The 72,089-nt window shown below is 44.2% G+C and overlaps 1 protein-coding gene across 1 annotated transcript; it reads right to left on the bottom strand.

Annotated features, from left to right (window-relative positions):
- Positions 1-12,582: 12,582 nt before the first annotated feature.
- Positions 12,583-68,441, bottom strand: LOC138675711 (ovomucoid-like). Its single transcript, XM_069764173.1, has 12 exons — positions 68,316-68,441; positions 68,113-68,147; positions 66,477-66,601; positions 65,084-65,135; positions 59,805-59,923; positions 47,073-47,118; positions 41,952-42,070; positions 38,273-38,318; positions 32,058-32,176; positions 25,375-25,420; positions 21,853-21,962; positions 12,583-12,775 (listed from the first exon to the last, which is right to left on the bottom strand). Exons 1-12 carry the CDS (start codon positions 68,368-68,370, stop codon positions 12,730-12,732), a joined length of 918 nt encoding a protein of 305 aa, XP_069620274.1. The 5' UTR covers positions 68,371-68,441; the 3' UTR covers positions 12,583-12,729.
- Between the last annotated feature and the right edge of the window lie 3,648 nt (positions 68,442-72,089).

Here is a 72,089-nt window from a genome sequence, read left to right as displayed (position 1 = left end):
AATTCTTTTGTAACCTTTGCCAGATGTGTGCCTTGCCACAATTTTGTCTCTGAGCTCCTTGGCCAGTTCCTTTGACCTCATGATTCTCATTTGGTCTGACATGCACTGTGAGCTTTGACGTCTTATATAGACAGGTGTATGCTTTTCCAAATCAAGTCCTATTGGTTTAATTAAACACAGCTGGACTCCAATGAAGGAGTAGAACTATCTCAAGGAGGATCACAAGGAAATGGGTAGCTTGTGACTTAAATATGAGTGTGAGAAAAGAGTCTGAATACTTATAACCATCTGATATTTCAGTTTTTCTTTTTTAATAAATATGCAAAAATGTCTACATTTATGGTTTTTTTCAGTCAAGATGGGATGCAGAGTATACATTAATGAGAAAAAAATGAACTTTTTTGAATTTACCAAATGGCTGCAATGAAACAGAGTGAAAAATTTAAAGGGGTCTGAATACTTTCCGTACCCACTGTATGTGATCTGGTCATGATGTGGTGGTATTTCTCTCTTGTATGTGGTATTATTCGATCACTATGTGGTCTGGTCATGGTGCAACTGTATTTGTTCCTTGTATGTGGTATTATTCGGTCACTGTGTGATGGTAAAATGTGGTCTGGCCATGGTGTGGTGGTATTTGTGCCTTGTATGTGGTATTATTCGGTCGTTATGTGGTGGTAATAAGTGGTCTAGTCATAGTGTGACTTTTTGTCCCTGTATGTGGTATTATTCGGTCACTATGTGATGGTAATATGTGATCTGATCATAGTGTATAGTAAATGCATTGCTGTCTATGTAAACGCATGCGTTTTTAACCACATGCGTTTGCATGCGTTAAAAACGCATGCGTTTTTTTAAAAAAAAACAAAAAAACACACTGATAAACCACCCCACACCATAAAATTGATAAAGGGATCCTACCCCTAACCCTACCCCTAACCCTACCACTACCCCTAACCCTAATCCCTTTAAGGGTAGGGTTAGGGTTAGGGGTAGGGTTAGGATCCCTTTAGCGTTAGGGGTAGGGTTAGGATCCCTTTAGGGTTAGGGTTAGGATCCCTACCCCTAACCCTAGCTCTTTCTGTTTATAGTGGGTTTTTTACTTTATTTTGATGATTGGCAGCTGTCACACATTTATCTGCATGCGTTTAAAAAACGCAAACGCATGAAAAAACGCATGTAAACGCGTCAAAACGCCGCGTTTTTTCACCACATGCAAAAACGCATGCGTCAAAAAAACGCAGCGTTTGCACGCGTTTACATGCGTTTTTTCACCATGCGTTTTTTTTTTTAAACGCATGCGTTTTGAAACGCAAGTGTGAAACCAGCCCTAGTCTCTGAAAAAAGGCGAAGAAAGGAAAAATTCTGCAGGGGCATGTAAAATTTTGAGCCCGGGTCCGGATGGCATACACCCACGAGTACTAAGAGAACTAAGTAATGTAATAGATAAACCATTATTTCTTATTTTTAGGGACTCTATAGAGACAGGGTCTGTTCCGCAGGATTGGCGCATAGCAAATGTGGTGCCAATATTCAAAAAGGGCTCTAAAAGTGAACCTGGAAATTATAGGCCAGTAAGTCTAACCTCTATTGTTGGTAAAATATTTGAAGGGTTTCTGAGGGATGTTATTCTGGATTATCTCAATGAGAATAACTGTTTAACTCCATATCAGCATGGGTTTATGAGAAATCGCTCCTGTCAAACCAATCTAATCAGTTTTTATGAAGAGGTAAGCTATAGACTGGACCACGGTGAGTCATTGGACGTGGTATATCTCGATTTTTCCAAAGCGTTTGATACCGTGCCGCACAAGAGGTTGGTACACAAAATGAGAATGCTTGGTCTGGGGGAAAATGTGTGTAAATGGGTTAGTAACTGGCTTAGTGATAGAAAGCAGAGGGTGGTTATAAATGGTATAGTCTCTAACTGGGTCGCTGTGACCAGTGGGGTACCGCAGGGGTCAGTATTGGGACCTGTTCTCTTCAACATATTCATTAATGATCTGGTAGAAGGTTTACACAGTAAAATATCGATATTTGCAGATGATACAAAACTATGTAAAGCAGTTAATACAAGAGAAGATAGTATTCTGCTACAGATGGATCTGGATAAGTTGGAAACTTGGGCTGAAAGGTGGCAGATGAGGTTTAACAATGATAAATGTAAGGTTATACACATGGGAAGAGGGAATCAATATCACCATTACACACTGAACGGGAAACCACTGGGTAAATCTGGCAGGGAGAAGGACTTGGGGATCCTAGTTAATGATAAACTTACCTGGAGCAGCCAGTGCCAGGCAGCAGCTGCCAAGGCAAACAGGATCATGGGGTGCATTAAAAGAGGTCTGGATACACATGATGAGAGCATTATACTGCCTCTGTACAAATCCCTAGTTAGACCGCACATGGAGTACTGTGTCCAGTTTTGGGCACCGGTTTTCAGGAAGGATATAATGGAACTAGAGAGAGTACAAAGGAGGGCAACAAAATTAATAAAGGGGATGGGAGAACTACAATACCCAGATAGATTAGCGAAATTAGGATTATTTAGTCTAGAAAAAAGACGACTGAGGGGCGATCTAATAACCATGTATAAGTATATAAGGGGACAATACAAATATCTCGCTGAGGATCTGTTTATACCAAGGAAGGTGACGGGCACAAGGGGGCATTCTTTGCGTCTGGAGGAGAGAAGGTTTTTCCACCAACATAGAAGAGGATTCTTTACTGTTAGGGCAGTGAGAATCTGGAATTGCTTGCCTGAGGAGGTGGTGATGGCGAACTCAGTCGAGGGGTTCAAGAGAGGCCTGGATGTCTTCCTGGAGCAGAACAATATTGTATCATACAATTATTAGGTTCTGTAGAAGGACGTAGATCTGGGTATTTATTATGATGGAATATAGGCTGAACTGGATGGACAAATGTCTTTTTTCGGCCTTACTAACTATGTTACTATGTTACTAACTGCACTTTTCATATGATTGTTCCATTCCTGGTTTTGTCTTACAAATACTGATGTCAAATACTGAACCTGTGAATGTAGGAAAAGGAAAAGTGATAAGTGATAGATTGGGGGCGGTCCGACTGCTGGGACCTGCACGAATCTTCAGAATGTGCAACTCTTATCTCCCTTAGTATGGAGCATCATGCATGACTTGACCACTAATCCATTCATTCCCTAAGAGTCTGCACTTGGCTTTTTCTGGAAGCCCCCAAAGAGAATGAATGGAGGTGCAGTCAGACATCCCACCTGCCACTCCATTTTAAAATGGGGATAAAAGTGCCCTGCATGCCCTGTCAGGAATAAAATTTCCCCATTCTTCCGATCATTGCAGTTTCCAATGGTTGGATTCCACCTACCTAACCTGTGGATCGTTGATAACTTGTTTTCATCAAAGAACCCTTTATTGCAAACTACCGTAATTGTACATCCCAGTTATGGTGGTCCACAGTATATGTACAAGAACTACATGTGTTTTTTAGTCGATGCTCTACTATATCAGGGATAACGGCTAACAAGTATTTGCATATAGCTGTAGGGTGGGCCCCTATGGTGAATTCCCCTGTGGGACCCAGATACCCCAGTCCAACCCATGCCTGACAACACAGTACAGTCAGTGTATGCCTCAGGTATCTGAGTCTCATCAGGACCACTTCCACCAGGGAAGGTTAATGTCTAGTGATGAGGGTCTGGATTCTGCTTGGACCCTACTTCATCTGGCCCCGGATCCAATTTAAAAAAAATTTGGGCATCGGTGCAGATGCTTTCCTCCTCTTGATTCTGTGAATCTTTGAAGCAGATCTATGATGCCCATGGGATAGAATGTGGAAACAGCTCTGCAAACTCGCCCATCTATTCCCCACATTCAGTTGGGTGGTTGGAGACTTGTGATGCAGGGGTAAACAAGGGTAATTGGGGTACCATCTCTGAGGATTGTACTGTGTGTGATGTTAAGGTAGAGGAAGAGAGGCCACTTGATGCAGCTTACCACTGTGCAGCTGCCAAAGAAAGGGAGTAGAGTAGCCTGTCCAGTAACAGATGTTGTCAGTTATCTTTGAATAGGACGAGATGGTGTTCGTTCAGTACAGCTTTCAGTGACATCACCACATTTACACATTGAACTCCAAGCCTAGTCCCCCTTTCCACAATGGCCTCGCTTTTTCACACTCATGTTGGATGTACCTTTCCTCTCTTTTAACCAGCTGTTTCACAACCATAGGCCCAGACCAATCATTCATCTATCACAAAATTAGCAATGAGCAATTATTTGCTGAGATAGTGTGCCTACACAACAATATTAGCCCAAATGATTTTGATTGGTAAATGTGGCCTGGTGCCTGCACAACAATATTAGCCCAAATGATTTTCAATAGGAAATGTAGCCTCCTGTTTGCACCCAATAATAGCCCAAATGATTGTGATTAGGAAATGTGGCCTGGTGCCTACACAACAATAATAGTCCAAATGATTTCGATTAGGAATTGTGGCCTCGTGCCTGCACAATATTGGCCCAAACGATTTTGATTAGGAAATGTGGCTGCCTGCCTGCACCCCAAAATTAGCCTCAAACTGTTTTGATTAGGAAATGTGGTGAGGTGCCTGCGCAACAATAATAGCCCAAACCATTTTGATTAGGAAATGTAGCCTCGTACCTGCACCCCAATATTAGCCCAAACGATTTTCATTACGAAATGTGGCCTTGTGGCTGCACAACAATATTAGCTCCCGCAATTTTGATTAGGAAATGTGGTATCCTGCCTGCACCCGCATAATAGTACAAATGATTTTAATTAGGAAATGTGGCTTACGAATACGAATATACCGCTTTATCCAAAAAGGACATGACAAGAAATTTTAGGTAGGTAAACATTACAAAAGCAAGTACCTGCATCAGTCAACTGTACTTGTGGAGTGTGTAATGGTGTAACATTAGATTTTTTAAACAAGTGTGCAAAATAATATAAAAAAATTCAAAATGCACACATTTTAAAGCAGTCAGATGTACCGTATATACTCGAGTATAAGCCGAGATTTTCAGCCCAAAAAATGGGCTGAAAGAACCCCTCTCGGCTTATACTCGAGTCATTGAAGGCGGGGGAGTCAGCGGGTGAGGGGGAGCGACGCCTTTCAAATACTCACCTGCTCCCAGCGCGGTCCCCGCATGTCCCACGGTCTTCGGGAGTGGCAGCTTCTTCCCTGTTCAGCGGTCACTGGTACCGCTCATTAAAGTTATGAATAAGGACTCCACTCCCATAGGGGTGGAGCCGCATATTCATTAATGTAATGAGCGGTGCCACGTGACCGCTCACTACAGGAAGAAGCTGCCACTCCCGGAGACTTGGGACATGCAGGGACCGCGCCAGCAGCAGGTGAGTATGTCATATTCCCCTTTCCGCGTAACACCGCCGCCTCGTCTTCCGCGTCCTCTGCAGTGACTGTTCAGGTCAGAGAGTGCAGTGACGTATTAATGTGCATGCCGCCCTCTGCCTGAACAGTCAATGCGGAGAGACAGGACGCTGAGGAGCAGCGGGCAGCGACGAGAGGTGAGTATGTCATTTATTTTTAGTGCAGCATCAGCATTACATGTGGCACAATGCTATATGGAGCGTCTATGGGTCCATAAAGAAGTGCATGGAGCATTATATGGGGAACTAAATAGCAAAGCCACTAGAGACTCAAGGTCTACAAAAATTCAATTTTCAACAGCAGAAAAAAAAAGGCAGCAACCCTTACCTGCCCAGATCTTAGAACAAATGCACTGCAGGGTGCAGCCAGCCCATAAAGCAAGATGTTAGCAACACAGGTGCAAAATACCAGATCAACAGCCACTCTCCACATACCCACTCCTGGAGGGGGTGACTGCCCAGTATACAATTGCACAATAAAGGCCCACATAGGGTGTAGTTCACACAATGGTACTGCATAGTGTCTGGTTCACAGCCTATTAGTCACGCCCCTTTATTGGGCCTTTATTGTGCAATTGTATACTGGGCAGTCACCCCCTCCAGGAGTGGGTATGTGGAGAGTGGCTGTTGATCTGGTATTTTGCACCTGTGTTGCTAACATCTTGCTTTATGGGCTGGCTGCACCGTGCAGTGCATTTGTTCTAAGATCTGGGCAGGTAAGGGTTGCTTTTTTTTTTTTTTCTGCTGTTGAAAATAGCATTATATGGGGCCATAACTGCATGGAGCATTATATGGAGCATCTATGGGGCCATAACTGCATGGAGTATTATATGAGGCATCTATGGGCCATAACTGCATGGAGTATTATATGGAGCATCTATGGGGACATAACTGCATGGAGCATTATATGGGGAATCTATGGGGCCATAAAGAAGTGCATGGAGCATTATATGGGGCATCTATTGGGCCATAAAGAACTGCATGGAGCATTATATAGGGCATCTATGGGCCCATAAAGAACTGCATGGAGCATTATATGGGGCATTTATGGGGCCATAAAGAACTGCATGGAGCATTATATGGGGCATCTATGGGGCCATAAATAACTGAATGGAGCATTATATGGGGCATCTTATGGGACCATAAAGAACTGCATGGAGCATTATATGGGGCATATTTGTACATGGAGCATCTTATGGGGCCATAATGAACTGTATGGAGCATTATATGGGGCCTATTTTGTATGGAGCATCTTAAGGGGCCATAATGAACAGTATGGAGCATTATATGGGGCTCCTGATGCAATATGGATATTCAAAAACACTTAACCTACTGATGTCTCAATTAATTTTACTTTTATTGGTATGTATTTTTATTTTTGACATTTACCGGTAGCTGCTGCATTTTCCACCCTAGGCTTATACTCAAGTCAATAAGTTTTCACAGTTTTTTGCTGCAAAATTAGGTGGGTCGGCTTATACTCGGGTTGGCTTATACTCGAGTATATACGGTTAGTTTATGGAATGTTGAGATTTTTTTTTTAAAGGCAACGTTTTGACAGATTATGCTTGTTTTCAGCATTTTTTAGTAGGAAATTTAGTTCTTAAGTGACTTAAATTGCCCTCCTTATTTTCTGTGCATTAAGAATGAAAAAAAATGGTGTTATTAATGAGTTGTACTGCAATATATCACAAATCAATCAATTCATAATCACAGACTGTGCAGATCTTGCACCTTCCTATCACTTGAATCTATATATTATTACTAGCTCTTGAACCCGTTCTACGCCCGGGTGGCGAGCATTTATATTGGTATATGGTCTCCATCCTGGTATGTGCTGCTCCATCCTGCGCCTCCATCCTGTCATGTGCTGCTCCATCCTGCGTCCCCATCCTGTCATGTGCTGCTCCATCCTGCGTCCCCATCCTGTCATGCGCTGCTCCCATCCTGCGTCCCCATCCTGTCATGCGCTGCTCCCATCCTGCATCCCCATCCTGTGATGCGCTGCTCCCATCCTGTGATGCGCTGCTCCCATCCTGCGTCCCCATCCTGTCATGTGCTGCTCCATCCTGCATCCCCATCCTGTCATGTGCTGCTCCATCCTGCGTCCCCATCCTGTCATGCGCTGCTCCATCCTGCGTCCCCATCCTGTCATGTGCTGCTCCATCCTGCGCCTCCATTCTGTCATGTGCTGCTCCCATCCTGCGTCCCCATCCTGTCATGCGCTGCTCCATCCTGTGTCCCCATCCTGTCATGCGCTGCTCCCATCCTGCGTCCCCATCCTGTCATGCGCTGCTCCCATCCTGTGATGCGCTGCTCCCATCCTGTGTCCCCATCCTGTCATGTGCTGCTCCATCCTGCGTCCCCATCCTGTCATGTGCTGCTCCATCCTGCGTCCCCATCCTGTCATGTGCTGCTCCATCCTGCGTCCTCATCCTGTCATGCGCTGCTCCCATCCTGCGTCCCCATCCTGTCATGTGCTGCTCCCATCCTGCGTCCCCATCCAGTCATGCGCTGCTCCCATCCTGCGTCCCCACCCTTATGTGCTGCTCCCATCCTGTGTCCCCATCCTTATGTGCTGCTCCATCCTGCGTCCCCATCCTTATGTGCTGCTCCATCCTGCGTCCGCATGCTGTTATGTGCTGCTCCATCCTGCGTCTCCATCCTTATGTGCTGCTCCATCCTGCGTCCCCATCCTTATGTGCTGCTCCATCCTGCGTCCCCATCCTGTCATGTGCTGCTCCATCCTGCGTCCCCATCCTGTCATGTGCTGCTCCATCCTGCGTCCCCATCCTGTCATGCGCTGCTCCCATCCTGCGTCCCCATCCTGTCATGCGCTGCTCCCATCCTGCATCCCCATCCTGTGATGCGCTGCTCCCATCCTGTGATGCGCTGCTCCCATCCTGCGTCCCCATCCTGTCATGTGCTGCTCCATCCTGCGTCCCCATCCTGTCATGTGCTGCTCCATCCTGCGTCCCCATCCTGTCATGCGCTGCTCCATCCTGCGTCCCCATCCTGTCATGTGCTGCTCCATCCTGCGCCTCCATTCTGTCATGTGCTGCTCCCATCCTGCGTCCCCATCCTGTCATGCGCTGCTCCATCCTGCGTCCCCATCCTGTCATGCGCTGCTCCCATCCTGCGTCCCCATCCTGTCATGCGCTGCTCCCATCCTGTGATGCGCTGCTCCCATCCTGCGTCCCCATCCTGTCATGTGCTGCTCCATCCTGCGTCCCCATCCTGTCATGTGCTGCTCCATCCTGCGTCCCCATCCTGTCATGTGCTGCTCCATCCTGCGTCCTCATCCTGTCATGCGCTGCTCCCATCCTGCGTCCCCATCCTGTCATGTGCTGCTCCCATCCTGCGTCCCCATCCAGTCATGCGCTGCTCCCATCCTGCGTCCCCACCCTTATGTGCTGCTCCCATCCTGTGTCCCCATCCTTATGTGCTGCTCCATCCTGCGTCCCCATCCTTATGTGCTGCTCCATCCTGCGTCCGCATGCTGTTATGTGCTGCTCCATCCTGCGTCTCCATCCTTATGTGCTGCTCCATCCTGCGTCCCCATCCTTATGTGCTGCTCCATCCTGCGTCCCCATCTTGTTATGTGCTGCTCCCATCCTGCGTCCCCATCCTTATGTGCTGCTCCCATCCTGCGTCCCCATCCTTATGTGCTGCTCCATCCTGCGTCCCCATCCTATGTGCTGCTCCCGTCCTGCGCCCCCATCCTTATGTGCTGCTCCCCTCTTGCGTCCCCATCCTTATGTGCTGCTCCATCCTGCGTCCCCATCCTTATGTGCTGCTCTATCCTGCGTCCCCATCCTTATGTGCTGCTCCATCCTGCGTCCCCATCCTTATGTGCTGCTCCATCCTGCGTCCCCATCCTTATGTGCTGCTTCCATTCTGCGTCCCCATCCTTATGTGCTGCTCCGTCCTGCGTCCCCATCCTGTCATGTGCTGCTTCATCCTGCGTCCCCATCCTATTATGTGCTGCTCCATCCTGCGTCCCCATCCTTATGTGCTGCTCCATCCTGCGTCCCCATACTGCCTCTGACCCGCTCGGCGCCGAGTGCTGGGGGGCCTGAGCAGGCGGGGACACCGGCACGCTGTGGGGGTCAGGTGCCGGTATCGCCGCCAGCTCAGGCCCCCCAGCACTTACTATATTCACCTGTCCTCCGTTCCATCGCTGAGCGCCGCCATCTTCCCGGTCTCCTGGCTGTGACTGTTCAGTCAGAGGGCGGCGCCGGCGCGCATTAAGCGCGTCATCGCGCCCTCTGAACTGAAGGTCACAGGCCGAAGACCGGGAAGATGGCGGTGCTCAGAGGTGGAACGCAGGACAGGTGAATATGGCCGATACTCACCCTCCTGGCGGTCCCTGCTTCTCTGTTGGAGATCGCGGTGTGCGTTCAGTGTGAACGCACACCGCGATCTCCCGGGAGCGTCACTCTGTGAGGCCCAGACTGCGCCGGCGCTTGCGCCTGCGCAGTCTATAAAGGCTTCGGACAGAGTGACGCTCCCAGCGTTATATTATAGATGTGGAAACTGAGACTACCACTACCATTTTCTATTTTCTTCCGCACTGCAAGAGGACACCACACTCTGATTTAAGCATTTATCTCCCTATCTACTATATAATTGTCTAAGGGTCACTTCCGTCTGTCTGTCCTTCTGACTGTCACGGATATTCATTAGTCGCGGCCTCTGTCTGTCATGGAATCCAAGTCACTGATTGGTCTCGCCAGCTGCCTGTCATGGCTGCCGCGACCAATCAGTGACGGCCACAGTCCAATTAATCCCTCCCCTGCAGACAGCGTCGGGCGCCCGCTTGATACTCCCTGCAGTCACCGCTCACAAAGGGTTAATGCCAGCGATAACGGACCGCGTTATGCCGCGAGTAACTCACTCCATTACCGCCGCTATTAACCCTGTGTGACCAAGTTTTTACTATTGATGCTGCCTATGCAGCGTCAATAGTGAAAACATCTAATGTTAAAAATAATTTAAAAAAAATAAAAAATCATTATATACTCACCTTTCGCGACGCTCCGGTGACCGCTCCATGCAACCTGCCATGATGTCACGGTCATGTGACCGCGACGTCATCACAGGCCCTGCGCGAGAAGGACCTGCCATGATGTCACGGTCATGTGACCGAACTACAAAGGGCCCTCGGAAGGTGAGTATATGCTTATTTTTTATTTTTTAACCTGTGACATACGTGGCTTGGCAATATACTACGTGGCTGGGCAATATACTACGTGGCTCTGTGCTGTATACTACATGGCTGGGCAATATACTACATGGCTGGGCAATATGCTACGTGACAGGGCAATATACTACGTGGCTGGGCAATACACTACGTGGCTGGGCAATACACTACGTGGCTGGGCAATATACTACGTGACTTGGCAATACACTACGTGACTGGGCAATACACTACGTGGCTGGGCAATATACTACGTGGGCTGTGCAATATACTACGTGGGCTGTGCAATATACTACGTGGGCTGTGCAATATACTATGTGGCTGGGCAATACACTACGTGGCTGGGCAATATACTACGTGGCTGGGCAATATACTACGTGGCTAGGCAATATACTACGTGGCTGGGCAATATACTACGTGGCTGGGCAATACACTACGTGGCTGGGCAATACACTACATGGCTGGGCAATATACTACGTGGCTGGGCAATATACTACGTGGGCTGTGCAATATACTACGTGGGCTGTGCAATATTCTAGAATACCCGATGCGTTAGAATCGGGCCACCATCCAGTATTTAATAATAAGCTGTGTGCTCTGACCTCCTATCCCTGGGCTTTAAAACCATAAAATTGGCAGTGCTTTTGTAAGGAGAAGCAGATATATCCCTTAAGAGTCCTTGCAGAAGGTCACATTATTGGAGAAATACTGCCATTTGCTGACCAGGCAAAATGAGACCGAACCAATTGGCTCCAGAAGATTTGCAGGGGAAGCAACTTTTGGTGCTGGACCTAATTTGGTGACCGGTAACCCAGAGTTCCTAAAAGGCTTGTACACCAATGGCAGGGGTATTTGATGACTAGAGAGGCATGCATGCGGTTGCAGAGGAAGAATGCATGAGAGTAGGGCTGTCGTTTTCAGCTCTCTCAAACTGTACTGGCATGGGTCGAGATTAGGGCAACAGGTTGGGGAGGGGGCTTGTAAATTACTTATTGCATTTAAACAGAATTATACCATTCGCTGACTGTTCCTGCCTCATGTCCTTTGTGAGTTGCATCCTAAAACTGGAATTACACTTTCCCTGCATCATCTTTTTATAGTGCCTGTGACAGTCTCCCCTAATTGGCTGTTCTAAACCATGTGATGTAATAGATGGAAAGTATTTTGGAGTAGCCAGCATGGCTTCACCTGATATCATCCACTCACTCACGATCTTCAGTAATGTTTGAAATCGCACCAGGCATTATTTCTTTGCGATCAACGAAAATCAAATCACAAGTTGCTAGAATTGCCGGGGCTTGCAGATTTCATGAAATTTCACTATAAGTCATTTTGCATCAGATCTATTTGATATCTCTCATGGACACTTTAAAAATAACTGGTATTGTCGTACTTTTGTTAATTAAATATTGGTTATGGTATAACAATACTTTTTGTTTTTTCTACATTGGAGGCTTTCCTCTAAACATACTGCAGTATTACACATAAAGCGCTACATAAAATTTTATGCATAAAACATTGCCATTTTATGATGACTAAAGTGGTATACCCATCTCCAAGATCCTATCCCAATATGTAGTGGGTGTAATAATAATAATATTAGCAAATACCTCCAATTAGAAATGTAGTATAACTTTTCTGATTCGCTTTGTATCTTTCCTCGTGCAGGCATTGCAGGACCTTAGGTATCCATGGTTACGACCACTAGCAACCAGATATCTCTCATTATATTAATGGTCGTAACCATGGATACCTAAGGTCCTGCAATGCGTGAATATGAGGAAAGAGTCATAGCGAATTAGAAAAACTACACTACATTTATAATTGGAGGTATTTGCTAATATTTTTATTACACATAATACCTATTGGGATAGGATCTTGGAGATGGGAATACCCCTTTAAGCAGAAAACATACTCAATCACACTGATTTTAAGACACCATCTTAGTCCTAGTATTATCAAATAAAAGCCACTTTTGATATTTAAGTGTTCTTTTTATTTGAGAGAATTGTAACTGGTAAAATGTAGCATATACAAAACACCATGTGATGCTTTTCCATTTACTGCGGTTTTGTGTTCACATGACAAGAAATGTAAATATAATGCATGGTTTAACAACTCTATTTTGGACATTCTCCTTCAAAAATCATCTTCAGCTCAGCATTCCTGTAAAATTAAAATAAAAGGAAAGTTTCAGCATCATATTTTTGAATACACTTTGGCATTTCTATTGACGATATTTTTCGACAGAATATATGACATGTATGTAAGGAGCTACACAAACTTGGCAGTAACTCCTATATATTAAGTAGTACAAGGTATTCATAGCCTTTAAATATATTTAACCCCTTACAGACAATGGATGAACTGGACATCAAGTTTCAGATCCCTGCAGTACCTGAGCCTGCCCCATTCCCGGTAGATGGCTGTGTTTTTCAGCCAGCATCTGCCTCTAACAGTTGTGGGTAGGACTCATCTCCACTTAAATGCCGCTACAAAAAATCTTGAGGCTATTTTTCATAGAGAAGACGTTGATTCTTACTAATTACAGTTTTTCTTTATATACTGCAATCAATAGGACAATCGCAGGTTCAAGTTCCATAAGGGGAATACAAAAACTAGTAAAAATAAAAGAAACTTTTTAAAAATATGAAAAAACATGTGTATAAAAAGTTAAAATTCCACCTCTTTTCTCCAAATAAAAATAAATAAAAAAAACACACATATTTGGTATCTTCACATCTGTAAAAGTCTGTTCTATAAAGATTTAAAATAATTAACCTGATAGATAAATGTTGTAAAGAGGGAAAAAATAAAAACACTAAAATTGTAGTGTTGTAGCAGCCACTAGATTGCAAAAAAAATGCAATAAAAAGTGATCAAAAAGTATCTACTTAAAAATGGTATCAATAAAAACATCAGCTCACTACACAAAAAATAAGCCACTATTCTGCTCCATCGACTGAAAAAAAAATGAAAATGTCATGAGTCTTGGAAGGAGATGTAGAAACCAAACCACAAAAATGGAAAATCACCATGTTGGGGATGCGTTAACTTAACTAAAATGGAGTAAATTAGGCACTCTCTTAAGGGGGATTTCTTGTGACCGACAGCTAAGAAACATACGCAGAATATGTCATAAATGTCTACCAGGTACCAACTCTGGTACCAATCATCACGACATGCGCAATTGACCGACGAGTGATGGACGAGGTTGTAGCTGTTTTCCCCAATAGGCCAGTTATTGGGGTACTCATAGTGAGTGTATAGTACATACACCTCAGATTCCAATGCATGGAATATATATCTATACTCCATTACAGTTATGATCAAACTCCACAAGAACAAAAGAAACTGGCTGCCACCACCAATTGTTTATACAGGTTGATTGAACACCCGTTAGCATATGGCTTCAGGAGTGCGGTTTATAGAGCAAGAGGAATGAAGCTATTAAAGTTTATATATTTAATCCAAAAAGTAGGCAGTGTTTATAAAAAATATACAGAAGATATTGCAAAATGGACAAAACAATGCAGTATAAACAATTACATAAAATAAAAATGATTAACAGAGGAAATGTACTAAGCCTGTATCTCAGGGACGGTTCTGGCTTTTATGAAGGGGAGCTCTTCATATGTGAGAGGCAACAGACAGAACTACAGTAAACTGTATCTTCCAGAACTGACAAAGACTATAATTTGGCATTTGCTTTTATTAACACAAGTTACGCCCACATACCTTCCCTCCGGTGACTTATAACAGGGCTAGTCATCAGAAAATTATGAGATGTAGCTTAGCCTTTAGAAAATTATGGGATTCTGAAAATCCATGATACCTTTGCCTCTGGGGGTCACAGGCGGGAGATATTACTGTCATGCTTCCTATCATGATTTTACCTTTCTATAGAGAGAAAACATGGCATGGATAGCATCATCTATCTTCAGTTATTAACTTGAAAGGGGCTGTCTCAAGCACCAAGTGACATAAGGCAATGCATTACAGGACACTTTGTCTCGACTTTAATAACTGCCATGTCTACAGTGTTGATAGAAAAAATATTCATAATTTGTATTGGGAACAAACCAGCTGAATGTAGTTTTCCTGCCAGTTCTGTGACACATGCAGTCAAGGGCCATAAATCTGTCACCTTCCGCCTTCTTAGGCAAGTTGGGGATGGGACTCACATCTGCTTTAATTACATGTTCACATCAAGAGGAATCCCCTTGCACCAGGTTCATCTAGAGGTCATGTTGAAGACCTCAGAAGAAACTGCATGAAAAGCACGCATCAAGGGTGGCTCCCATAAAGGTTATTATGTTTAAGAGTGTGTGCACAGTGCTCAGTCTATTTGATTTATCCAGTCCAGTTGTGAAATTCACTTGATGTTGTTATCTACATACGAGGGCGTTCATAAAAAATGTCCCCACTTCTATTTATGACAGGACACTGAAACTGCACACGTGTAATGATATAAGTCTCTATAGTGTACGTGCCAATTTGCAACTCAGAACAGAAAAAGGTCTTGATTTTACAGGTGCTGAAGTGGTGTCAGGTTTGATAATGGACCCAGTTTACTTGAAAGACCACACACCAAAGGAGACATTCGATGAGATGAAAGATTTATGGTGATGATTCCCCATCATATGATGTAGCCAAGAACTGGCATCGTTAATTCAAATGTGGTCGGACTTCGGTGGAAACCGCTCCATTTCCACGGCAACCCCACTCTGCTTTAGATGAACACACCATCCAACAAGTGGAGGTCGCCAGTTTGGAAAATCGTTGAGTAACCATTTACCACCTAGCCCAAAATATCAAAATGAGTGCGGGTTCCATGAAAAAATCATCGAAGACCATCTTCACATGCATAAGATATCTGCTCGCTGGCTTCCCCAGCTACTCGTAGAAAGTATAATATCTGATAATCCAAATTAGTATTAAACCAAGAAATACTGCTTCTGGAAAGGTGTGAGTAGCTGGGGAAGAAAAACAAAGAAAACTAATCTATCCAATAAACTTTATTAAACAAAATAAGGATAAAAGACTGACACAACACCCAGACCCCTCTAAATGGGGGTGGGTCAATTAAAAAACCTGGCCCAAAAAGATTATAAAGGGCAAAGGGTGGGAGGGACAACGGGGCCGATAGCAAAAACCCTACACGTCCCTACAAATATTCCCTGCCTGTCTGCGGAGGTTGGCACCCTCTTGGACGCAATATGGCGCCCCCGCTCACCGTCGACTCACCCTTAAGGCCCTATAAGTCCCTCTACATGTATAAAGATACTATACCACAAACAACACCCAATACATGGCCTAACCAAACTCGGGACCAAAAAAAGAGAAAAAACACCAGGTAGTGATTCACCAGTAAAGACAAACGGTCTGACCGTACCAATCCCTAATGCTAAAGTATAACGCCTGAAACTAAGGCTAATACACCCTAAGGAGTCCCTAACCGAGTCTCCCTACCTGTCAGCGGAGGTTGGCACCCTCTTGAACGCAAATGGCGCCCCCGCTCCTCGGCGGCTGCCCCTATTAACCCTGGCTGAATCCCTAAAAGAAGATATATCGGGATACTAAATACGGGTGGTGCCTTAGGGGCTATACTAGTGACCCAGATAAATAGGTCCCTATAGCTCGGTCAGACCCTAAAGATAAAGCAAATAGCAACAATACTTAAACCAATGCTTGCACGGCAATAGGAAAGATGTATATAACAGCTTAACGAATACAACTATATTATGATCACAGTTGGTAAAGTACTCGTATGCAAATACAATGGTTGCGGGGGAAAAAAAAAAAAAAAAAAATTACCACCTGTGTTCGCCGCTTTTTTTTTTTTTTTAAGCGGCGAACACAGGTGGTAATTAGCCCCTTAACCCTTTGTCCCTATTGGGGAGGGGGGGAGGAGACTATTTAATGGCGTTTTAGTCAGTGTTTCCTTGACCTGCAACCAGGCACAACATGTATCTCTGATGTGATCTATTCACACAGTATCTCTTTTTCCCATATGCCTCCTGAGGAACCACATCATGGGGGGGAAACGCATAGAGGCGAGACCTGAACACAGATAAGTGTTTCAGGCCTTTTAAGTTTATATGTTTTTCACCAGTTGTGTGTTTTTTTTTTTTGTTTTTTTTCCCCGCAACCATTGTATTTGCATACGAGTACTTTACCAACTGTGATCATAATATATAATATAGTCGTTAAGCTGTTATATACATCTTTCCTATTGCCGTGCAAGCATTGGTTTAAGTATTGTTGCTATTTGCTTTATCTTTAGGGTCTGACCGAGCTATAGGGACCTATTTATCTGGGTCACTAGTATAGCCCCTAAGGCACCACCCGTATTTAGTATCCCGATATATCTTCTTTTAGGGATTCAGCCAGGGTTAATAGGGGCAGCCGCCGAGGAGCGGGGGCGCCATTTGCGTTCAAGAGGGTGCCAACCTCCGCTGACAGGTAGGGAGACTCGGTTAGGGACTCCTTAGGGTGTATTAGCCTTAGTTTCAGGCGTTATACTTTAGCATTAGGGATTGGTACGGTCAGACCGTTTGTCTTTACTGGTGAATCACTACCTGGTGTTTTTTCTCTTTTTTTGGTCCCGAGTTTGGTTAGGCCATGTATTGGGTGTTGTTTGTGGTATAGTATCTTTATACATGTAGAGGGACTTATAGGGCCTTAAGGGTGAGTCGACGGTGAGCGGGGGCGCCATATTGCGTCCAAGAGGGTGCCAACCTCCGCAGACAGGCAGGGAATATTTGTAGGGACGTGTAGGGTTTTTGCTATCGGCCCCGTTGTCCCTCCCACCCTTTGCCCTTTATAATCTTTTTGGGCCAGGTTTTTTAATTGACCCACCCCCATTTAGAGGGGTCTGGGTGTTGTGTCAGTCTTTTATCCTTATTTTGTTTAATAAAGTTTATTGGATAGATTAGTTTTCTTTGTTTTTCTTCCCCAGCTACTCACACCTTTCCAGAAGCAGGAACGAGTTGAATGCTCTCAGGTTCTATTCATGATGTGCCATAGAAACCAGGAGGATTTTTTCAACAGACTGATTGCACAGGATGAAACCTGGGTCCATCACTATGATCTTGAGACTAAAGTCCAGTTGATGCAATGGAAGAATCACGACTCACTGCCTTCAAAGAAGGCACGTGCCCAACCCTCGGCAGGTAAGGTCATGTTCATTTTGGGACTAGCACGGAGTAGCAAAAGGGTACAATGGTCACTAGGGCATACTATGCTTCACTGCTGCGGAAATTGCGGGAGGCCATCAAAACCAAGAGACGTGGCATGCTCACCAAAGATGTCTGCCTTCTGCAAGACAATGCACCAGTTCACAACTCACATGTTGCCCAAATGGAAGCATGCTCCTGTAGCTTTGAAATTCTACCACATCCCCCTTATTCACCCGAACTCGCACCATCAGACATCCACCTCTTTCCAACAATTAAGTTATTTTTGAAGGGTAAGCATTTTCCAGATGATGAGACTCTGATTTACGAAGTCACAACGTGTCTTTTGGAGCAACCTGTCGACTTCTACAAGCGAGGTGTTCACAGTTGCTTAAAGAGATGGGAGAAGTGTGTGTCCCTAGGTGGCACCTATGTAGAGAAGGACTAATAACTGTGTCATGTTTCATTGCTCTCACTCCACAGGGAGTGGTTCAGGGGAAATCTATAATGAACACCCCTCATAGTTGCTTTCTTTGAAGGAGTTTTGTTTTCCTCATTAATAGTGATAGGTACTATTGTCATGATATATCGTTATTTATACTTAAATACTACACTGGATAAATCTTCTATAAATCTGCATTTTTATGTGAGAGTGTGCACCGGAGTATATCATACTACTATATATCATCATTGAAATAAGGTAAAATATGATGGGAATATGCTCCATTAATATTTATATTTGATAGAGTACTCACTTATGTTTCCAGACTACCTTACAGCCCCTTGCTCAGGTGCTCTCTCAAACATAAGTGCTTTTATGTATACGTAGACAATTGTATATAGACCCCTCCAATTTTTGCACATGAATTTTCACTCTGTATTTATCATATACTTATTACTCAGTGCGGGTTCAAGTCTCTGTGTATGTCCCTTTTTATCTTTATTTTTATCGAAAATATTTTTATCAATTTGTAATAATTAAGAATCCTATTTTATTTGGGCTGTGGTACTCCTGTTTGTAGGTTTAGAGAGTGGGGGGATTGTGAGCTCACCACATTTGTAGGTTTAATTGGAGGTCATGTAGAGTTTAATAGAGTTCTAGACTTGCTTCAGTATTCATTATGGTAACTTGATGGATTTTTACAATTATATCTATAACAGCACCTATTGGCAGAATTTATTAATCAATCCCTCATTTGGACTGGAGCCCAACTTGCATTGACAGAAGAGGTGGTCACATACAGTGCCTTGCGAAAATATTCGGCCCCCTGGAACTTTTCAACCTTTTCCCACATATCATGCTTCAAACAAAGATATCAAATGTAAATTTTTGGTGAAGAATCAACAGCAAGTGGAACACAATTGTGAAGTTGAATGAAATTTATTTTAAATTTTTGTGGAAATTCAAAAATGGAAAATTGGGTGTGCAATATTATTTGGCCCCTTTAACCCCTTCATGACCTTGGGATTTTTCGTTTTTCCGTGTTCGTTTTTCGCTCCCCTCCTTCCCAGAGCCATAACTTTTTTATTTTTCCGTCAATTTGGCCATGTGAGGGCTTATTTTTTGCGGGACGAGTTGTACTTTTGAACGACATCATTGGTTTTAGCATGTCGTGTACTAGAAAACGGGAAAAAAATTCCAAGTGCGGTGAAATTGCAAAAAAAGTGCAGTCCCACACTTGTTTTTTGTTTGGCTTTTTTGCTAGGTTCACTAAATGCTAAAACTGACCTGACATTATGATTCTCCAGGTCAGTACGAGTTCATAGACACCAAACATGACTAGGTTATTTTTTACCTAAGTGGTGAAAAAAAATTCCAAACTTTGCTTAAAAAAAAAAAAAAAAGCGCCATATTCCGATACCCGTAGCGTCTTCATTTTTCATGATCTGGGGTCGGTTGAGGGCTTATTTTTTGCGTGCCGAGATGACGTTTTTAATGATAGCATTTCGGTGCAGATACGTTCTTTTGATCGCCCGTTATTGCATTTTAATGCAATGTCGCGGCGACCAAAAAAACGTAATTCTGGCGTTTCTAATTTTTTTCCCGGTACGCTGTTTAGCGATCAGGTTAATGCTTTTTTATAGTTGATAGATCGGGCGATTCTGAGCGCGGCGATACCAAATATGCGTAGATTTTATATTTTTTTATCGATTTACTTTGCGAAAGGGGGGTGATTTAAACTTTTATATTTTTTTTATTTTTTTAACATTTTTTTCAACTTTCTTTTTTAAATTTTGCCATGCTTCAATAGCCTCCATGGGAGACTAGAAGCAGGCACAACTCGATCGCCTCTGCTACATAGCAGCGATCTGCTGATCGCTGCTATGTAGCAGAAATGCAGGTGTGCTGTGAGCGCCGACCACAGGGTGGCGCTCACAGCCACCAGCGATCAGTAACCATAGAGGTCTCAAGGACCTCTATGGTTACAATGGAGACGCATCGCCGACCCCCGATCATGTGACGGGGGTCGGCGATGACGTCATTTCCGGCAGCCCGGCCGGAAGCAGTAGTTAAATGCCGCTGTCTGTGTTTGACAGCGGCATTTAACTAGTTAATAGGTGCGGGCAGATCGCGATTCTGCCCGCGCCTATTACGGGCACATGTCAGCTGTTCAAAACAGCTGACATGTCCCGGCTTTGATGCGGGCTCACTGCGGAGCCCTGCATCAAAGCAGGGGAGCCGGCATCGGACGGGATTCGGACGTAATATCCCGTCCGAGGTCAGAAAGAGGTTAACTTAAAGGGACACTGTCACCTGAATTTGGAGGGAACAATCTTCAGCCATGGAGGCGGGGTTTTTGGGTTTTTGATTCACGCTTTCCTTACCCGCTGGCTGCATGCTGGCTGCAATATTGGATTGAAGTTCATTCTCTGTCCTCCGTAGTACACGCCTGTGCAAAGCAAGATTGCCTTGTGCAGGCATGTACTACAGAGGACAGAGAATGAACTTCAATCCAATATTGCAGCCAGCATGCAGCCAGCGGGTAAGGAAAGGGTGAATCAAAAACCCAAAAACCCCGCCTCCATGGCTAAAGATTGTTCCCTCCAAATTCAGGTGACAGTGTCCCTTTAATACTTTGTTGCGTCACCTTTTGCTGTGATTACAGCTGCAAGTCGCTTGGGGTATGTCTCTATCAATTTTGTACATCGAGAGACTGAAATTCTTGCCCATTCTTCCTTGGCAAACAGCTCAAGTTTAGTGAGGTTTGATGGAGATCATTTGTGAACAGCAGTTTTCAGCTCTTTCCACAGATTCTCAATTGAATTGAGGTCTGGACTTTGACTTGGCCATTCTAATACCTTGATATGATTATTTGTGAACCATTCCATTGTAGATTTTGCTTTATGTTTGGGATCATTGTCTTGTTGGAAGACAAATCTCCATTCCCTGTCTCAGGCCTTTTGCAGACTCCAATAGGTTTTCTTCAAGAATGGTCCTGTATTTGGCTCCATCCATCTTCCCATCAATTTTAACCATCTTCCCTGTCCCTGCTGAAGCAAAGCAGGCCCAAACCATGATGCTGCCACCACAATGTTTGACAGTGGGGATGGTGTGTTCAGGGTGATGAGCTGTGTTGCCTTTATGCCAAACATATCGTTTGGCATTGTTGCCAAAAAGTTCGATTTTGGTTCCATCTGACCAGAGCACCTTCTTCCCCATGTTTGGTGTGTCTCCCAGGAGGCTTGTTGCAAACTTTAAATGACACTTTTTATGGATATCTTTGAGAAATGGCTTTCCTCTTGCCACTTTTCCATGAAGGCCAGATTTGTGCAGTGTACGACTGATTGTTGTTCAAATCCTCTGTTTTCTGCTGATGTGCCCATCTATATAGCAAGGCAGACCAGAAAGTCCCAGAAAATGGGATATATAGCTTATTGTGACTTCACTAATGTCAATTTTGGGAACGTAAGCATTTTATGACACTTATAGTCACATAAAAAAATAGCCTTCAATTTCTAAAAAAATAAACATTTATGATAAAATCGTGGTTTACATGATGTTTTTCAAATGATATATCCTATTCAAACATTTTTATCATTGCTTTACATCTGAGCAATACTTACTTTTTCTTAGAACCGCATAAATTGCATTTGCTGTCATAGGTAACACCATCAGATCCACAGACTGGTTGATAAATTAAAGCACAAACATTTCCGAATCCCTCACATTCATCCTGCAATGACGAAAAATACCGAATTTCTTTTTTATAGCCATCATGTATGCATATAAAATTATTTAGCTTAAAACTCCTCATAGACAATAAGTTATTTATTTAAATTTATGTAATTTTTCTTGCAACTTAACTTAAGCAACTGCTTAAAGAGGTTGTTTGGTCTAAAATGAAAAGTCTACAGTCACTGTGTGACTGCAGACTTTTGAATCCCCCCCAGTGCACACAGTGTGCGCTGCGAGGATGTGTCGGTTTCTGAGCCGGGTGTGGTGGTGATGTATGCGACATGCATACTCCCGGGCAGGAGCAGTCTAGTGAGAGCAGCCTTGCTCAATACAAGTGGGAAAGGCCATTCAGTGGGCACTGCCATCTAAAGGGCATGACCATCTAGTGGGCGCGGCCTCACCCAATATACTTCTATTGAGTGAGATTGTGACCACTAGACTGCTTCTGCCCAGGAATATGCATATCAAATACATCACCGCCGTTCCCAGCTCAGAAACCGGCAAATCCTCGCAGAGCGCAGTGCGTGTATTTGGGGAACTCAAAAGTCTGCAGTTACACATAGTGACTGCAGACTTTTCTCTTTAGACCGGACAACCTCTTTTACCACTGCAAATATAGTGGAAAAACTTCAATTTGACTGAATTGACACTAACCTTTTCTTGTGTGTTACAGTAATGTCTTTAGTAACATATCAGAGTATCACAAAAAGATTTTTGTGGAGTTTTTTTTATGTTTTTGGGTCAACTGTATTTTTCCAACATGTAGTATGTCTTGGTTTACCACCATTCTACAAAAAAAAACTTGGGAAATATGCTTTTATATATACTAAAATTGTATATGTAGAAGAGATACGTTGCCTTTCCCTGCACAGTGGAACTGGCAGGTGATGAGGAGAGAATTTCAACGCACAACATTCCCTTGAACAGTGAAGAGGAAGCAGCAATACACCAATGCTGCAGCCTCTACACTATCAAGATAGGTAAAGTGTCCTAAATCAAGGTACCCTGGGATTGGCATATCATATCATTTTTGTATCTAATATATAATTGCCTAGAATACTACTTCCTGCTAATGTCCGGAGCTAATGTCCGGAGATAAGTGACGTCAACAGTGTCCAGTGTCTGATTGGTTGCCGCCTGCTGCGAGCGACCAATCAGAAACGTGCCGTACTGTGACACACTCCGCCCGCCATTTTGGTGTGATTTTTGAATTTTTACCTCACAGCAAGTTTCTACTGCGTGGAGGCGGGCCCAGTGACGTTGCTCTTCAAGCTCCTGCTGAATTTCAAGTATATATGGATTCTAGACTCCCGATTCTTTAGAATCGGGCTGCCATCTAGTAATTTTATAAAAGGAATGGGAATACATATTTAATATCTTTGATAATATCTCATAGTAATCTGTTCACTAATTGTAGGGAGCGAGCTCAGGAGCTGAGCCTGCCCACTACAGCGCAGGTATTAGCTGTGTTATACTACTGACATCTTAGAGATACTATGCAACAAATGCAACAGTTTAACCTGTTAGGGTATGTTCACATTTGTGTCTTTGGGCGCAGGGTCGTCGACAAAAGGCAAAACGCATGTCAAACGCATACACAACACAGCGTTTATTGACGCATGCGTTGTCCTATAGAATTGAAGATCAAAAACGGTTTAAAAAACCCCCATCACTTGCATTATACTCAAAAGGCGCATGCGTCGCCCAACGCGGGTCAACACAGGCACCTGCGCCCTATGCGTTTTACATAGCCACTAATGTGTTTTGACGCATTTACGACGCAAGTGCGTTGCATGCGTTTTTCATTGGAAATGTGACGCATGAAAAAGGCTACCTGTAGCGTTCTCCGCGCCCTGTCTGGTGCGTCAAAATGACGCATGCGTCGTAAAACGCATGACAACGCATACCGGCGAATGTCCATGCGCCCCCCATGTTAAAGATAGGGGCGCATGACGCATGCGTCGGTATCCGTCGATGACGCTGCGTCCAAAGACGCAAATGTGAATGTACCCTTAGATGTAATTGTCTATAATGACAAGAATACCCATATAGAAATGTACAATGCTCAAAATCAATAAGAATTATATTCTTTATTGTATAACAAAATAATTAAAAGAATAAAAATAGACATACAAAAGTCAGAAATATAAAATACTAAATATTCATGATTAATTTTTCTTAAGTAGCGGCACATGTGACCGCCGGTAGCAGCAGGAAGCTGGCGGCTGACACTGCGCACTACTGAAGAGCAATGAATACTCACTGCCCGTGCGCACAGTCCCAGCGAGTATTCCGGCAGCTGTGCTCTGCTTTTGAGCAGCGCATTACATCCCTGCCATACGCTGCTTACAAGCATAAAGCAGGTGCTAGCACTGGAGCAGGATGCTGCGAGGGAGCAGAGGATGGTAAGTGTAATGGTTTGTTTTTAAATGTTTTCTGATGGGGCCATGTATACCAGGATGGAGATGAGAGTGGGGGCCAATTATAAGGATGGGGCCATGCATGCCAGGAACGGTTTTTGGGGGAAATCATACCAGAATAAGGATGGGGCCCTGCATACCAGGATGAGGATGGGACCATGTATACTACGATGAGATGGGGGCCCTGCATACCAGGATAGGGATGGGGCCATGCATGCTAGTATAGGGATGAGGGCGATCATTCCTGCCAGGATAGGGTTAAGGGATCCATGCATACCAGGGTAAGGATGAGGGTGCCATGTGCCAGGATAGGGGATATTAAGTACAGAATTGACCACATTTTTTGCTTCAATTTTTTTCCCTAATTTACTCCTCTAAAACCTAGGTGCGTCTTGTGGTCCGGTGTGCGTCTTATAGTCCAAAAAATATGGTAAGTGCTATCCGTGAAAACCACAGATAGCATTTGTCCAATATATTCGGACATGTGTGCAAGCCCTAAGATACATTAATTGCATTAAATTGAATTGAATTGCATAACTGCAGGAATAACAGGAAACATGTGACAGCATTATAGCAGATCATTTTGGATTATTTACGTCACAAGCTCTGTAATTTAGTGCCTGTAAAGCGAATGAAATGTCCAAATATGCACAAGGAACGGCATGATATACTATATGATCAGATAGTGATAGCCAAAAATTGTAGCAAAACCTGAATGTTTATTGGCGGGAGCTCCACAAGAACTGTACTGTGCATATTTACAGCAAGTCCATTTACAATGAATGGCTCAGAGGCTAAGGAGATATTCCTCTGATCCATTTGAGCCAGAGCTGCAGAGCACTGAGACTGCTAGGGGTCTCAGTAATCTGACCTACAGCAAGTTTCCCCCTATACCATGGAAAGAAAAAAAAATTCTGAAAATAAAAAGTTTTCCTAACGCATCCTATATACGATAAAAAATAATAATAGAAAATATAATAATTTATAAACCTTTGGTTGGCATTCTCCTTCGGATGCAAGACGTAGACCAGTTTTACTGCAAATAAAAACAGGAAAATGGTGTTAAAAATGGTGTTAATATTTAATTTAGTGTAAAATGCTGCCGTGGTTAATCTGAGTGGTATACTAATTATTTGGACACTGTATACGTTACTAATATGAATATGGCTTGCAACTATTTTGAAGACTTTGCAGTCAGTGATTGGACGATTCATTGTTTACCTCTAGTAACAGAACATACTGATCATAAGCTGCTCATACATGGTCAAAGTCTGTTAAATAGGTATTCTCAAGTTGTCACTTGCTGGCTCCAGGTTTTTGAGGGCCCCAGGTGAAAGAGTCTAAGTGGCCCCCCTTTAACACATACCACGATTCATGATCTCATATAACACAGCCATGTAGTATATAACACAGCCACTTTATATATAGCACAGCCATGTACCATATAACACAGCCATGTAGTATATAACACAGCCCACGTAGCATATAACAGCCCATATAGTATATAGTACAGCCACATATTATATAACACAGCCCACGTAGTATATAACGCGGCCCATGTAGTATATAGAACAGCCATGTAATATATAGCACAGCCCACGTAGCATATAACAGCCCATATAGTATATAGCACAGCCACATAGTATATAACATGGCCCACGTAGTATATAGCACAGCCATGTAGTATACAGCACAGCCCATGTAGCATATAGCAGCCCATGTAGTATACAGCACAGCCTCCTCCCCCAAGAATGGCCCCATAGTCCAGTACTCACTTATAGTTACAAAAAGTGGGGAATGATAGGAGAGGGAGCGTCAGGTGACGCTCTCTCCTTTATCATTTGCTTTGAACTTTACAGGCAGACGCTGGTATAGTTCAATGCGGCGGCAGGGGAGTTGGCGCAGGCAACAGGCGGGCCCCCCTGCCTCACAGAGGCCCCATAGCGGCTGCTGATGTGCCGCTAGCGGAGGGCCCCTGGGGGAGCGAGGGCCCTAGGCATCTGCCTGCCCTTAGCGCCGGCCCTGAATGGGCCCCACTGTCTCGCCAGGGCCCCGGCACTTGCCCGGGTATGCCGGGTGCTGACGCAGGCCCTGACTTGAGCAGCTCACAGTTCAGGTCAGGAGCTCCATCCTGCTATAACAAATGAATGGTCTACAAGGGTTTATTCTGAGCCTACACTCAGACACACATAGAGAAAACTGGATCTTTGAACAATCACATGACTCAAAAAAGTGAAAATTGTAATTAACCTCTTCATGATCGGAGGTATTTTCATCTTTGTGGTTTCGTTTTTTGTTTCCCTTCTTCCCAGAGCCATAACTTTTTTATTTTTTTGTCAATATGACCATGTGAGGGCTTATTTTTTGCAGGAAGAGTGGTAATTTTAAATGACACCATTGGTTTTAACGTATCATGTACTGAAAAACAGGGGAAAAAAAATCAAAGTGCAGTGAAGTTGCAAAAAAAAGTGCAATTCCACATTTGTTTTTTGTTCTGCTTTTTTACTATGTTCACTAAATGCCAAAACTGACCTGCCATTATGATTCTCCAAGTCATTACGAGACATGTCTAGGTTCTTTTTTATCTAAGTGGTGAAAAAAATTTCAAAATTTGTTTAAAAAAAAGGCGCCATTTTCCGATACCCGTAGCATCTCCGCTTTTCATGATCTCGGGTTAGGTGAGGGTTTATTTTCTGTGCACCGAGCTGACGTTTTTAAAGATTCCATTTTGGTGCAGAATCGATCTTTTGATCACCCGTTATTGCATTTAAATGCAATGTTGCGGCTACCAAAAAAACTTAATTCTGGAGATTTTACTTTTTTCATCATTATGCCGTTTAATGATTGGGTTAATTCTTTTTTTATATTGATAGATCGGGCGATTCTGAATGCAGCGATACCAAATGTGTATGTTTGATTTTTTTTTGTTTTATTTTCAATGAGGCAATAGAGGAGTGATTTGAACTTTTATATTTTTATATTTTTAAAAACATTTTTTTTTTACTTTTAGCATGCATCAATAGTCTCCATGGGAGACTAGAAGCTACCATAACTATAGATCACCTGTATATAGCAGAATTGCTGACTTGCTAGGAGCGCGTCCACCGGGCGGCGCTCATATCAATCCGGCAGTGACAAACATAGAGGTCTGCTAGAAACCTCTGGTTATCAGGCCAATGCATCGGCGAGCCGCGGTCATGTGACATGGGTGCCGGTGGGGGGAGATTTCCGGCGCACTTACAGGAAGAGCGCATTAAATGCCACTGTCAGAGTTTGACAGTGGCATTTAATGGGTTAACAGCTGTTGGGAGGATTGCGAAAAGATGCCGGAAAAGATGTGGGCTCAATGCCAGAGCCCACATCAAAGGGAGGGTGTCCGACATCGGCGTATTATTTCATCCAATAACGGAAAGGGGTTAAAAAACCTTGTCTGAAATCTGTAAGAGTTCTGGCCCATGGGACCGTGATTATTCAGTACTGATTATGGCAACTCAGTCAGGATCGGAGCCGGAAGAGGAGAGAGGTGAGTATATGACGATTCTTTAAAAATCAACAGGCTGGTAAAAACTGACTGGTATCTTAGAAGTTACCTCAGAGCTGATGACTGATTTCCTTGGAAAACAGCTGTACACTATGTATGATAAAAGCTATCACTAATCAAAAAATTGCTTATTTCTCTGCTATCTAATTCAATAAAGCAAAATAATATAAGAATACTTCTTTAAATGTATCAGAGCCATCTTCTTTAATGAGCGTAAGGACTAGGGATGAATGAACCCAAACCTGTGGATAACAACTTTCCATAGGTTGCAGGAGAGAATCACTGGCATCATGGGAACCACAATGGATTACGTCAGAGCAGCTAGGAATATTTTTTTTATAATAAATGGGTAAACCAGGGAATGTGTAGTATTTTTTTTTCTTGTGTGCCCTTTTTAAAAAAAAAAAAATACAGGGCTAGTAAAGCGGGTGTCTGATAGACGCTTCTCAATTACTAATCTCTGGGCTTGATGACATCTGACATTACACAGCTGACATCAACCCCAAGAACTATTACGCCAATTTCCATCGCACCAAGTCAATTGTGAAGAGCCCAGGATAAGCGCCAGAATTGGTACATCAAATGGATGTGCCATGTCTGGGTCGGCTGAGAGCAGGTCTTATTAGGTTGGGAAGGGGCCAATATCCATGGACCTTCCCAGCCTATTAAAATCAGCCCCCAATTTGTCTTACCTGGTTATTCAAAAAGGGGGCCCTATGTCAAGGGTCTTCCCATTTTTACCTGCAAAGGCAGAGAAGACAGCTTGTAGCTGATATTAATAGGCAGGGAAGGTCTATGAATATTGGTACCTTCCCAAAATAATAAGTCCAGTTCACAGCTTGGAGTGATTGATTGTCAGGTAACAAGTTCAAACAGGTGCAATTAATACAGGTAATGAGTGCAGAGTAGGAGGGCTTGTTATGAAAAAACAAGAGGTCTCTGAGAGCCAGCATTCTTGCTGGTTGGTAGGTGATCAAATACTTAGTTCATGCAATAGAGTGCAATTTAATTATTTAAAATTCAGACAATGTGATTTTCTGGTTTTTATTTTTAGATTCTGTCTTTCACATTTGGAGTGTACCTACAATAAAAATGACAGACCTCTCCATTCTTCGTAGGTGTGAAAATGTGCAAAATTGGCAGTGGTATTGGCAAATACCTATTTTCCACACTGTACATACACTGCTCAAAAAAATAAAGGGAACACTTAAACAACAGAATGTATCTCCAAGAAAATCAAACTTCTGTGAAATCAAATTGTCCACTTAGGAAGCAACACTGATTGACAATCAATTTCACATGCTGTTGTGCAAATGGAATAGACAACAGATGGAAAATATTGGCAATTATCAAGACACCCTCAGTAAAGGAATGGTTCTGCAGGTGGAGACCACAGACCACATCTCAGTACCAATGCTTTCTGGCTGATGTTTTGGTCACTTTTGAATGTCGGTTGTGCTTTCACATTCGTGGTAGCATGAGACAGACTCTACAACCCACACAAGTGGCTCAGGTAGTGCAGCTCATCCAGTATGGCACATCAATGTGAGCTGTGGCAAGATGGTTTGCGCTGTCTGTCAGCGTACTGTCCAGAGGCTGGATTCACTGCCAGGAGACAGGCTAGATCACCAGGAGATATGGAGGGGGCCATAGGAGGGCAACAATCCGGCAGCAGGACCACTACCTCCGCCTTCGTGCAAGGAGGAACAGGAGGAGCACTGCCAGAGCCCTGCAAAATGACCTCCAGCAGGCCACAAATGTGCAGGTGTCTGCACAAACGGTTAGAAACTGACTCCATGAGGATGGTCTGATTGCCCGACGTCTACAGATGGGGGTTGTGCTCACAGCCCAACACTGTGCAGGAAGCTTGGCATTTGCCACAGAACACCAGGATTGGCAAAATTTACCATTGGCGCCCTGTGCTCGTCACAGATGAAAGCAGGTTCACACTGAGCACATGTGACAGAGTCTGGAGATGCCGTGGAGAGTGATCTGCTGCCTGCAAAATCCTTCAGCATGACCAGTTTGGCAGTGGGTCAGTAATGGTGTGGGGTGGCATTTCTTTGGAGGGCCGCACAGCCCTCCATGTGCTCACCAGAGGTAGCCTGACTGCCATTAGGTACCGAGATGAGATCCTCAGACCCATTGTGAGACCATATGCTGGTGCAGTTGGCCCTGGGTTCCTCTAATGCATGGCAATTCCAGATCTCATGTGGCTGGAGTGTGTCAGCAGTTCCTGCAAGATGAAGGCATTGAGGCTACAGACTGGCCCGCCCATTCCCCAGACCTGAATCCGATTGAGCACATCTGGGACATCATGTCTCACTCCATCCACCAATGTCACGTTGCACCACAGACTGTCCAGGAGTTGGCGGATGCTTTAGTCCAGGTCTGGGAGAAGATCGCTCAGGAGACCATCTGCTGCCTCATCAGGAGCATGCCCAGGCGTTGTACAGTAGTGAGGTCATACAGGCACGTGGGGGCCACACATAATGCTGAGCATCTTTTCATTGTAATGAGGCATTTCCACTGAAGTTGATCAGCCTGTAAGTTGATTTTCCACTTTGATTTTGAGTATCATTCCAAATCCAGACCTCCATGGGATATTCATTTTGATTTACATTGATAATTGTTATGTTTGATTGTTCTGAACACATTCCACTATGCAATGAATAAAAATCTGCAACTGGAATATTTCATTCAGAGATATCTAGGATGCGGTATTTTAGTGTTCCCTTTATTTTTTTGAGCAGTGAATATATATTTTGGTACAACATTAAGAAAAAGTTGCCGTTCCCACCATGCTTACATAACGTCAGTCCCTATGTTAAGCTGCAGTGCATAGACTGAATACAGGCCGAATTTATATGCGTTATACATAATCTATTCTGCACTGTCTATTTATTAGTTTAGAAACAACACATTAGGCCTCTTTCACACTTCGTTTTTTTTAAAATCAGTCACAATCCATCAAAATGTTGAACAGACGGATCCTGGGCAGATTGTAAAAAACGGATGAACTGGATCCGTTTTTTGACGGGTCCGTCAAGGCAGTTGTTGCCAGAATTTAAGGGTATGTGCACACGTTGTGTATACATCTTCGTCGCATTTTTTCACTGTGAAAACGCATACACAACACAACCCATGTTAAAAAATAATAAACAAAATAAAAAATCGTGATATTCTTACCTTCCGGCATCTCCCGCAGCCTTCCTGCGACCCCCCGCATCCTTCCCGATGCTCGCGATGCTCCCGGCAGCTCCTGTTCCCAGTGATACATTGCGAGACAATGACCTGTGATGACCGCTACATCATCGGGTCATTTCGCAAGGCATCACTGGGAATGGGAGCTGCCGGGAGCATTGCGAGCATCGGGAAGGCTGCGAGGGACGCCGGAAGGTAAGATTATCCCGATTTTTTTTTTAAATTATTTTTAACATTATATCTTTTTACTATTGATCCTGCATAGGCAGCATCAATAGTAAAAACAGAGAGAGCGAGAGAGAAGTTCCCTGACTGGAAATTCTTCCGCGCATGATCAGTTTGAAAAGACGGCATCCGTTACTGGATTCCTGCTTTTGACGGTCAGCGACAGATCCTGCATCCACCGGCTTCCATTACCGCCAATGACGGACAGCGCAGGATCTGTTGCTGGGCGATTTTCCGACATACAAAAACATTTGCTGGATCCGTTTTTTTTCACAAAACAACGGATTTTAACGGAAACAAAAAGACGGAAGTGTGAAAGAGGCCTTAAAGAGGTTGTCTACTATTTAGACAATCCCTTCTTAAATACTTTATTCCCCAATATAAAATAAAAGTACCAGAAACTCATATTTTGTATCAGCAATGTTGACGCCAGGTCTCCCAGGGTTCAAGTGACATTTGCTGCAGTGTTCACAAGGCATAAAAATCAACGGTCGCTAATGATCTGCAGTTCTTACTCTTCCTTTGGACATCAGAGCTACGAAGGTATCCATTAGCGATGGCTGACTGGCTGCAGTGTCTATGAGAATAACAATGTCACTCGAGCCTCAGCCGACACAGCAAGGACATAGCTGGAATGGCACTGGTAAGGGAGAGGAGTATATACTGTTTTTATTTTAGAGAGAGAAATACTTCTAAAACTCACCTTTTCTTAGCATTGCAGAATGTGCATTTATTGGGATAGGTGACAGCATCAGATCCACAGACTGGTTTATAGTCAAAAGTACAAAACGCTCTCATTCCTTCACATTCATCCTGAACTGGCTGATATACAAGAGAAAATAAGTGAGATGTAATGAGATGTAAAACACAGAAGGTCTCAAAATGTAAAAGCTTGGAAAGGAAAAGATAGAGGCATAAAGGGAACCTGTCACCAATAATCGTCTTGAGCAAGCAGATGTAGTTTAGGCTAGGGAAGTCTAAACATTGTGAAAGGTCCTTGTCAATTGGGCTAAGGTCCAATAATGAATATTTGGTGAGTTTTTGATGCTATAGATTTACTGAAGCATTTCTGCAACTATTTAGGTCAATTAGGTTACCCGCATGGTTTTCATTGTGTTTTTATTTAGTTTTTGACACTAAGGATTTTGTCTCTTCTTGGTATGTCACGTTTTAAATAAAGCTGCTTTGCTTGTGATACATCCTGTTTGGCTTTGACTAAACTTTGTTGGTACAGTCTTTTGTGGATTACATGCGCACTAAAACTCATAGGATTTTTTTAACTGCAGATTTTCCGCATCTAATGCAAGTCTACGGGGAAAATAAGCACATAAACTCAGCAAACACTCAGGAGAAATTGACATTGTGTAGGCTTCAAACATCCACCACGGGTCAGTTTATGCAGCGTAGAGAAGGACAGTGGGCATGAGATGTGGATGAATCCCATCCACTCGGCTGGAACTGTAAGACTCTGTTTTTGGTGCAAAAATATGCGGTGTCAAATGAATAACCAAATGGGTATCTGCTGTTCTTCGCTTCTCTCCGCCGATGCTTTCCCGCCAGTGCGGCATCAGCAAGAGTTAAAGAGTAGTCAAAGACTGCAAGCACACTGCTACGTCTTGTGTGATCCTCATTTGCACATGATTAAAAGTCACATTTTGGAATATATTATAGTGGATGACATTGTAATAGGTATATTTTATACTATGCCTTAAAGGGGTTGTCCGGTCTAAAATGGAAAGTGAGTAGTCACTCTATATGACTCCAGACTTGTGAATCCTCCCAGCACATGCACTGTGTGTTATTGCTCATTGCACACCACAACGGGAAATGAAGGAGTTGGTAGGGGGAGAATGTTTTTTTTTTTTTCTTGGGGTGGGATTTGTTCTGAAACATGTATAAATATTACTGTATTTTCTTGCTACTCATTTAGTTGGGTTGCATGAGACTCTTAGCTTCACAAATTAGTACGCTGTAAATTATGGCATTGGTATCAATACAAGTTTCTTGATTAAAAAAATGGTAAACATTAAAAAGTACCAAAGTAACATGACCAATATGAAAGTTTAAATTCTCTCACATTTCTCACAATGCAAATTGCAAAATCTGAACAATAAAAAAATATTGACTTTGTCATTTTCTAAATAAATAAAATATAAAAATATTTATCCCATTCAAGTGGATCAGAAATAGAAAAAATAATCAAAATTGCAGAATAATTGTTTATTTCTGTGAGGTAATCTAATAAATAATGGATTAAATATAAATCAAAAGTTAAATAAACCCTAAAATGTTATCAATAAAACTAACATTTGAGAGAAAAGGGTCCTTTCTGTACACTGAAAAAGTCTTCGATCTTTTGAGTTTAGCTCATGAAAAATTGAAGGAAAACAAAAGTGTAGAGTTTTTATTTTTGTTCAGTGTATGTATGTATGTATGTATGTATGTATATACATATATATATATCTATAATATAACGCTGGGAGCGTCACTCTGTCCGAAGCCTTTATAGACTGCGCAGGCGCAAGCGCGGCGCAGTCTGGCCCCCACAGAGTGACGCTCCCAGGAGATCGCGGTATGCGTAAACACTGAACGCATACCGCGATCTCCACCGGAGAGTCAGGGACCGCCAGGAGGGTAAGTATGTTCACCTGTCCCCCGTTCCAGCGCTGCGTGCAGCTCCGTCTCCCGGCTCCTCTGCTGTGACAGTTCAGAGGGCGCGAGACGCGCTTAATACGCGCCGGCGCCGCCCTCTGACTTACCAGTCACAGGCAGAGGAGCCGGAGTGTGTCTTCAAGAAAATGGCGCCGGAAAGCGCGGACTGCGCAGGCGCCGATTCCTGCTGCCGGAATCGGCGCCTGCGCAGTCCGCGCTTTTCGGCACCATTTTCTTGAAGACACACCTGCAGTGGAGCCGGACGATAGGTGAGTATGGTATTTTTTTTTTTTTTTATATGGCAGCAACATACGGGGGCATACACACTGGAGCGTCTTATGGGGGGCATATCATACAATGGTGGCGCAGGATGGGAGCAGCACATGACAGAACGGAGGCAGGATGGCAGCAGCACATGACAGAACGGCCCTAGGATGGCAGCAGCACATGACAGAACGGGCGCAGGATGGCAGCAGCACATGACAGAACGGGCGCAGGATGGCAGCAGCACATGACAGAACGGGCCCAGGATGGCAGCAGCACATGACAGAACGGGCGAAGGATGGCAGCAGCACATGACAGAACGGGCGCAGGATGGCAGCAGCACATGACAGAACGGGCGCAGGATGGCAGCAGCACATGACAGAACGGGCGAAGGATGGCAGCAGCACATGACAGAACGGGGGAGCAGGATGGGAGCAGCACATGACAGAACGGGCGCAGGATGGCAGCAGCACATGACAGAACGGGCGCAGGATGGCAGCAGCACATGACAGAACGGGCCCAGGATGGCAGCAGCACATGACAGAACGGGCGAAGGATGGCAGCAGCACTTGACAGAACGGGCGCAGGATGGCAGCAGCACATGACAGAACGGGCGCAGGATGGCAGCAGCACATGACAGAACGGGCGAAGGATGGCAGCAGCACATGACAGAACGGGGGAGCAGGATGGGAGCAGCACATGACAGAACGGGCGCAGGATGGGAGCAGCACATGACAGAACGGGCGTAGGATAGGAGCAGCACATGACAGAACGGGCGCAGGATGGCAGCAGCACATGACAGAACGGGCGCAGGATGGGAGCAGCACATGACAGAACGGGCGCAGGATGGGAGCAGCACATGACAGAACGGGGGCGCAGGATGGGAGCAGCACATGACAGAACGGGGGCGCAGGATGGGAGCAGCACATGACAGAACGGGGGCGCAGGATGGGAGCAGCACATGACAGAACGGGGGCGCAGGATGGGAGCAGCACATGACAGGATGGGAGCAGCAAATGACAGAATGGAGGCGCAGGATGGGAGCAGCACATGACAGGACGGGGGCGCAGGATGGGAGCAGCACATGACAGAACGGGGGCGCAGGATGGAGCAGCACATGACAGGATGGGGACGCAGGATAGAGCAGCACATGTCAGGATGGGGATGCAGGAAGGGAGCAGCACATGACAGGATGGGAGCAGCAAATGACAGAAAGGAGGCGCAGGATGGGAGCAGCACATGACAGGATGGGGGCGCAGGATGGGAGCAGCACATGACAAAACGGGGGCGCAGGATGGGAGCAGCACATGACAGGATGGGAGCAGCAAATGACAGAATGGAGGCGCAGGATGGGAGCAGCACATGACAGGATGGGGGCGCAGGATGGGAGCAGCACATGACAGGATGGGGACGCAGGATGGTGCAGCACATGACAGGATGGGGACGCAGGATGGAGCAGCACATACCAGGATGGAGACCATATACCAATATAAATGCTCGCCACCCGGGCGTAGAACGGGTTCAATAGCTAGTATATATATATATATATAATCTAAACACACTTAGTATCACCACAAACTTTCTGACTCATAGAACAAAGTTACCAGGTCACTAAGTGATCATAGAAACAAAACCATAAATGAGGTAGAATTGCTGCTCTTTTTTCCCCTTCCACCTTTTTGAAATGTTTTCTCACTTTCAGTTTATCATATAGTAATAAGAATGGTGTTAATCAAAAAAAGACAGAAGGATTTGTGTAAAGTTATCCTCCATGATGCTTGGAACGATCTTCCAGCTGTTTTCCTTAAAAAACTGTGTAAGTGTACCTAGAAGAGTTGACGCTTTGATGGGAGGTCACATCATGCCAAATCTTTATTTGATTTAATATTTCTATTTTGTTCATTCACTTTGCTCATTGCTAATTGACAAAATATTAACACTTCCATTTTTTAACCCCTTTACCCCAAGGGTGGTTTGCACGTTAATGACTGGGCCAATTCTGACCACAGTCCCTTTATGAGGTTATAACTCTGGAACGCTTCAACGGATCCCAGTGATTCTGACATTGTTTTCTCGTGACATATTGTACTTTATGATAGTGGTAACATTTCTTTGATATTTCTTGTGTTTATTTGTGAAAAAAACGGAAATTTTGCGAAAATTTCAAAAATGTCACATACTCGGGTACTCGGCCAGAACAACAAGCCCAATCTAAGTCTATGGGAGACCAGAGTATTTTTACCGCGATCCCCCCGGGGGTCCTTTTAAGGTCTAAAAAAAAGTCTGAAAATGATGGAAACACTGCTCAAATGACACAGGGACATCATGGGGATCGCCCCTGGAAGCATTCCTGACTCCTAGTTCACAGCCTTAATTGTTTTTTTCTGAGATTCATGCCATTTTTCCCTGTGCCACAAAAAACACATGAAAACGAAACCAAAACTGATTTTTCTGGGAAATATGTCAAGGTACATCCTTTGCAGGTTAATGACTTGCCTGTAAGGCCAAATATTTCACCCCAGACTGAAAATTTCCTCCCCCACATAGGCTTAGCTCAGACGCTGCGTTTTTGAAGCGTTTTTCAACTTTAACATTGCTTTCAACCACTACAAATACATTCACTGGGAAATGTCATTGTAACGTTTAACAACCATAGCTAGCCATGTGGTGTGTGACACATAAGCAGACCCATCTTGTTTCATTTACGAAGGAGGGACTCTTAAAGTCACAGAGTCTATTTTTACTGGTGCATCAGGCGGCATTAATCTTCTTAAAGGGCCATTATGAAACAGTGGGTCTCCTAAGCTGTTGTAGCCTATGCTGGGAGTGGATGAGCTGCCAAGAATTACGACGCACAATACCCCTTTCATAAGATGTACAACTCCTGAAAAAGTGTTGCATTGAATTCAAGGCCTGCCCTGCTACCAATTCATATGCACCCCATTACTGGATGGGCACATGAAAATCCACTTCACAATATATTTTGTACTCCCGTACTCCTTTGTTTTACACATTGGCAGCAATTGGCACAAAAATTTCAACCCCACATGCAATACATCAAAATAGTTCTAAAGGTAGGTGACTATGACTGTTTTCTCTCCATCTGAAAAAAACGGTCCGATTATTCTGATCAGACTGTGATGAGAGTTTAATCAGAGCGGCATCAGTTTTTCTGGAAGCTGTAGAGAAAAAAAAAAAAAGGTTTCTCCACCCTCCCCATTCTTGACAGTCAGTGAAACTTGGAATGTAACTCTGATGTCATCCAAGTGCAATCCGTTTTTTTTCACAGACCCATAGACTGACATTGGCGATTTTGACACTCAGATCAAAGTCAGACGTGCACAACCCCATAGAATATCATGGGTAAAACCACAGATAGCAATTGTCCGATATAATCGATTGTGTGCACAAGCCCTAAGATATATTAATTCCACTAAATTACATAACCTCATGAATAACAGTAAAGAGGTGACAGCATTATAGCAGGTCATTTTGGATTATCTACGCGTTACAAGTTCTATAATTTACAGTCTGTAAAGTGAATGACATACATGACATGATTAGTCAGTGGTAACTATACAATGTAACGGTCTTAAATGCTTATTCTCAAAATCCCAAGTTATCCCCTATTAAATCCAAAACCAGAGTTCTGGAACCCTGAGAACCCAGATCTGCAGCCCTACCTTGAATGGAGCAAAGGTGCTGAAGCCCCACTACATTCATTGTTCATGGGACTGCAGGAGAAAGCCAAGCACTGTACTTGCTTATTTACAGCAGGTCCATTTACAATGAATGGAGCAGAGACTAAGCATCCGATCCATTCAAGGCAGAGCTGCAGAGTGCTAAGATTGCTGGGGGATCCCAGAAACCAGACCTCCAGCCAACAGCAAGTTTCCTCCTATACTATGGATAGGGGAGAATTTGTGATTTTCAGAAGAAACTTTTAACACGTATTGTGTACAATAGAAAATATTAATAGAAAATATAGATAAAAATATAAACCTTTGGTTGGCATTCTCCTTCGGATGCAAGCAGTAGGCCAGATTTACTGCAAATAAAAACAGGGAAATTGTGTAAGTATTTACATTAGTGTAAAATGCTGCAATGGTTTATCTGTGTGGTAAATGCATTAGTTTGTTGAAACTGCGGTCACTATTTATTTGAACACTGTATATGTTATTAACAGGAACATGGCTGACAACTATTTTGAGACTGTGCAGTCAGTGAATGTACGATTCATTGTTTTCATCTAATCACAGAAGCCTACTGACCATGCGCTGCTCATACATGGTCATAGTCCGTTATATGGGTACTAGATGGTGGCCCGATTCTAACGCATCGGGTATTCTAGAATATGCATGTCCACATAGTATATTGCCCAGCCACGTAGTATATTGCCCAGTCACGTAGTATATTGCCCAGCCACGTAGTATATTGCCCAGTCACGTAGTATATTGCCCAGCCACGTAGTATATTGCCCAGCCACGTAGTATATTGCCCAGCCACATAGTATATTGCCCAGTCACGTAGTATATTGCCCAGCCACGTAGTATATTGCCCAGCCACGTAGTATATTGTCCAGCCACGTAGTATATTGCCCAGCCACATAGTATATTGCCCAGTCACGTAGTATATTGCCCAGCCACGTAGTATATTGCCCAGCCACGTAGTATATTGCCCAGCCACATAGTATATTGCCCAGTCACGTAGTATATTGCCCAGCCACGTAGTATATTGCCCAGCCACGTAGTATATTGTCCAGCCACGTAGTATATTGCCCAGCCACATAGTATATTGCCCAGTCACGTAGTATATTGCCCAGCCACGTAGTATATTGCCCAGCCACGTAGTATATTGCCCAGCCACGTAGTATATTGTCCAGCCACGTAGTATATTGCCCAGTCACGTAGTATATTGCCCAGTCACGTAGTATATTGCCCAGCCACGTAGTATATTGCCCAGTCACGTAGTATATTGCCCAGCCACGTAGTATATTTCCCAGTCACGTAGTATATTGCCCAGCCACGTAGTATATTGCCCAGTCACGTAGCATATTGCCCAGCCATGTAGTATATTGCCCAGCCACGTAGTATATTACCCAGTCACGTAGTATATTGCCCAGCCACGTAGTATATTGCCCAGTCACGTAGTATATTTCCCAGTCACGTAGTATATTGCCCAGTCACGTAGTATATTGCCCAGCTACGTAGTATATTGCCCAGCCACGTAGTATATTGCCCAGCCACGTAGTATATTGCCCAGTCACATAGTATATTGCCCAGTCACATAGTATATTGCCCAGTCACGTAGTATATTGCCCAGTCACGTAGTATATTGCCCAGCCACGTAGTATATTTCCCAGTCACGTAGTATATTTCCCAGTCACGTAGTATATTGCCCAGTCACGTAGTATATTGCCCAGCCACGTAGTATATTGCCCAGTCACATAGTATATTGCCCAGTCACATAGTATATTGCCCAGTCACGTAGTATATTGCCCAGCCACGTAGTATATTGCCCAGTCACGTAGTATATTGCCCAGTTACGTAGTATATTGCCCAGCGACGTAGTATATTGCCCAGTCACGTAGTATATTGCCCAGCCACATAGTATATTGCCCAGCCATGTAGTATATTGCCCAGCCACGTAGTATATTGCCCAGTGAAGTAGTATATTGCCCAGTGAAGTAATATATTGCCCAGTGAAGTAGTATATTGCCCAGTCACATTGTATATTGCCAAGTCACATAGTATATTGCCCAGCCACGTAGTATATTGCACAGCCCACGTAGTATATTGCCCAGTCACATAGTATATTGCCCAGTCACATAGTATATTGCCCAGTCACGTAGTATATTGCCCAGCCACGTAGTATATTGCCCAGTCACGTAGTATATTGCCCAGTCACGTAGTATATTGCCCAGCGACGTAGTATATTGCCCAGTCACGTAGTATATTGCCCAGCCACATAGTATATTGCCCAGTCACGTAGTATATTGCCCAACCACGTAGTATATAGCACAGCCCACGTAGTATATTGCCCAGTCACGCAGTATATTGCCCAGCGACGTAGTATACAGCACAGAGCATATTGCCCAGCCACGTAGTATATTGCCCAGTTATGTAGTATATTGCCCAGTGACGTACAGCACAGAGCCACGTAGTATATTGCCCAGCCACATAGTATATTGCCCAGCCATGTAGTATATTGCCCAGCCACGTAGTATATTGCCCAGTGAAGTAGTATATTGCCCAGTGAAGTAATATATTGCCCAGTGAAGTAGTATATTGCCCAGTCACGTTGTATATTGCCAAGTCACATAGTATATTGCCCAGCCACGTAGTATATTGCACAGCCCACGTAGTATATTGCCCAGTCACGTAGTATATTGCATAGCCCACGTAGTATATTGCCCAGCCACGTAGTATATTGCCCAGTCACGTAGTATATTGCCCAGTCACGTAGTATATTGCCCAGCGACGTAGTATATTGCCCAGTCACGTAGTATATTGCCCAGCCACGTAGTATATTGCCCAGTCACGCAGTATATTGCCCAGCGACGTAGTATACAGCACAGAGCATATTGCCCAGCCACGTAGTATATTGCCCAGTTACGTAGTATATTGCCCAGTGACGTACAGCACAGAGCCACGTAGTATATTGCCCAGCCACATAGTATATTGCCCAGCCATGTAGTATATTGCCCAGCCACGTAGTATATTGCCCAGTGAAGTAGTATATTGCCCAGTCACGTTGTATATTGCCCAGTCACGTAGTATACAGCACAGAGCCACGTAGTATATTGCCCAGTGACGTCATGGAAGATCCTTCTCGCGCAGGCGCGCAGGACCTCTGATGACGTCGCGGTCACATACCATGTGCGTCGCATACCATCTTTAGCACCAGAGCGTCGGGAGGAGTTGGAAAAACCATTGTTTTTCTTGTGAAATTCTCAATAAGTTTGATGTGGCACATGACCCTTTTCCCATTGGAAAAAATAAAGTTGGATACAAAATGACTGACTTCAAAATGGTCGACATAGTCACCACCCATCTTGAAAAGTTTTCCCCCTTCCATATACTAATGTGTCACAAACAAGAAGTTGATATCAACAACCATTCCCATTTTATTTAGGTGTATCCATATAAATGGCCCACCCTGTACTTCAAACAAAGCACCATTCTTATGATATATATATATATATATATATACATACATATATAATGTGTCGTATGTAATCTATTCTGCACTATGTCTATTTATCAGTACTAAAGTATCAGATATTCACACCTGGTGCCAGCAATGTTGGCGCCAGGTTTCCCAGGGTTTGCATGACATTTGCTGCAATGTTCACATGGCATACCAATCAGCGGTCTCTAGCGGGCTGCAGTTCCGACACTTCCTTTGGACATCCAGGATACGAAGGTGTCCATTAGCGACCGCTGATTATTATGCCTTGTGAACACCGCAGCCAATGTCACGCGAGCCTCAGCAGACACGGCGCCAAAATCGCTGGAATGGCACTGGTAAGGGAGGGGAGTATATACTATTTTTATTTTACAGTGAGAAATACAGTATTTAAGGAGGGATTGTCTGAGCAGTAGACAACACCATGTAGTTTTGATAGACTATCATACTTTATAGCATTGGCAATGGTTGATATGATACTTCTAAAACTCACCTTTTCTTAGCATTGCAGAATGTGCATTTATTGGGATAGGTGACAGCATCAGATCCACAGACTGGTTTATAGTCAAAAGTACAAAACTCTCCAATTCCTTCACATTCATCCTGAACTCGCTGATATACAAGAGAAAATACATGAGATGTAATGAGATGTAAAACACAGAAGGTCTCAAAATGTAAAAACTTGGAAAGGAAAAGATAGAGGCATAAAGGGAACCTGTCACCAATAATAGTCTTGAGCAAGCAGATGTAGTTTAGGCTAGGGAAGTCTAAAGCATTTTGAAAGGTCCTTATCAATTGGGCTAAGGTCCAATAATGAATGTTTGGTGAGTTTTTGATGCTATAGATATTCTGAAGCATTTCTACAACTATTTAGGTCAATTAGGTTACCCGCATGGTTTTCATTGTGTTTTTATTTAGTTTTTGACACTAAGGATTTTGTCTCTTCTTGGTATGTCACGTTTTAAATAAAGCTGCTTTGCTTGTGATACATCCTGTTCGGCTTTGACTAAACTTTGTTGGTACAGTCTTTTGTGGATTACATATGCACTAAAACTCATATGATTTTTTTAACTGCAGATTTTCCGCATCTAATGCAAGTCTACGGGGAAAATAAGCACATAAACTCAGCAAACATTCAGGAGAAATTGACATTTTGTAGGCTTCAAACATCCACCACGGGTCAGTTTATGCAGCGTAGAGAAGGACTGTGGGCATGAGATGTGGATAAATCCCAAATATGCGGTGTCAAATGAATAACCAAATGGGTATCTGCTCTTCTTCGCTTCTCTCCGCCAGTGCTGTCCCGCCAGTGCGGCATCAGCAAGACTTAAAGAGTAGTCAAAGACTGCAAGCACACTGCTACGTCTTGTGTGATCCTCATTTGCACATGATTAAAGTCACATTTTGGGAAAATATTATAGTGGATGACATTGTAATAGGTATCTTTTATAATGTGCCTCAAAAGGGGTTGTCTGGTCTAAAATGGAAAGTGAGTAGTCACTCTATATGACTCCAGACTTGTGAATCCTCCCAGCACATGCACTGTGTGTTCTGAGGACTCGCAGGTGTCAGAGCCAAGAGTGGCGGTCCTGTGACTCAAGTATGCGATATGCATACTCCCGACCTGAATCCAACTAGACTGTTTCTAGTGTACTCAATGCAAGTGTATTGTATGAGGCAAGAAAAAGCCTAGTCGGATTCTGGCAGGGAGTATGTATATACTTCTGGTCATGACCACCATTTCTGGCACTGACACCGGCGAATCTTCACAGCATGCATACGCTTGGCGAATTCAAAACTTGTAATTTTAGATCGGACAACCCCTTAAAAGAATCTTTGCAATGCCATTTCCTGCACTGCCTCTGCTTGTGTAGTGTTATTGAGAGGTTCCCTGTAAAAGATATGGATGAGAATATTTGCAAACATTCAAATTCGCTGATTTGCTCAAATTTTTCAAGGAAACCAGATTCACATCAAAAATGTTTTATGAACATCCAATGTGCCCATAATAAACGTGGGGTAAAAATACACATAACTATATATAAAATAATACTCATTCAACCAGCTGTAGTTTCAGAGGTTCTGGCAAGTGAGTTTGCCTTCAATCTGTTGGTTCTATGGGAAGTTTCTCATTCCTGTAGTAGCTAGACAAATTCAATACCCAATACCGTGTCCTAAAGTTTTAGCATTTCTGTAATTTTGCTTCATTATTCCTCATTGCACGCCACAATGGGAAATGAGGGAGTTGGTAGGGGGGAGAATGTTTTTTTTTTTTTTTAGGGGGGGGGGGGGAGAATTTGTTCTGAAACATGTATAAATATGACTATTTTCTTGCTACTCATTTAGTTGGGTTGAATGAGACTCTTAGCTTCGAAAATTAGTACGCTGTAAAGTATGACATTGGTATCAATACAAGTTTCTTGATTAAAAAAAATGGTAAACATTAAAAAGTATCTAAGTAAAACGACCAATGTAAAAGTTTAAATTCTCCCACATTTCGCACAATGCAAATTGCAAAATCTGAACAAGAACAAAAATATCGAATTTGTAATTTTCTAAATAAATAAAATATCAAAATATTTACTCCATTCAAGTGGATCCGAAATATTAAAAAGAATCAAAATGGCAGAATAACTGTTTATTTCTGTCAGGTCATCTAATAAAGAATGGATTAAAAACAGGTCAAAAGTTATTTGAACCCTAAAATGTTATCAATAAAACTAACATTTGAGAGAAAAGGGCCTTTTCTATACACTGAAAAAGTCTTACATCTTTGAGTCTAGCTCATGAAAAATTGGAGCAAAAACAAAAGTATTGAGTGTATATTTTTGCTCAGTGTATATATATATATATATATATATATATATATATATATATATATAATTTCCACAAAAATTTTAAATAACCAATAAATTTCGTTCAGCTTCACAATTGTGTTCCACTTGTTGTTGATTCTTCACCAAAAATTTACATTTGGTATCTCTATGTTTGAAGCATGACATGTGGGAAAAGGTTGAAAAGTTCCAGGGAGCCGAATACTTTCGCAAGGCTATATATATATATATATACCGTACATACTCGAGTATAAGCCGAGATTTTTGGGCTGAAAGTGCCCCTCTCGGCTTATACTCGAGTCAAGGTGGGTGGCAGGGTCGGCGGGTGAGGGGGTGAGGGAGCTGAGGCATACTTACCTAGTCCCAGCGATCCTGCCGCTGTCCCTGCCGTCCCACGGTCTTCTGTGCTGCAGCGTCTTCCCCTCTTCAGCGGTCACGTGGGACCGCTCATTAGAAAAATGAATAGGCGGCTCCACCTCCCATAGGGGTGGAGCCGCGTATTCATTTCTCTAATCAGCGGTGCCGGTGACCGCTGATAGAGGAAGAGGCTGCGGCACCGAAGACCAGCTGTGACAGGCAGAGGGAGCGTCAGGATCGCTGGGACCAGGTAAGTATGTAATATTTACCTGTCCGCGTTCCAGCCGCCGGGCGTCGCTCCACCTTCCCGGCGCCTCCATCTTCCCGGCGTCTATCTGCGCTCTGACTGTTCAGGTCAGAGGGCGCGATGACGCATATAGTGTGCGCGGCGCCCTCTGCCTGATCAGTCAAAGAAGATGGATGCGCCGGGACCGGACGCCGGGAGCTGCAAGCAAGAAAGGTGAGTATTTTTTTTATTGCAGCAGCAGCGGCGGCACAGATTTATGTGGAGCATCTATGGGGCACAATGAACGGTGCAGAGCACTATATGGGGCACAGATATGGGACAAAATGAACGGTGCAGAGCACTGTATATGGGGCACAGCTATGGGGCACAATGAACGGTGCAGAGCACTGTATATGGGGCACAGCTATGGGGCACAATGAACGGTGCAGAGCACAGTATATGGGGCATAGCTATGGGACAAAATGAACGGTGCAGAGCACTATATGGCACAGCTATGGGACAAAATGAACGGTGCAGAGCACTATATGGGGCACAGCTATGGGGAAATATGAACGGTGCAGAGCACTATATGTCAGAGCTATGGGGAAATATGAACGGTGCAGAGCACTATATGGGGCACAGCTATGGGGAAATATGAACGTGCAGAGCACTATATGGCACAGCTATGGGGAAATAATGATCTATTTTTATTTTTGAAATTCACCGGTAAATGCAGCATTTCCACCCTAGGCTTATACTCGAGCCAATAAGTTTTCCCAGTTTTTTGTGGCAAAATTAGGGGGGGTCGGCTTATACTCGGGTCGGCTTATACTCGAGTATATACGGTGTATATATATATATATATATATATATATATATATATATATATATATATATACGTACTGTGAGTACAGAAAGTATTCAGACTCCTTTAAATTTTTCACTCTGTTTCATTGCAGCCATTTGGTAAATTCAAAAAAGTTCATTTTTTCTCATTAATGTACATTCTGCACCCCATTTTGACTGGAAAAAAAACAGAAATCTAGAAATTTTTGCAAATTGGCATTATGGACGAACAAAAGCTAAACAAAAATTCCTATTCCTTAAGAGGTAAAACACTAATACCCAATATTCACAGTATTAGGGGAATAACACATTCCAATATTTAAATTAGACAGTCTTAAATTCACACTGGATCATAAATGTTGGCATCATTAAACTGTCTACTCCAACTTTACAACATTTATTAGTTGGCTTAGTTTAAGACTGAAATTTGCACAAAAATTTCAACCACATATACAATACATCAAAATAGTTCTAAAGGTAGGTGACGGACTGATTTATCTCCATCTGAAAAAAACTGTCCGATTATTCTGATCAGACTGTGAGGAGAGTTTAATCAGAGCGGCATCAGTTTTCTCGAAGCTGTAGAGGAAAAAAAAAAAAAGTTTGTCCACCCTCCCCATTCTGACAGTCAGTCATAGACCCATAGACTTGCATTGTCGATTTTGACACTCAGATCAAAGTCAGATATATGCACAACCCCATAGAATATCATGGGTAAAACCACAGGTAGCAATTGTCCGATATAATCGATTGTGTGCACAAGCCCTAAGATATATTAATTGCACTAAATTGCATAACCTCTTGAATAACACTAAAGAGGTGACAGCATTATAGCAGGTCATTTTGGATTATCTACATTACAAGCTCTATGATTTACAGTCTGTAAAGCGAATGACATGTATGACATGATTAGTCAGCGGTAACTATACAATGTAACGGTCTTAAATGCTTATTCTCAAAATCCCAAGTTATCCCCTATCAAATCCAAAACCAGAGTTCTGGAACCCTGAGAACCCAGATCTGCAGCCCTACCTTGAATAGAGCAAAGGTGCTGAAGCCCCACTACATTCATTGTTCATGGGACTGCAGGAGAAAGCCAAGCACTGTACTTGCTTATTTACAGCAGGTCCATTTACAATGAATGGAGCAGAGACTAAGCATCCGATCCATTCAAGGCAGAGCTGCAGAGTGCTAAGATTGCTGGGGGATCCCAGAAACCAGACCTCCAGCCAACAGCAAGTTTCCTCCTATACTATGGATAGGGGAGAATTTGTGATTTTCAGAATAAACTTTTAACACGTATTGTGTACAATAGAAAATATTAATAGAAAATATAGATAAAAATATAAACCTTTGGTTGGCATTCTCCTTCGGATGCAAGCAGTAGGCCAGATTTACTGCAAATAAAAACAGGAAAATTGTGTTAGTATTTACATTAGTGTAAAATGCTGCAATGGTTTATCTGTGTGGTAAATGCAGTAGTTTGTTGAAACTGCAGTCACTATTTATTTGGACACTGTATATGTTATTAACAGGAACATGGCTGACAACTATTTTGAGACTGTGCAGTCAGTGAATGTACGATTCATTGTTTTCATCTAATTACAGAAGCCTACTGACCATGCGCTGCTCATACATGGTCATAGTCCGTTAAATTCTGAAGGTGTCCCTTGAGCAACTCATAACTCTGAAGTCTCCCTACTTCACGGATGCTGGGGGGGAGGTGTGTGGTCCTCCTTGAATGACAGTTCAGGTCAGGAGCTCTGTCCTCCTATAACAAGTGAATGGTCTGCAAGGGTTTGTTCGGAGACTACATTCAGATACATATTGGGAAACAGAGCCATTGAACAAGCACTCCAAGAAGTGAAAGCTGTGATTAGAAAATGTGCTCTGGAATCCGCAATAGGTCGAGCCCTGGAGGACTCTGATTATCCAGGGCTGATAATAGCAACTCGAGAGTTGAGGAGGTGCTCATATGACTGCTCTTTAAAAATTAATGGGTTTTGAAAGCTGGCTGGGTTCTTAGAAGTTAACTCAGCTCCAGTGGCTAATCTCCTTGGAAACAAGCTGAACTCTATGTAAGATAACATCTATCACAGCAGGAGAATACTAGCACATAAAAAAGCAAGCCAGTCAAAAATGTGCTTATTTCCAGCTGTCTAATTAAAGAAAGCAATATAATATTATGAGAATACCTCTTTAAATGAATCCGAGCTATCTTCTATAACGAGCATTAGGACCTATTCATACATGCATATGAAAATAAATATCAAATAATAATGCTCAATAAAAATAAAGGGAACACGTGAACAACACAATATAACTCCAAGTCAGTCACACTTCTGTGAAATTAACCTGTCCAGTTACGAAGCAATGCCAACTGTGAATCAATTTCTCCTGCTGTTGTGCACATGGAACAGAATTGATAGGCAATTAGAAAGACAACCCCTACAAAGGAGTGGTTCTGCAGGGGTGACCACAGACCATTTCTCTGTTCTGATCCTTTTTGGCTGTTTTGGTTACTTTTGCATTTTGTCATTGCTTTCACCCCTAGAGGGACAGTAGCATGAGGAGGTGTTTACAACTTACAGATGTTGCTCAGGCAGTGCAGCTATTCAAGAATGGCACATAAATGCAAGATGTGGCAAGAAGGGTAGCTGTGCCTGTCAGCACAGTGTCCAGAGCATGCAGCAGATACCAGAAGACAGGCCAGTACACCAAGAGATGTGGAGGGTGCTGTAGGAGGGAATCAACCAAGCAGCAGGATCGCAACCTCTTCCTTTGTGCAAGGAGGAACAGGAGGAGCAGTGCCAGACCCATACAAAATTACCTACAGCAGGCCTCTAATATCCATATGTATGCTCAAACTGTCAGAAACAGACTCCATGATGGTGGCATGAGTGCCCGATGTACAAAAGTGGGTGTTGTGCTTACAGCCCAACACTGTGCAGGGCAATTGGCATTTGCTAGAGAACACTAAGATTGGTAGATTTGACATAGTCTCCCTGTGCTCTTCATGGATGAGAGCAGGTTCACACTGAACACAGATGTCAAATGTGACAGAGTCTGGATACGCCATGGAGAACGATCTGCTGACTGCAACATCCTACAGTATGACCGGTTTGGCAGTGGGTCATAGAGGCATTTCATTGGAGAGTCGCACAGTCCTCCATATGCTTGGCAGAGGTACCCTGACTGCCATTAGATACTCGGATGAGATCCTCAGACCCATTGTGACACTATATGCAGGTGTAGTGAGCCCTGGGTTCCTTCTGATGCATGACAATGCTAGGCCTCATGTGGCTGAAGTGAGTCAGCAGTTCCTGCAGGATGAAGGCATTGATGCTATGGACTGGCCTGTCCGTTCCCCAGAACCGTTCCCCCTTGAATCCAATCGAGCACATTTGGTTCATCATTTCTTGTTCTATCCACAACATATTGCACCACAGACTGTCGAGGAGTTGACTGACGCTTTAATCCAGGTCTAGGAAGAGATCCCTCAGGAGAACATTTACTGCCTCATCATCATTTGTCTGCTCAAACTGTCAGAAAGACTCCATGATGGTGGCATGAGTGCCCGATGTCCTAAAGTGGGTGTTGTGCTTACAGCCCAACACTATGCAGGGCAATTGGCATTTGCTAGAGAACACTAAGATTGGTAGATTTAACATGGGCTCCCTGTGCTCTTCATGGATGAGAGCAGGTTCACACTGAACACAGATGACAAATGTGACAGAGTCTGGATATGCCATGGAGAACGTTCTACTGCCTGTTGCATCCTACAGTATGACCAGTATGGCAGTGGGTCATGGAGGCATTTCTTTGGAGAGTCGCACAGCCCTCCATATGCTTGGCAGAGGTACCCTGACTGCCATTAGACACCGGGATGAGATCTTCAGACCCATTCTGAGACTAAATGCAGGTGTAGTGAGCCTTGGGTTCCTTGTGATGCATGACTTGTTTAATGCATGACAAGTGGCTGAAGTGAGTCAGCAGTACCTGTAGGAAAACAGTATTGATGCTATGGACTGGCCTGCCCGCTCCCCAGACTTGAATCTAATCGAGCACATTTGGTTCATCAATTTTCATTCTATGCACCGTCACGATATGGTATGAAATATCATAAGTAGTTCTCTTGCTAGCCTGCGTGGGCTAAGCCCCCCTTCTTGGAGTAACAGTTTGTAGCTGCCAATTCCTGGCTTTCCTTCTCAGAGAGTGTGGGGGAGTTTTATTGCCGAATGGAATTTACGACTGGCATTTCCTGTGTAAGCTCTTGTTCAGCTATGTGAAGTAGAAACTTCAAAATTCCTGAAAGATTCTTTGTTTAGTTTTTGTTAGATATTAGGCAAACGATTTAAGCTAGAAATACGAAAATATATATTCTTATCCTCACTCGGTGTATTTACCCATCCCTTGAAACTCGGGCTTCTAACTTCGTCTGGTAAAGAAGTAGGGTTTTCTCTGTAAATATGTATCCCAGATAGGACATATTTGATCTCATTAGAATGCTCACGTTAATCCGAGATGAATGATAGGTTGAGTCTGACTCTGTGTTTTGTAGCGAAGTTATAGCAAGTAGATAAATTTAAGATTGAAGTACTCAGAATGTAGAGAGAGGAGGGTCTGGATAAGCCAGCCCTTCTGTGATGTCAAAGCCTTGAAGGTATTAAGTTGTGGCAGGCTCCCCAGCTCAGTCCTTCTGCTGGATTTCTTCTTCTGGACTTCTTGTCCTATTGTCCTGGAAGAGCTCAGTACATCCCATGGACTGGGATGTATGGAAACTGCACTAGCCTGGGTTGCCTGTCATGCGTTGAACATGTGAGTGATACTTTTCTCATTTAAACCCTGTTTATTTCATAATTACCATTGTACATATTTGCAATTGTCTCATTTATAACATCTTTATAAAATATTTTTGATAAAGCACTGCCTAATTTTTTATGGGATATAATATTATATATTAGTCCGTTCTCCTGTTCTAAACCGTACCCTAAGTCTCTTGAAGGGAAAATACGCTACTGTTACTGTTGTGTTGGGTTAGCTTCGGACCCGTTTAATCGAAGCTGGTGGCAGCGAGAGTGTGCTGACTTTTGGGGGTTATGCTGAAGCGACAGCGGCATTGCTAATTATTGTTCCTGCCTGAGTGGGAGTAGTTATCGCGTCGCTGCAGCGTGCCCAATAGCCAGTACATAGCAGGCAGCCTTTCTGGCGACTAATTACCCAGGGTGCAGTACCTAATCTGACCTGAGAGTAAGGGGGCGACAGAGAGCTGCAAGTGTTAAGTGGAACTGTAAGCGGAATATACATAAATCCCTGCAGTTTGTGGTATATTGAAAGCAGTGGGATACCTAGAATAAGCCCCTGCTGTAAGCTAAGAGGTCAATAGCCTTGTGTGTGGTTTTTCATCACATCGTGGAGTGGAGGGATAACTAAGATAAGCCCCCCTGCACATGTGATAGCCGTCTGTTGGCCTAAAGTCACCTCAATCCGTGACGTAGGGGTGACGGTCACGACGTGAATCCTGACCCATTGGTGACAGCGGTCAGGGGAATCGTGACAATTGGTGGCAGCGGTGGGATATCTTAGAGCATTAGTGATTTGGTTTGAGTAATCATTCCTCTCACTAAAAACTTGCAGAAAGTTCTTGCGAGGACTCTGCGCAAATAAGTTTGGAGAACGAACTCAGTGCTTTTTAGTTGTGAGACAATTGCGTACTGGTAATTATCCCTTCCCTTTCTCTTAATTTTTCTATCCTATCTTTTATTTGGCAACCATGGCTGCGAAAGGGGAAGCCTGGTACAACCAGCAGAAGAAGGACTTTCTTGCTGGGATATGCACGTGCCATGGCCTGAACCCCCAGGGCAAGACCAAGGCTCAAATGGTCGCTGAACTGGTGCAATTTGAAGCAGACCAAGCCAGGCCACAGAGCCCAGAGGCCGCAGAAGCCAGCACAAGCGAACATGGTGCTGCAGCAGAGGTCCAACCACTGAATACGGGCCCTACTGGCAACCAGGGGGGTGCAGACCTCCTCCTGCAGCTGGCTCTGCAACAATGCTCCGCAGATGACCTAGAGAGGCGTCTGCAGCTGATCCAGCAATACCAGGAGCGAGCCGAGCGAGAGGCCGAGCGAGTTGAGCGGGAGGCTGAGAGAGCCGAGCGCCAAGCCCAGCGAGAACATGAACTGGAGATGCTCCGGCAGGGGGGGATGCCCTCCACCGCCCAGAGACGTGAGCCCAGCAGCGCTCAGATACCTAAGCCCCGGCCCGATCACTTTCCTGTTATGGAGAAGGACGGGGACTTGGACACCTTTCTGCGGGCCTTTGAGAAAGCCTGCAGACAGTACCGGCTGCCTACAGATGAATGGGCCCGATACCTGACACCAGGGCTGAGAGGTAAAGCTCTGGAGGCATTTGCTGCCCTCCCTCAAGAACAAGATGGTGACTATGAGGCCATCAAGCAGGCTCTGATAGCCAAGTACCAGCTTACACCCGAGGTGTACCGTAGAAAGTTCCGGACCCTCCAACGTGGCTCACACGACAGTTACAGTGATGTGGTGCATGGACTGGGGACCCACTTTGACCAGTGGACCCAAGGACTGTCAGTGACCACCTTTGCACAGCTGCGAGACCTGATGATCAAAGACCAGTTCTTTCATCTTTGCCCAGCTGAGGTGCGGCAGTTCGTGATGGACAGAGAACCCAAAGACGTGACGAAAGCAGCGCAGATTGCCGATGCCTATGAGGCCAACCGTAGATCGGAAGTGCGGAAGCCAGTCACCACCAGCTGGAGAGGGGGTAAGCCTGCAACCAACGCCAGTACCCCTGCCAGCCAACACACCAGAGGTCCTGGCCCTGTGGCCAACAACACCAGACCTACCACCGAACCTCGCAAGTGTTTCACCTGCAATCAGACTGGTCATATCAGTACCTACTGCCCAGCCAAGCAGAAGAACACCCCAGCCAAGGCCCCAGGGCCTAATGCAGCAGTTCTTTTGGTGGGTGGTGTGGTTGGGAGGGTGTGTGACAATGTACAGCACGTCACTGTGGGAGGCCATGTTGCGACAGGCCTCAAGGACACCGGGGCTGAACGAACCCTCATCCGACCCGAACTGGCGGCCCCTGAAGAAATCATTCCGGGGAAAACCCTAACTGTCACTGGGATTGGGGGCATCAGCTGTCCCTTACCGATGGCCCGGGTTTTTATTGATTGGGGTGCCGGGAGCGGGGTGAAGGAAGTGGGGCTGTCTGATAATTTGCCCACTGATGTTTTGTTGGGGACTGATTTGGGGAGGTTGGTTTCCCACTACGTCACTGATATCCCTCCCCAATCTACTAATGAGGGTAAAGTTAACCCTGATGATGATGATGATGGGAAATCGCATGTGTTACCTGATCAGGCTTTATCGTGTAATGATGCATCTATTAACCATTTTTTTCCTAGGATTGATGGTGAAAATGTTGTACCTGTGCCAGCTGAACCTGATAATGATTTTTCTGTGAAGGTTAATGTGTCCATAGGTACAGGCGTGCCCAGCCACGTCGCTCTGCGAAGTGAGATGGCTGAGGAACCCCTAGCAGGGACAAGTGTCGGTGCTACAGGAAATGGGGAGATGCATGGGAACCATGAGGAAGGTGATGCCATGAAAGTGACCAGTGCCACCGAGGAAGGTAACTGGCCCATAAGTAGCACTGCCCCTGGAGTGTTGGGGGTGGATGGGGAGGTAGAGCCCATAGCAGCGCCGGCTGATGGGTCTTTAGAAATCCCCGGGGAGACAGCCTACGTAGCTGCTGTCACCCGCAGTCAGAGTGCCCGGAACGCAGATAACTGTCGGCCTTCCGGACCCTCCTCAGTCATTACTGTGACTGAACCAGAGGTGGACCCAGAGCAGGTCCAAGAGGGTTCCCGTGGGGAAGGGGCCCTGACGTCGCTTTTGGCTTCCCCTAGCCAGGAGTTTCAGGCCGCTCTGCACACAGATGCGAGCCTAGAGAGTTTGAGACAACTTGCCGGGACGCACTTTTCCGAGGCTGATAAGGAGAAGGTGTTCTGGGAACAAGGAAGGTTGTACCGGGAGACAGTACCCGGAGAATCACAAAAGGAGTGGTTGAGGGAAAGACAGCTGGTCGTCCCGCAGCAATTCCGGGGTGAGTTGTTGCGGATTGCCCATGAGATCCCGCTAGCTGGACACTTGGGGATCAGCAAAACTAAGGCCCGGCTGTCTCAACACTTCTATTGGCCTAAGATGGGGACAGATGTGTCAAACTACTGCCGCTCCTGTATCACTTGTCAAAGAGTGGGGAAGGCGGGGCCTGCTCTTAAGGCTCCCCTGATCCCTTTGCCAGTGATAGAGGAGCCTTTCCAGAGGATCGCGGTGGACATTGTGGGCCCGCTGGCCGTCCCCAGCAGCTCTGGAAAGCAATACATCCTTACTGTGGTAGACTACGCTACCCGGTACCCAGAGGCAGTAGCTCTGTCGTCAACTAGGGCAGATAAGGTGGAGGATGCCCTGTTGGCTATCTTTTCACGTGTAGGGTTTCCCAGGGAAATGCTTACTAATCAAGGGACCCAATTTATGTCTCGCCTAATGGAGGCTCTCTGTAAGAGAATGCAGGTGAAGCACCTGGTATCGAGTGCGTATCACCCACAGACCAATGGCTTGTGTGAACGCTTCAATGGTACCCTCAAACAGATGCTACGCATGCTGGTTGAGACTCAAGGGCGCGACTGGGAGCAGTATCTCCCACACCTGCTGTTCGCTTACCGAGAGGTTCCGCAGGCCTCGACGGGGTTTTCCCCCTTCGAGCTCCTGTACGGCAGGCGAGTCCGGGGACCCCTTGGGTTGGTAAGAGAATCCTGGGAAGAGGAGCCGAACCCTTCTGAAGTGTCCATAGTGGAGTATGTCATGCGCTTCCGTGACAAGATGCAGACCTTGACGCAGTTGGTGCATGACAACATGACGCAGGCTCAGGCTGATCAGAAGCACTGGTACGACCAGAACGCCCGGGAGCGGACCTACCACGTAGGTCAAAAGGTGTGGGTGCTGGTCCCTGTACCAACGGATAAGCTTCAGGCAGCCTGGGAGGGCCCGTACGTCGTCCACCAACAGCTCAACCCGGTCACTTACGTGGTCACGCTTGACCATGCTCGGGGTAGGCGAAAGGCCTTTCACGTCAACATGATGAAGGCTCATCACGAACGTGAACCTTTCGTCCTACAGCTTGCCCGAAGACGGTGAGGAAGACACCCTCCTGGACTTGCTGGCCCAAGCCAAGGCCAATGGGTCCATCGAGGATATGGAGGTAAGCGCCTCGTTAACTGAACCCCAGCGGGTGCAGTTGCAAACCACACTGGAACCCTTCCGGGTCGTGTTCTCCAACCGACCTGGGAGGACTGAGTTAGCAGTCCACGATGTGGACACCGGGAATCACGCCCCACTACGGCGAACACCCTATCGAATCTCTGACCAGGTGCAGCAGATTATGCGCCAAGAGATCGATGAGATGTTACAGCTGGGGGTGATTCGACGGTCAAAGAGTGCGTGGGCCTCACCTGTAGTTCTCGTGCCAAAGAAGGACCGGACCACCCGGTTCTGCGTGGACTACAGGGGGCTCAACGCCATTACAGCCTCTGACGCGCACCCCATGCCGCGCATCGAGGAGCTGCTTGAGAAATTAGCTGGCGCAAAATACCTAACAATAATGGATCTGAGTCGAGGATACTGGCAGATTCCCCTGAGCCCCGAGGCGCAGGAGAAGTCCGCCTTTATCACACCCTTTGGACTGTACGAGTCCACGGTCATGCCCTTCGGCATGAAGAATGCCCCTGCCACTTTCCAGCGGATGGTCAACCTCCTGCTTCAGGGACTGGAGAAGTACGCCGTGGCGTACTTGGATGACATTGCCATCTTCAGTTCCTCCTGGGAGGAACACCTGCAGCATCTCGAGGAGGTGCTCAGGCGAATTCACCAAGCAGGACTGACTATTGAGCCGGGAAAGTGTCAGATGGGCATGAGGGAGGTACACTACCTGGGGCACCGGGTAGGCGGGAACACCCTGAAGCCAGAGCCTGACAAAGTGGGAGTGATCGTGAACTGGCCCACTCCTGTGACCAAGAAACAGGTGATGTCCTTCTTGGGCACTGCAGGGTACTATAGGCGCTTCGTAAAGCACTATAGTAGCCTGGCAAAACCTTTGACGGACCTCACCAGGAAGAAGCTACCACACATTGTCAACTGGACAGATGGCTGTGAGGGGGCCTTCCAGGCGTTGAAAACCGCACTGTGCAACGCCCCTGTGTTGAAAGCAGTCGACAGCAGTCGACCGTTCTTGGTGCAGACCGACGCCAGCGAGTTTGGCCTTGGTGCTGTACTCAGCCAGGTTGACTCGGAGGACCAAGAGCACCCCGTGTTATACCTGAGCTGGAAACTTTTGCCGAGGGAAGTGGCCTACTCCACCATCGAGAAGGAGTGCCTGGCCATAGTCTGGGCCCTGCAGCGCTTGCAGCCCTACTTGTACGGTCACCCCTTCACTGTGGTGACCGACCACGACCCTCTGCGCTGGCTAAACACCATGTGTGGAACCAACGGCAGGTTGCTACGCTGGAGCCTTGCCCTTCAGCAGTTTGACTTCACCATGGAACACAAAACGGGCAAAGAGCATGGGAATGCAGATGGACTCTCCCGCCAGGGTGAACCTACTGTGGTGCCCATGAAGGCATACCGTGGGGTACTGCCTCCCTAGCGCACACCAAAAGGGGGAGGTGTCACGATATGGTATGAAATATCATAAGTAGTTCTCTTGCTAGCCTGCGTGGGCTAAGCCGCCCTTCTTGGAGTAACAGTTTGTAGCTGCCAATTCCTGGCTTTCCTTCTCAGAGAGTGTGGGGGAGTTTTATTGCCGAATGGAATTTACGACTGGCATTTCCTGTGTAAGCTCTTGTTCAGCTATGTGAAGTAGAAACTTCAAAATTCCTGAAAGATTCTTTGTTTAGTTTTTGTTAGATATTAGGCAAACGATTTAAGCTAGAAATACGAAAATATATATTCTTATCCTCACTCGGTGTATTTACCCATCCCTTGAAACTCGGGCTTCTAACTCCGTCTGGTAAAGAAGTAGGGTTTTCTCTGTAAATATGTCCCCCAATTGTCACGATTCCCCTGACCGCTGTCACCAATGGGTCAGGATTCACGTCGTGACCGTCACCCCTACGTCACGGATTGAGGTGACTTTAGGCCAACAGACGGCTATCACATGTGCAGGGGGGCTTATCTTAGTTATCCCTCCACTCCACGATGTGATGAAAAACCACACACAAGGCTATTGACCTCTTAGCTTACAGCAGGGGCTTATTCTAGGTATCCCACTGCTTTCAATATACCACAAACTGCAGGGATTTATGTATATCCCGCTTACAGTTCCACTTAACACTTACAGCTCTCTGTCGCCCCCTTACTCTCAGGTCAGATTAGGTACTGCACCCTGGGTAATTAGTCGCCAGAAAGGCTGCCTGCTATGTACTGGCTATTGGGCACGCTGCAGCGACGCGATAACTACTCCCACTCAGGCAGGAACAATAATTAGCAATGCCGCAGTCGCTTCAGCATAACCCCCAAAAGTCAGCACACTCTCGCTGCCACCAGCTTCGATTAAACGGGTCCGAAGCTAACCCAACACAACAGTAACAGTAGCGTATTTTCCCTTCAAGAGACTTAGGGTACGGTTTAGAACAGGAGAACGGACTAATATATAATATTATATCCCATAAAAAATTAGGCAGTGCTTTATCAAAAATATTTTATAAAGATGTTATAAATGAGACAATTGCAAATATGTACAATGGTAATTTTGAAATAAACAGGGTTTAAATGAGAAAAGTATCACTCACATGTTCAACGCATGACAGGCAACCCAGGCTAGTGCAGTTTCCATACATCCCAGTCCATGGGATGTACTCAGCTCTTCCAGGACAATAGGACAAGAAGTCCAGAAGAAGAAATCCAGCAGAAGGACTGAGCTGGGGAGCCTGCCACAACTTAATACCTTCAAGGCTTTGACATCACAGAAGGGCTGGCTTATCCAGACCCTCCTCTCTCTACATTCTGAGTACTTCAATCTTAAATTTATCTACTTGCTATAACTTTGCTACAAAACATGACAGAGTCAGACTCAACCTATCATTCATCTCGGATTAACGTGAGCATTCTAATGAGATCAAATATGTCCTATCTGGGATACATATTTACAGAGAAAACCCTACTTCTTTACCAGACGGAGTTAGAAGCCCGAGTTTCAAGGGATGGGTAAATACACCGAGTGAGGATAAGAATATATATTTTCGTATTTCTAGCTTAAATCGTTTGCCTAATATCTAACAAAAACTAAACAAAGAATCTTTCAGGAATTTTGAAGTTTCTACTTCACATAGCTGAACAAGAGCTTACACAGGAAATGCCAGTCGTAAATTCCATTCGGCAATAAAACTCCCCCACACTTTCTGAGAAGGAAAGCCAGGAATTGGCAGCTACAAACTGTTACTCCAAGAAGGGCGGCTTAGCCCACGCAGGCTAGCAAGAGAACTACTTATGATATTTCATACCATATCGTGACAGCACCAATGACACGTTACACCACAGACTGTCCAGGAGTTAACTGACGCTTAATTCCAGGTCTAGGAAGAGTTCCCTCAGGAAAACATCTACTGCCTCATCAGGAGCATGCCCAGGTGTTGTAGGAAGGTCATAGAAGGACGAGGAGAACACACACACTACTGAGCATCATTTTCTTGTCTTTAGGCATTTCTACTGAAGTTGGATCAGCTTGCAATTTGATTGTCCACTTTGATTTTGAGTATTATTCCAAATCCAGACCTCCATGTGATATTAATTTTGATTTACATTGATCATTTTTAATTTATATTGTTCTCATCAGATTCCACTATGCAATGAATAAAGATTTGCAGCTAGAATATTTCACACAGTGATATCTAGGATGTGGTATTTTATGCACGTACTGTTGCAGTTCCCGCTATGCTTACATAACATCAGTCCCTAATGTTACAGCACCAGTGCATAGACAATACACGCCAGTAAGAATACAGGGTGGGCCACTGGGAAGAGGGTCATGTGATACATCAAACTTATTGAGAATTTCACAAGAAACACAATGGTGTGCTTGGTTTTAATGTAACTTTATTCTTTCATGAGTTATTTACAAGTTTATGACCACTTATGAAATGTGTTCAAGGTGCTGCCCATTGTGTTGGATTGTCAATGCAACCCTCTTCTCCCACTCTTGACACACTGATAGCAACACATCAGAAGAAATGCTAGCACAGGCATATACTTGTAAATAACTCATGAAAGAATAATGTTAACTAAGCACACCATTGTTTTTCTTGTCAAATTCTCAATAAGTTTGATGTGTCACATGACCCTTTTCCCATTGGAAAAAATAAAGTTGGATGCAATATGGCTGATTTCAAAATGGCTGCCATGGTCACCACCCATCTTGAAAAGTGTCAGAAACAGGAAGTTGATATCAACAACCATTCCCATTTTATTTAGGTGTATCCATATAAATGGCCCACCCTGTACTTCAAACAAAGCACCATTCTTATGCTATAGATATATATGTGTTGTATGTAATCTATTCTGCACTATGTCTCTTTATCAGTACTAAAGTATCAGATATTCACACCTGGTGCCAGCAATGTTGGCGCCAGGTTTCCCAGGGTTTGCATGACATTTGCTGCAATGTTTACATGGCATACCAATCAGCGGTCACTAGCGGGCTGCAGTTCTGACACTTCCTTTGGACATCCGCGATACGAAGGTGTCCATTAGCGACCGCTGATTATTATGCCTTGTGAACACCGCAGCCAATGTCATGCGAGCCTCAGCAGACACGGCGCCATCATCGCTGGAATGGCACTGGTAAGGGAGGGGAGTACATACTATTTTTATTTTACAGTGAGAAATACTGTATTTAAAAAGGTATTGTCTGAGCAGAAGACAACACCATATAGTTTTTGATAGACTATCATACTTTATAGCATTGGCAATGGTTGATATGATACTTCTAAAACTCACCTTTTCTTAGCATTGCAGAAAGTGCATTTATTGGGATAGGTGACAGCATCAGATCCACAGACTGGTTTATAGTCAAAAGTACAAAACTCTCCAATTCCTTCACATTCATCCTGAACTCGCTGATATACAAGAGAAAATAAGTGAGATGTAAGGAGATGTAAAATACAGATGGCCTCAAAATGTAAAAAACTTAAAAAGCAAAAGATATAGGGAACCTGTACCAACTATAGTCTAGAGCACGCAGATGTAGTTTAGGCTAGGGAAGTCTAAAGCATTTTGAAAGGTCCTTATTGGGCTACGGTCCCATAATGAATATTTGGTAAGTTTTTGATGCTATAGATTTTCTGAAGCATTTCTGCAACTATTAGGTCAATTAGGTTACCCGCATGGTTTTCGTTACGTTTTTATCGCATTTTTGAAACTGCAGGTTTTGTTTCCTCTTGGTATGTCATTTTAAATAAAGCTGCTTTGTTTGTGATACCTCCTGGTTAGTAGCGTAGCTACTGGGGGGCAGAGGGGGCCCGGTGCTCACCTGGAGCTTTGCTACTGTAACTGTATCGGCGCGTGATCTCTCTGCTCTGCCGCTATGGGGCCCCTGAACAGGCGGGGGGCCCGATGCCAGCAGTGGGCCCCACGCCCGTCATCGCAAGGTGAGCTGTTTCGGCATGGAGATGAGCGGTAGCTTGAAGCACCACGGGAACAAGGAGGAAGAGAGGTGAGTATTTATTTACTGTTTTTTTATGGGCACTGCCTTATACTACAGGGTTTGCCTATGAAAGTGCTGTCTTATACTACAGAATCTGCCTATGGAGGTGCTTAATTATACTACAGGGTCCGTCTGTGGGGTGCTGCCTTATACTGCAGGGTCTGACTATGGGGTGCTGCCTTATATTACAGAGTCTGCCTATGGGGGTGCTGCCTTATACTACAGGGTCTGCCTATGGAGGTGATGCCTTATACTACAGGGTCTGCCTATGGGATGCTGCCTTATACTACAGGGTCTGCCTATGGGGGTGCTGCATTATTCTACAGGGTTTGCCTATGGGGTGCTGCCTTATATTACAGAGTCTGCCTATGGGGTGTGTATTATACTATATTTAGGACGATCTGGTGCATTATACTACATGGAGGCTATCTAGGGGGCCATCGTACAGTGTGGAGATTACAGCGAGGGAGCCATCATACAGTGTTGGAGCCATCAAACAGTTTGGGGGCTTCTAAGGGGTCAGTACACTGTGTGGGTGGTAGTATACAGTGAGGGGGCATTATACTGTGTATAAGAGAGCATCATACTGTGTATAGGGGGCTGTCCATGGAGGAGACTCGGTACAATACTACATGTAAAGTGGGCACTTATTGTTATAGGGGAACTCCGGTTACTGTGACTGTCAAAGGGGCACACAGGGCATTAATACTTTCTAGGGGGCAAAATGTGAGCACTGTTTTCTAGGGCACTTGCACCCAATATTACTATATTATAGAGGGGTGCTTTAGAATTTAGAAGGCACAGAGAACCACACAGCAGGTGCAGTAATAGGGACACATAAGGCAGCAGCGGCTCAGTATTGGGGTATCAGCAGGATGAGGAGTTTGTGCAGGTTGGACATAGATGGTGATGGGGCTGGAATATGAGAAGTGAAATGTGTCTTTGTTGTATTCTCTCGTGGCTGGAAGAAGTTGTCATGTCGGTCTGGGCCAAATGGAAAAGACGGGAAAAGTGAATGATTTCATAAGAAAGAACGTAAGCAGTAAGTCATTACCTGTAACTGTTCTGTGATCTCTCATATGTTCTGTAGGACTGGTATCTAACACCGACCATAAGGCGGTAATATCTATGTTGGTCTTATATAGAGATTATCTTCAGTAATAGAGCCGTCATCTGCTGAGGTTCTCCTCCACTATTAGGTTACGTCACACAGTCAAAGTTACCTGGTTAGGGGCCCACTCGGAAGTTTCACTCCCCCCCCTTGAATCAAAACCCTACCTACGCCTCTGTTCCTGGTATTTAGCTTTGGATAAACTTTATTGGTACAGTCTTTTGTGGATTACATGTGTTTTTAATGTGTTTGTACAGTGGGAACTCACTAAAACTCATGCTTTTTTTACTGCAGATTTTCCCCACTTAACGCAAGTCTATGGGTAAAATCCGCACATAAACTCAACATACACGCAAGAGAAATTGACATGTTGCAGACTTTAAAGGGAACCTGTCACCCCGGTTTTTCAGTACGAGATAAAAATACTGTTAAATAGGGCCTGAGCTGTGCGTTACTATAGTGTATTTTGTGTACCCTGATTCCACCCCTAAGCTGACGAAATAACTTACCAAAGTCGCCGTTTTCGCCTGTCAATCAGGCTGGTCAGGTCAGATGGGCGTGGCGACATCGCTGGTTCTTCCCCCAGATCTTGCATATATTTCCGTTGGTGGCGTAGTGGTTTGCACATGCCCATCTTCTGAATCCACTGGGCAGGAGAAGAAAAAACGCGCGATCGGCGCTATTTCCCTGGTGATCTGTGGGGGCGGCCATCTTCCTGAGGCGAGATGCGAACTCGGCTTCAGGAAAATGGCCCCCGGGCAGCAGAGGACTCCATATGCGCACGCGTGGCCTCAGGAAGATGGCCGCCCCCACAGATCACCAGGGAAATAGCGCCGATCGCGCGTTTTTTCTTCTCCTGCCCAGTGGATTCAGAAGATGGGCATGCGCAAACCACTACGCCACCAACGGAAATATATGCAAGATCTGGGGGAAGAACCAGCGATGTCGCCACGCCCATCTGACCTGACCAGCCTGATAGACAGGCGAAAACGGCAACTTTGGTACCGTATATACTCGAGTATAAGCCGAGATTTTCAGCCCAAATTTTTGGGCTGAAAGTGCCCCTCTTGGCTTATACTCGAGTCAAGGTGGGTGGCAGGGTCGGCGGGTGAGGGGGAGAGGGCGCCGAGGCATACTTACCTAGTCCCGGCGATCCTGGCACTCCCCCTGCCGTCCCACGGTCTTCGGTGCTGCAGTTCTTCCCCTCTTCAGCGGTCACGTGGGACCGCTCATTAGAAAAATGAATAGGCGGCTCCACCTCCCATAGGGGTGGAGCCGCGTATTCATTTCTCTAATCAGCGGTGCCGGTGACCGCTGATAGAGAAAGAGGCTGCGGCACCGTAGACAGCTGTGACAGGCAGAGGGAGCCGGACGTCGGGACCAGGTAAGTATGTAATATTCACCTGTCCGCGTTCCAGCCGCCGGGCGCCGCTCCATCTTCCCGGCGCCTCCATCTTCCCGGCGTCTGCGCTCTGACTGTTCAGGTCAGAGGGCGCGATGACGCATATAGTGTGCGCAGCGCCCTCTGCCTGATCAGTCAGAGCAGAGACGCCGGGAAGATGGAGGCGCCGGAACGAGATGCCGGGAGCTGCAAGCAAGAGAGGTGAGTATGTTTGTTTTTTTTTTTTATTGCAGCAGCAGCGGCACAGATTTATGTGGAGCATCTATGGGGCAGTATGAATGGCGCAGAGCACTATATGGGGCACAGCTATGGGGCACAATGTACGGTGCAGAGCACTGTATATAGGGCACAGCTATGGGGCACAATGAACGGTGCAGAGCACTATATGGGGCACAATGAACGGTGCAGAGCACTGTATATGGGGCACAGCTATGGGGCACAATGAACGGTGCAGAGCACTGTATATGGGGCACAGCTATGGGACACAATGAACGGTGCAGAGCACTGTATATGGGGCACAGCTATGGGGCACAATGAATGGTTCAGAGCACTGTATATGGGGCACAGCTATGGGGCACAATGAACGGTGCAGAGCACTATATGGGGCACAGATATGGGGCACAATGAACGGTGCAGAGCACTGTATGGGGCACAGCTATGGGGCACAATGAACGGTGCAGAGCACTGTATATGGGGCACAGCTATGGGGCACAATGAACGGTGCAGAGCACTGTATATGGGGCACAGCTATGGGGCACAATGAACGGTGCAGAGCACTATATGGGGCACAGATATGGGGCACAATGAACGGTGCAGAGCACTGTATGGGGCACAGCTATGGGGCACAATGAACGGTGCAGAGCACTGTATATGTGGCACAGCTATGGGGCACAATGAACGGTGCAGAGCACTATATGGGGCACAGCTATGGGGAAATATGAACGGTGCAGAGCACTATATGGGGCACAGCTATGGGGAAATATGAACGGTGCAGAGCACTATATGGCACAGCTATGGGGAAATATGAACGGTGCAGAGCACTATATGGCACAGCTATGGGGCAGTATGAACGGTGCAGAGCACTATATGGCAGAGCTATGGGGAAATATGAACGGTGCAGAGCACTATATGGCAGCTATGGGGCAATAATGAACGGTGCAGAGCACTATATGGCACAGCTATGGGGCAATAATGAACGGTGCAGAGCACTATATGGCACAGCTATGGGGAAATAATGAACGGTGCAGAGCACTATATGGCACAGCTATGGGGAAATAATGATCTATTTTTATTTTTGAAATTCACCGGTAAATGCTGCATTTCCACCCTAGGCTTATACTCGAGTCAATAAGTTTTCCCAGTTTTTTGTAGCAAAATTAGGGGGGTCGGCTTATACTCGGGTCGGCTTATACTCGAGTATATACGGTAAGTTATTTCGTCAGCTTAGGGGTGGAATCAGGGTACACAAAATACACTATAGTAACGCACAGCTCAGGCCCTATTTAACAGTATTTTTATCTCGTACTGAAAAACCGGGGTGACAGGTTCCCTTTAAACAAGCACCGCAGGTCAGTTTATGCATCCGATATAACTTAGGTGAAACAGACAATTTCCACAATGACGGGTGATCATTGTTTGTCTTGGTGAAATCATTTGTTTCAACCAATGGCTGACTGTCAAAGGTTAATTATCATTCAAAAGAGTGATCACAATTGGGCATCTTAGAATTGTTTTCCTTTGGTTGATCATAAGCACTAACTGCATCATGAACTGAAAAAAAATCTTGGCCACTGCAGTCTGAGATGTTTTTTTTTTATTCCCCCAACAGAATGACTGTTCATTATTCCATATCTGCCTTATGTGTATTGAGGTCTTCAGATTGTCCCTTGGCAAACCACCCCCCCAAAAAAGTGTCCTCCTGCTTTGACCTCCCAGCTATCAACTATAATCAGTGGAAAAGCCTGAAACCGGGCAGTATTTGATCAATTATCCTGCAACACAGCCACAGGAAAAATAAAGCATTACACAGTGCCCATTTAATTATTTGTGTAAAAATTCACCTCTTCAATGCAGCTTGCTCTGTACTTCATCTTGATTGCCTTTTTTGACTTCCTGTCAACACATAAAAGATTAAGTTCAATGTCAAGGAAAAGAAAGTGGTATTAACTGCTTAACGACTTGTGATGTACATTTTCATAACAGGTCACTGTGGGATGTATGGAGCATTTCAAACTATGGGCAGTGTTTATTAGCCACTTGCTGTATGATCTCAGCCATGTTTGATTGTCTGAAATGCTGCATGGAGAACAGAAAGAGGAGAAGAAGAAACTGTCTGAGGACTTGAGAATGAAAATTGTTAAAAAATATTAACAATCTCAAGTCCATCTCCAGAATTCCCTTGTCCATATTGTGCAACATAATCAAGACGTTTACAACCCATGGCACTGTAGCTAATCTCCTTAGCAGAGAAAAATAGATGAAAGGTTGCAATATAGGATAGTCTGGACGGTGGACAAACAACCCCAATTAAATTCCAAACAAATTCAAGCTGTCCTGCAGACTCAGAGTGCATCAGTGTCAGTGAAAACTATCGGTCAACATTTCAGTTAAATAAAATGCTATGGCAGGAGACCCAGTAGGACACCACTGCTGACAGAGCCATAAAAAGCTAGACTGCATTTTCACAAAATGTAGGTGAGCAAGACAAAATACTTCTGGGAAAGTGTTTTGTGGACAGATGACCGCAAAGATAGAGATTTTTGATAAAACACAATTTTCTGTTTACCGAAAAAGGAATGAGGCCTACAAAGAAAAGTACACAATACCTACAGTCAATTATGGTGGAGGTTCACAGATGTTTGTTATGCTGCCTGTGGCAATGGGTGCCTTGACTGTATGCAAGGCATCGTGAACTCTGAAGATTATCAAAAGATTTTGGGTCGCAATGTAGTGCCCAGTCACAAAGACTTGAAGCAGTTTTCAAAAGAAAAGTGGTTCAAAATTCCAGGTGAGAGATGTGAGAAGTTAGTGATGGTTTCAGGAAGTGATTTATTGCAGTCATTTATTCCAAAGTGTGTGGAACCAAATATTAAGTTGAGGGTGCTGACTGACAGCAGGATCAGCATTAAGTTCAGCTGTCAGTCAAGAATCCTGCGAGTCACGTCCCCTTTGTAAAGACAATAAAAATATGATATGGCAGATATAAGAGTACTGATTAGAGTAGAAGTAATAAAATAAGAATAAAAGCTGGCTCCTTTTGACTTGGTGACAGGTCCTCGTCAAAGTTATGTTTGATCATTGAATATCTCTGTGCTCCCTGATCTTTTCATTTTCATGGCAAGTGAGACAAAGTTGACTTGGCTATTAAGAGATTGGTAAAATAAAAATAAAACATCATGTAAGATAAAATAATGATACATCCTAATGCATGAATGTTTTGAAATGTCAACTTACAGTATGAATGAACATAGGTCACATTCACTTGAATAAGTACGACCATTTGTACCGCACACTGGCTCATAAATTCTGGTGCAGATTAATCCCATATCTGGTACTGAAGTGTATACATCACAATTAGGCTGCGGAAAAATAGAAACTAAGGGTAACAAAGTCAAAATTCAACATTTGACTATTGTAGTACATATATAATTATTAGTGATGAGTGAGTGTACTCGTTGCTCGGGTTTTCCCGAGCACGCTCGGGTGGTTTACGAGTATTTGTTCGGAGATTTAATTTTCATCGCGGCAGCTGAATGATTTACAGCTACTGTAATGATGATAAGGTTACGGGTAGGTGGATTCATAACTGGCTCATAGATCATACTCATAGAGTGGTAATAAATGGTTGCACGTCCAATTGGAAGAGTGTTTCAACTGGGGCACCACGATGCTCTGTATTGGCCAAAGTGTTGTTCAAAATTTTTATAAATGATCTAGATAAGGGAACTGAAAGTAAACTAATCAAATTTGCAGACACTAGAGAAGACAGAGAAAGGATTCAGAAGGGTCTAGGTAAGCTTGAACAATAGGCAGAGACTATTAGAATATATATTTAACAGGGAGAAAAGCAAGATTTTACATCTGAGCAAGAAAAACAAAAAATGGTATCTACAGAACTAGAGGAATAGAACTAAGCAACAACAAGTGTGAAAAAGACCTGGGTATACTAATAGATTACAGATTGCACATGTGGCAACAGTATGATGCAGCAGCAAAAAAAGCCAAACACAGTTCTAGGATGTAATAAGAGAAGCATAGAGTCTAGATCACATGAAATAATTATCCCCCTCTACTGCTCCTTGGTCGGACCTCATCTGAAATACTGTGTTCAGTTGTGGGCACCAAATTGTCAAAAAGACATTGAAATACTGGAGCAAGTTCAGAGAAGAGTTATCAGGATGGTGAGTGGACTGCAAACTATGTCCTACGAGGAACGGTTAAAGGATTTGGGAATGTTTAGTTTTGCAAAAATGAAGTCTAAGAGGAGACTTCATAGATGTCTACAAATATCTGAAGGGATGTCACAGTGTAGAGGAATCATCATTATTCTCATTTGAATATTGAAACACAAGAAGCAATGGAATGAAACTGAAAGGGAGAAGATACAGATACGGCTATTAGAAAAAACTTTTTGAGTGAGGGTGATCAATGAGTGGAACAGGCAGCCACGAGAGGTGGTGAGTTCTCCTTCATTGGAAGTCTTCAAACAGAGGCTGGACAGACATCTGTCTGAGACGTTTTTGGAGTCCCTTAACCTCTGACATTCTATGATTTTATGATTTCTTCAGCTGGACTGCTACCGATGTTCATGGCATATATTTTATCCTGTAGAATGGCATTTAAAGTATCATTTTCATATAGCACAAATGTGTGAACTGTGGAGGTTAAGATACTGCTGGACTCCCATTGTCCAAAATGGAGGACTGGTTATCTCTAAAGATGTTGCTTTCTGGGATTGAAACTCTTTATGTGTATAATAATTCTAAACATAACAATTTAGAACTACCCAATTCTGCACTTGCGTTAAGGCATCAGCTAGTAATAACAGATAATAAACCATACTTTATGGTCATTAAAAAAAAGTACATACCTCAATCTCTGTTTCAACAAGATTGCAGATAATACCTAAAATATAAAATGCAGACCACATCAAAATAAAAATACACAATAAAAAATAAAAATATCACCTTAACACAGAGTATTAATAAATGCAGCAAATCGCCCCAAAAAATGCAGAAAAAAACACATCATGAATAGTAATAAAACAATAAAACAGTTATTAAGAATATAAACCTGTGAAACTGGTAAATGCCACAGCAGCAAAGGCAATAACTCCTATGGACTTCATGATGACAGCTTATTATTTTGAACTTGCTCAATAGATTCTGCAAATAATTTTTCTACACGGGTGCTCTACATTTTTATATCCTGAAGAAGTTTACCTAGGGAGGGCTAAAAGGAATACACCCTCAATACTGGGCTAAACAAATATAACTAACATCAGCAGCTAGGACATAGCTTTTATTCCTCAATTGTAAAGCAGTAACATTTACAAATATTTGCTTTTACTCGAATAACAAGAATAAAGACGTGTGGAGGCTCTAGCGTTAGTTATTGTTAATGTAATATTAATTCCTTAACCAAGACAAACAATAAAAAAACCCTTACATTTGATGAAGACTGCACTGCACGTAGTTTTACGAAAAGTACTTTCATCTTTTGTTTTATTTTTAATACCATTTGGCTTATAGAGCTTTCACGTAAAACACTACAGTGCAGGCTGCTCAGTCTTGCTTTGTTCTTATTTGTCGGACTAGATCTCTAATGGCTTTCTGACCTCTTTTGGAACTAACCTAAGCTCAACTTCTGTTTGAATTACATTTATTTAGCTTTTCATTGATTAAATATATGAGCTTAGATTACATTTAGAAGCTCAGGAGAGATCTGAGTGTGGCTGCAGTGAGAGCCATCAAAAAGCTCATTTGATAGGATGAAGTGAAGCAGTTCATACCATGAAAACTGTTGGCCGTTTGTTAGCCTACTCTATCATAAGGCCGAGGCTGAAGACTTAAGCTCCCGTCTCTATTTGAAGAAGGGGCCTCTCATTCCATCTCATGGCAAGAACGAGGCACTAAAACATGACGGTCGACTTACCTGCACCTCTCTTGTCCGATTTGTGGCCATGGTCCTCTTATGTCCATCTGGATTCCCCACTTGGACCAGCACACCTGGCACATAATAAAATATCCATGGAAATGCCTGTCCCTTGTCACCCAAACATCAGTCGCCTGTCTACCTACAAATTGCTTTAAGCCTCACTCCTAAACCATGGAGACGTCTCTATCCGAATCAGGGACATTTTGCACTTCTGCAATTAGGGGCTATTTGATTGCGGGTGCTCACCACGACCTCAGATACTGACACATCTAGAACACTGTAAAGGAAGGTACTATGAGAAATCTAAGATTCATCAAATATTCGGACTTGTTTAGCATGTTTCATTACTCCTAGTCTCCACATGTGCTCCTTAATGGTTTTGCTGCCATCAGACTGAATCTACAATGTGGGTAACATATCTTGACTAGCACGAGATATTGTGAAAGTTTCTAGCAGCTGATTTATATATTTATATAAGTGCATATATACCTATGGCACCATCAGTAACTGAAATAATAAGCATACTAATCTCTACGGCAGCCTAATACAATAATCACACTCTCAGTAACATAAAACCTCAGTTCCCACAGCCTATGCAGTCTAAGATTTTATGGATAATCTTAGACGTTACAGTGGGATCAAATGTAAACTGTATGTATTGTGATTTTTACTGGATAAACTGTGGGAACTTGGGGTTTATATTACTGGTAGAATAACAGGTATATATAAACTTAACATTTAACCCCTTAAACCCCAAGGGTGGTTTGCACGTTAATGACCGGGCCAATTTTTACAATTCTGACCACTGTCCCTTTATGAGGTTAGAACTCTGGAACGCTTCAATGGATCCTGGTGATTCTGAGAATGTTTTAACATGACATATTGTACTTCATGATAATCAAAAAATTTATTTGATATTAACTGAGTTTATTTGTGAAAAAAACGTAAATTTGGTGAAAATTTAGAAAATTTCGCAATTTTCCAAATTTGGATTTTTATGCCCTTAAATCACAGAGATAAATCACACAAAATACTTAATAAGTAACATTTCCCACATGTCTACTTTACATCAGCACAATTTTGGAACCAAATTTTTTTTTTTTTAGGGAGTTATAAGGGTTAAAAGTTGACCAGCAATTTCTCATTTTTACAACACCGTTTTTTTTTTAGGGACCACATCACATTTGAAGTCACTTTGAGGGGTCTATATGATAAAAAAATACCCAAGTTTGACACCATTTTAAAAACTGCACCCCTCAAGGTGCTCAAAACCATAATCAAGAAGTTTATGAACCCTTCAGGTGTTTCACAGGAATTTTTGGAATGTTTAAACAAAAATGAACATTTAACTTTTTTTCATAAAAAATTTACTTCAGCTCCAATCTGTTTTGCTGTTGTGCAATTTGTCCCGAGTACGCTGATACCCCATATGTGGGGGTAAACCACTGTTTGGGCGCATGGCAGAGCTCGGAAGGGAAGGAGCTCCGTTTGACTTTTCAATGCAAAATTGACTGCAATTGAGATAGAACACCATGTCACGTTTGGAGAGCCCCTGATGTGCCTAAACATTGAAACCCCCCACAAGTGACACCATTATGGAAAGTAGACCCCCTTAGGAACTTATCTAGATGTGTGGTGAGCACTTTGACCCACCAAGTGCTTCACAGAAGTTTATAATGTAGAGCTGTAAAAATAAAAAATATTTTTTCACAAAAATGATCTTTTCGCCCCAAATTTTTTATTTTTCCCAAGGGTAATAGAAGAAATTGGACCCAAAAAGTTGTTGTGCAATTTGTCCTGAGTATGCTGATACCCCATATATGGGGGTAAACCACTGTTTGGGTGCATGGCAGAGCTCGGAAGGGAAGGAGCGCCGTTTGACTTTTCAATGCAAAATTGACTGGAATTGAGATAGGATACCATGTCACGTTTAGAGAGCCCCTGATGTGCCTAAACATTGAAACCCCCCACAAATGACACCATTTTGGAAAGAAGACCCCCAAGGAACTTATCTACATGTGTTGTGAGAACTTTGAACCTCCAAGTGTTTCACTACAGTTTATAACGCAGAGCCGTGAAATTAAAAATTATTTCTTTTCCACAAAAACTATTATTTAGCCCTCAGTTTTGTAATTTACCAAGGGTAACAGGAGAATTTAGACCCCAGAAGTTGTTATCCAATTTTTCCTGAGTATGGTGATACCCTATATGTGGGGGGGAACCACCGTTTGGGCGCATGCCAGAGCTCGGAAGGGAAGGAGCGCCGTTTGGAATGTTGACATAGATGGATTGGTCTGCAGGCATCACGTTGCATTTGCAGAGCCCCTGATGTACCTAAAGAGTAGAAACCCCCCACAAGTGACCCAATATTGGAAACTAGACCCCCCAAGGAACTTATCTAGATGTGTTGTGAGAACTTTGAACCCCCAAGTGTTTCACTACAGTTTATAACGGAGAGCTGTGAAAATAAAAAATCTTTTTTTTTTTTCTTCCACAAAAATTATTTTTTAGCCCCCGGTTTTGTTTTTTTTGTATTTTCCCAAGGGTAATAGGAAAATTGGACGTCAAAACTTGTTGTCCAATTTGTCCCGAGTATGCTGATACCCCATATGTTAGGATAAACCCCTGTTTGGGCACACGGGAGAGCTCAGAAGGGGAGGAGCACTGTTTTACTTTTTCAACTCAGAATTGGCTGGAATTGAGATCGGACGCCATGTCGTGTTTGAAGATCCCCTGATGTGCCTAAACAGTGGGAACCCCCCAATGCTAACTGAAACCCTAACCCAAAAGCACCCCTAACCCATTATTCCAACCCTAACCATAACCCTAACCACACCCTAACCCGAACATGCCCCTAACCCTAATCCCAACCACACCCCTAACCCAACACAACCCTAACCACAACACATC

The sequence above is a fragment of the Ranitomeya imitator genome, chromosome 4, assembly GCF_032444005.1.
Source record: "Ranitomeya imitator isolate aRanImi1 chromosome 4, aRanImi1.pri, whole genome shotgun sequence".
Classification (NCBI taxonomy): Eukaryota; Metazoa; Chordata; class Amphibia; order Anura; family Dendrobatidae; genus Ranitomeya; species Ranitomeya imitator.
Note: the sequence above shows the minus strand (reverse complement) of the source record. Positions and strands in the feature narration are given on the sequence as shown.

Excerpts from the sequence above, each read along its gene's own strand:
- LOC138675711 (XM_069764173.1), bottom strand. The coding sequence starts at position 68,370 with ATGAAGTCCATAGGAGTTATTGCCTTTGCTGCTGTGGCATTTACCAGT. Across the intron at positions 25,421-32,057 it reads TTCTGCAATGCTAAGAAAAG|TAAAACTGGTCTACGTCTTG; the intron begins GTGAGTTTTAGA and ends TTTTATTTGCAG. Across the intron at positions 21,963-25,374 it reads AAGGAGAATGCCAACCAAAG|GATGAATGTGAGGGATTCGG; the intron begins GTTTATAAATTA and ends TCGTCATTGCAG.